Genomic DNA, 72,089 nt, shown 5'->3' with positions numbered 1-72,089 from the left:
TAAATAGGACTAGCAAAGATGGATTTTTGTGGAAGGAAGTTCTTTAGCCAGAGAATGGAGAATCAGTGGAACTTACTGTCACAGGCAGCTGTGGAGGCTGAGTCATTGGGTATATTGAAAGCAGAGGTTGTTATGTTCTTGATCAGTAAATGCATCAAGGTTACGGGGAGAAGACAGGAGAATAGGGTTGAGAGGAAATAACAAAATGACCATGATGCAATGGCAGACCAGACTCGATCGGCTGAATAGCTTAATTTTGCTCCTGTGTCTTAAGGTGTTATGGGTAAAAAGGTTGGCAAGAGCTTGGTATGCTGAAAGCACACTTTCTGAACTGCAGGATTTGGTGTCTGCATCCCTTTTCAAAAAAAAATCACCTCAACTCAGGAATTAACCTCCTGAGCATTCTGCTCCAAACCCAAGATGAATATAACCAGAAAATGTCAGGATATTTAAAAGATCAAGAAGAATTTGTGGAGATAGAAACAAACGTAGCTTCTAACTCAGTGATGTTTCATCAAGTTTATCACTTCTACCAAGGTAATAAAACCAATGAATCTAGTTCTTTCTAGACCGAACTATTGAACTACAACACACAGAAAATATGTGTGCAGCTGAATACTTGGAGGCTTTCACCCACTTCAAAACCTTTTTTCATCAAATAAGATATGAGAAAATTTCCACATATTGTCCACTTTCTTTCAGTGAGGATAGACACTAATTATAAAATTCACTATCTCCTTGAGTGTTATTGCCATCATTGTACTCAAAGAAGAAATTTCAATGATTAAGATCTTGGACCTGTGGTTGAAATCATAGTCTGCTATACAATGGTGATACAACCTCCAGTGTTTCTGAGTCATGAACTACTTTCTGCAATCACCTCATATGATTGGAGAGCAGCCTCCAATGCTGTATTCTCATACGAAAATGTTAATGTCCACTGTTAGGCAAATATCCTAAATATCAACATTTTAATTACACTTAGCTAGTTCTAATTGATTCCACAGGTTTAAAACCTGACTCTTAAAGTAGGCATTCTGAAACCTAAACACCCTTGAAAAGATTAGAAGGAACAGAGACCTTCTCAAACCATGCAACTTATCAGGAACTTCCAGTTCCAATTTTGACAGAGTCTCTGGGTCCCACATTGGCCTCATGAGCCACAGAAGCTACAGAACTGAAATGAAGACAACTTGTGCTTGATCCCATGACATTGCCTCAGATAAAGAATATATCTCTGAAGATAAGAAGGTTATAAACTCTACCCAGTAGTGCTGTGCCCAAAATTGTGACAATAATTAAGACAAAAATAAAACATCCTTTATCACAAACACTTCATCACATGGCACTGTATGCATGTCTTACTCTGCCTCTTAAATTAAGTTTGAATAAAGTCAAAGCAATTGAATTTCAGAGGAGTTATACAGTATGGACATGGGCCCGTTGATCCAATTCATTGAGCAAGTTGCCTACCTGAACTGATCCCATTTGCCTATATTTAACACATATCCCTCCAAACCTCCCCTGTACATATACCTTTTAAATATTGTGATTGTATCTGTTTCTACCAACTCCTCTTCCATACACCTACCATCCTCTGTGTGAAATACTTGCATATCGTGTACAGTATCTTTTAAATCCTTCTCTAATCACCTTAAAACTAGGCTCTCTTCTATTTTAAACTTGCTTAATCAGGGAAATAGATAGGAAGCATTCATCTCATTTATGCCCCTGATAATTTTACTTAACATTATAAGGTCATCCCTCAGCTTGCTGCAGTCCGGGTAGAATAGTCTTAAGTCTACCCAGCCTTTCCTTATAACTCAAGCCCTCCAATTCTGGTAATATCCTTGTGAAGTTTATCTACATCCTTTCCAGCTAAATGACATGCTTCTTAAAGCTAGACAAATAGAACTGCATGCAGTACTCCAAAAGCGGTCTCACCAATGTCTTGTACAGCTGTAAAATGACATCCCAATTCTTGTACTCTCTGAGTGATAAATCAGTGCAGCTGAATGCATGGAAGAGAACACGCACAAACTGATTTGTCGAGTGCTGATGACAAAAAGACAAATTTCTTCCCCAGATTTTTTTCAGTTGATAGCTGAGCAAAGAGAAAATAATTTACTGCAGTTGACAGGGATTCCAAAGTGGATAATTACACTTGATGACCCTCTCAGAATTCCTTGAGGTAGATTAAAGAAAAGCATCTTAAATGATGCATGTACTCTTTGAGAAAACCTTTGACAAGTTATCACATCGAAGATTAATAGTGAACAAAAATATTTGGGCAGAAATTTGTCCTTGGACATTGTGCTAGGTATATTGTAGCATCTGTGCACTGTATGCAGCTTCTGAAATTTGGCCTGATCAACCTCAGTGGGATCAAATTTTGGAACTCAAGGCACATACGATGCATATTTAATACATATAACCAAGGACAAATTTCCGCACCATTGAATGATATGACTGAAAGCAAATGGGTTTTAAAATTCAAAGCAAAATATTGTGGTAATCTGTATTGAGAACAGAATATGCTTGTCAGATCAAGCAGGATCTGAGTAAAGAGAGAATCAAATGACACTGAATGTCAAGGAAAGCAGGTGAGAGGTTAACTCTTGTTTTCCTGTCCACTTGCAGCATTTTCGAGTTTAAAAATTGTAATTTAGAGAGAGCTAAAATTCTGAGCTTTCATCGGTTTATTAGCATGTTTGGAAAGAAGAAGTATTTTGCAAGGTCATTCTATAATATAGTTATTTCTCAAAGATGATCATACTTTGGGTGGCTTTCAGTCCTATTAATTTCTCTGGTACACTTCATTTATTACTTGTAACTGAAGGAAATGAATTCCACAGGATTCAGATGTAAAGTCAGCTGTAATCTCATGGATATATCAACAATTTGGTTTGTTGGTCTGTAGAGAATGTTACTGGAGTTTACTGATACTAGAAACAGAAGGTACATTTAATTCCTAGAAGACCAAAGGGAACAGTAATAGGAAATTGATAAGATGTGGGAATTATCTAAATAGTGCCAGATTGAATTGAATGAGGTGATATATACATTTTTTTTTAGAAAAGTAACTGCAATAATTTTACTTTGAGCAGAACCAGACTTCATTGTGGTTTTAGGGATATAGAGCAATAGATGATAAAAAGCTGATAGGAAAAAAAATATTTGATTCTAGTTTATATCGTGAGACTTAAAATGTAAGACTTTAAAAAAAAGACGAATTTTTATAATAGAATGCTATTAGTTATCATTGGTACAAGTTATGTGAAAATTATTGAGGTGAGTTCTAAATGTAGACCTACAAGAATACAAACAGATTAGAGGAAGAGAGACTCAAAAATGGCAAAAATTATCTCATTATACTTTGGAAGGAAAGCAATTAAGAGCCAACAGCCACCACAGGTTGGAATAATTTTATCTTTGCATTTATACAGTGGCTGCTGATGTAGATATCCAAATGGCTGGGTAAATGAAGGCTGAGATTGTCCCCGTCCTATTTCTTTCAGATTAGTTAACATGCTCACATTAATTTCTCAGATGTACTATTTTGTCAAAGACGAAGATCTACCTTTTTTTTGAGCTCTATTGTTTTATTTTACAACAATACACACACAGGTTTTAACCAGGGGTATTAAAATCAATTCAGGTGGGAATTTAGACCCTCTGGAAGGAAGCACAAAGGAACATTTTTTTTTGTTTTCACTTCACACACCTTGTGATAAAAGTGCTGAAGAGCTCAGTGAAGGAGATCTGTAAGTAATTGAAATGAGTTTCTGTTTTCATAGCTATCACCATATAAATGATATTACAATGTTCAAAATCAGAATTTCACCCTCCATTGGTTCTCAGCACATAATGACATTTGGATAGAACAACAACAACTCTCAGTTAAATGTTCACATATTTTTGTTTACTTTGAAACAACTAAAGGCATCTTCTTTTTGATCATAAGAAAAAGCAATGGAAATTCACCGAAGTTTCTTATAAAACTAAAGTTTTGGGATGAAGAAGCTATGATGACATTTTGCTGTAAGAGAGTGATGGATTGATTGCGTGATCTGTGGATAAATTCATTCGCAAGGAGCTGAAGTGGAAAAATTGGGGCCATGGTAGACAGATTTTATAAAATTCCTATGTGAGAAACAATAGCTCCTGTTTTTCCCTGATACCATAGGCATGGGGTGATGCTCATGGTTCGTATCACAGGCTATAAATCCAATTGTGTGACCCTTTTACTCGAAGGCTACAGACACAAATTGCTGGAAGAGCTCAACAAGTCAGACAATAACTATGGAAAGGCCTCATGCCAAATCTTTCGTCCTTTCCATAGATGCTGCATGACCTGAGTTCCTGGCCACTGAGTTCCTCCATCATTTTGTGTGTATTACTTAGGATTTCCAGCATCAGCAGAATCTCTTGTGTTTACTCCATGGTTAATGTACTTTAGTCAAGATTTAATAATGTTTTCAAAGGGAACTATAACTTCAACCGTCTTTGAAAATGTTCAGCTTCATTGTTTTTCTTGATGTGTAGCCTGATCCAAACCCTACAATTATCATTGCATGTGGGCAGAAAGGTAAAGGAGATCCCATGCTTCAAAATCAGATAGTTTGGGGGTGGATCTTGATATTCACCACCTTTGGTTATAAGCAGAATCAGAATCTGATTACAGCATTAGGACATATTGTCTGTGTAGAGTTTGATAGTTCCACAGTTAAATGTGTAGGGCATCCTGTAAATGTAAACCAGGAATGAATGGCTATTACAAATTATATACAGGGAAGGGTGGGAAATAGAGAAGAAGAAGTAGATTAATCAACAGTCATTAGTTTAATTAGTTTGTCACAACACCATGAGTTGAAGGGCATATCCCATGCTGTACTCTTCCATGTATTATGTACCACCCTCTTTTCTTCAGTCATTGAGAGAGTGTATCCTTGCCTCTCAAGGCCATCAATGACATATAGATGGGTTGTTTTTCTGAAGATGATAGTGTGGGATGATCATGCAAACCCATTCCAACTGGAAATTCAGACAAATCTTAGAGAGACACGTGACTTATCTATGGATGTGTTCTGACACTTCCATATGGAAACTGACAGCTGTTTTATTGATGAGGCCAGAAAACAATTTTCTATCCATCTGCAGGTATTTCAGTTTAGCTGTGTTTTAGTTGCATGGCACTGAAATCTGAAAGCTCAGACCAAATCTACTTCATTATTTATAATGGATAATTATCCCCAATTTTGGGTACAATATCTAATGGTTAAGTTGATTAATAACAACATCTCAGAGACATGGGCTTGCCAACACAATTGCATAAATTTGAAATTTAAAATAATCAAGCAAGTATCACTGTTGGTCACTATCAAGCTACTGAAACTGTTACTATCCTATAGGAAAGAAAAATCTCCTCTTCCTATTTTGTCTGCATGACTTTGGACCAGAACATAACAAATTAAACAGTGAATAGTAGGGTGCTAAGGAGGGTGGTAGAACAGAGGGATCTTGGAATACAGATCCATAATTCCTTGAAAGTGCCATCATAGGTAGATGGGGTAGTAAAGAGAGCTTTTGACACATTGGCCTTCATAAATCAGTGCATTGAGTACAGGAGATTAGAATGCTACTTTTGAAACATTGGTGAGACCAAATTTGGAGCACTGTGTGTATTCCTGGTCACCTACCAGGATATCAATAAGATTGAAAGAGTACAGAGAAAACTGACAGAAATGTTGCTGGAACTTATGGACCTGAGCTCGAGAGGAGGGTTGAATAGGTTAGTACTTTATTCCCTGAATAAGGGAAAATTCGATAGAGGCATACAAAATTAGACGATAAGTAGGGTTAATGCAAGCAGGCTCTTTCCATTGAGGTTCGGTGAAATTAGAACTAGAGGTCATTGGTTAAATGTGAAAGGCAAAATATTTAAGGGGAACCTGAGGAGGAACCTCTTCACTCAGAGAGTGGTGAAAGTATGGGATGAGCTGCCAAAGGAAGTCGTGGAAGTGGGTTCAACTTCAACATTTAAGTGAAGTTTCGATAAGTACATGGATGGGAGGGGGGTGGAGAACAACTTGATGGAACTAGACAGAATAACAGTTTGTCATGGACTAAGTGGGCTGTAGTGCTCTATGACTCTATTACTATGCTGATGACTCTTAATTACCCTCGAAAAAGACACAGCAAGCTAGTCAGTTCCAGGTGATTTAGGGGTGGACAAATTCCATCTAAAGCTAGTTTGCTAGCAATGCCATTTGAAAATAAAAATGAAACAAAATAAGCATAAAATGAAATACAGGTAGTAAACCAGTGCTCCCAGTTGCAGCTAACTATGTGATCTTGAATAAATTTCTGCAACTGAACTTGCATCTGTAATAATACCTGCCTGCAGCATTTCATTAAATTTCAGAGATTTGTTCATTGTTGGTAGAATGTGAAAATACATAGATGTCTTGATGAGCTAAGTTTTGAAACTGGGAGCCCCAGCACAGGTGCCTTCCTATGTTAGCATAACTGTTTATGTGAACAAATTGTTACAGGAATGTAACGCTTGCTCTAAGTATTTTGATTCTCTGGTGAAGTGAGTCCCCCAATGTTTTTAGGAGTAAACTGCAGGGTTTAGACAGTGAAGTAATATACCTAACAGTGTGTTGTGCCACGAGGAAGAGGATTTACATGTGATTGTGTCTCTTTTAATGGTAGAAGTTTAGAGTTTGCTAATGTGCCTTGCAAACTCCACACAGACAGCATCAGAGATCAAGATGGAACTCAGATTGCTGGAGATGTAAGACAATAGCTGCACTAACTATGGCACTGTGTTCTTCCTTCTGCATGGTCAGTAAGATCACTGGTGGAAATTTGATTCTGGATATTTGATTTGGTTGTTGGATTGGATTTCAAATGTCAATCTTTGTTTAGGTATATATTTCCATAAATCTATAGAATTTCTTAATTTTCTTGTAAATGCCTGCAAGAAAATGAATTGGTAACATACTGTAAATGCACTTTGATAATACATTTACTTAGAATTTGATTTTGACTTTGGATAACTGCAAAATCTTAGTCAAATGTTAAAGCATTTGTTGTAGCAATCCTGCCTTAAATAGCCTAAAGGTTCAAAGCTCTTCATCTGCCCAGAGATCATAGATGTTAACATACAAGAAGAGAGAAGATATAAAACCCAGAATATAAAATAGCTTCCCATGATGAAAAATAACAGCAGTCATGAAATATTTCCTTGATGGGTTATAACATTCCTCTCACATTTTTAAAGCATTCTCATAGTATAACATCCTATTCTCAATTATCCCTCAGCTTAGCATCAAAACATGTTGGAACTTCAACTTCCATCTCCTGAATTCTTAAAGAAATTCATATGCCAGTACTTCTGCAATAAGTTAACTGTAGCACAACCATTCAACATTTGACAAACCGTAGAATGAACAGATTTAATACATGGAGTGCCAGCAACTTAGTGGAATATTTCTAGCCAACAACAGAGGTAGTCCATTCAGTATAGCAGATTCCCCTACTGCTGTTGAGCCACAAAAGCTCTTCTCATTCCATCACAATATCATTCTATTCCTCTCTATCTCCTGCAATAAAACATGGACCATTAAATGTTATTCAACTGTCCTAGTAGCATCAATGAATAGTGTGGTATTGCGATAAGAAACGGAGTTTCACCATTTCCTGAATGATGAAGGTTCATATGATTCACCTTGAGATGCATTGGTAATTATCTCAAATGTAGTAACTATACTTTGGGGATCCAGGACATGTGAGAATATTTTCTTGATATCAATGATAGCTCAGAAATTATATTCATTGGCCCTTTTATTAGGTAATTCTGTACACCTGCTCATTAATGCAAATAGCTAATCAGCAAACATGTAGCAGCAACATGTAGACATGGTCAAAAGGTTCCGTTGTTGTTCAGGCTAAACATCAGAATGGGGAAGAAATGTGATCTAAGTGACTTTGACTGTGGAATGACAGTTGGTGCCAAATGGGGTGGCTTGAGTATCTCAGAAACTTATGATCTCCTGGTTTTTTCCTGCACAACAGTCTCTAGAGTTTACAGGGAATAGCACAAACAAGCAAGAACCTTCCAATGAGCAGCAGTTCTGATAGTGAAAATACCTTGTTAATGAGAGAGCTCAGTGAAGAATAGACAGTCCAGTTCAAACTGACAAGGAATGTGACAGTAACTCAAATAACCATGCGTTACAACAGTGCTGTGTTGAAGAGCATCTATGAATGTACGGCCCATCAAATCTAGAAGTGAATTTGCTACAACAGTTGAAGACCACACCGGGTTCCACTCCTGTACCTAATAAAGTGGCCACTGAGTGTATAATAACCTCCAGCTGGTCACCCCTTAGCCTTTTAAGCCTGTTTAGTCTTTCCTGGTAATTATACACTGTCATTTTTGGTATCTTCCCTGTGAATCATTTTTGAACCTTTTTCCAAGGCACAATACCTTTCTAATTATATGGCGAACAGAACCATAGACAGTACTCTGCATGTGGTCTAGCAACAGTTGTACACCAGTTGAACACAACTCCCTTTCAAGTCTGCCCGTCAGGAAATGAACAATAGTGTTTGATCTTTGTTTTGTGGCCCTATATACCTGCAGCTTTTCTTGTGTGTCTGTGCCTCAGAGTTCCTTTCTTCTTGCACCTCATTGTGTTGAATGTTTTGGAAGTTTCTCAGAAAGGCAGAAACATTCATTTGATAGAGTAAGAGGGCATGGAAGCTGGCGCTTCGGCCCAACTGGTCCATATTGACCAAGATTCCAATCTAAGCTAGTCCTATTTCCCTGCATTTTTCACCCATATCCCTCAGCCTCACCTATCTGTAGTCAAGGGTGTAGGCAGTTACATAATTGAGACCAGTCAAAGCTGATCTATCTAAGCATGATTTTTTTTCCAGCATTTACACTATAGATGTATCTATCCCTGTACCATTTAAATATTGTTCACACACCTGCTTTAATCACTTCTTTGGACAGTTCATTCTAAATATTGACTACTCTCTGGGTGAAAATGTTACCTCTCAGGTTCTCTGCCCTTTCACTTCAAACTTTTGACTCCCCAATCCTGGGAAAAAGACTGTGCATATTCAATCTTTCTATGGCCCTCATGAAGGGTCAAGAAGGCACAGCATCATCTACACTTTTTGAGAAGTTTGAGGCATGCAAGATTCCCTGCCTATTCTAACAACTTCCTGTAGGAGCACAATCAAGAGTGTCCTGTCTGATGGTATTATGCTGTGGTAGGGAAAATACAAGGTGTTGGACCATAAGACCCTGGGAAGACAGTAAAAACTGGCATGGTGTGTGAACAATATTTAAATGGCACCAGGGACTCCCTACTCCCTACTTATGACATTTACCAGGAGTATTATAGATGAAGGGCCTGATACATTGTTAACAATCATTGCCATCCTTCTCACAATACCTTTGACTCACTACCATCAGGAAGGAGGTACAGAAGCATCAGGACTAAGACGGTCAGATTGGGTAACAGGATCTTCCTTCAGGCTGTGAGATAATGAATATGCTGCCACCACTGAGGTCTCGACACCAGAAGAATTAGCTGGTTACTGTACTGTTTACAGTTAATTGTTTACCTGTGTTGTATACTACATGTATTTTGAATTATATTTTATTAACTTGTTTATGGTAATATTTGATTTTTAGTGCTGTGTGTGATGCATGTTCTGTGGAAACACCACAGTCTAAAGGAAAGTTGGTTTGTTTGTTCACATATATGTACAGTCAGATAACAATAAACTTGAATTTGATTTTATACACCTCTAATATGATTGCCACTTATTCTGCTTTTCTCGGATGAAAAAGTCCCAACCTATTCAAATTCTCTCCATCACTTTGTCCCCTGAGTCCTGGCAACATCTTCTTAAGTCTTCACTGTACTCCTTCCATCTTAATAGAATCTTTCCTTATCATGGCGACAAACAGAGCAAAATATTTCAAATGCAACTTCACCACCATTTTGTTCAACAGTAACATCTCAACTTCCATACTCAATAAATTACTTTTCATAGGTTTAAAAAAAACTAGAGAATGATGGAAATACTCAGCAATTCAGGCAGCATCTGCAGAAAGAGAAACAGACAAAGCATTTCAGAAAACATCAAAACTGAGACAATTTACAAATCAAATCTGTTCTAAATTGCACAGAATAACAAGTGATGAAAGGGAATACCATTATTGGCTGGAGACCAAAAGATAAAGAATGACACCATGTGCTGGCAACACTGCTTGTGGGAAGGTGGTGAAGGCTTGTTTGAGATGATCTACATGCAGGAAGTGTAAACAAAGAATTCCAGAGAATTCTGGATATACTCAGAAGTCCACAACATCTGTGGAGAGAGGCACAGAGTTAACATTTCAGATTGATAATATTTCCTCAGAAGTGGCCAGTTATGATACCAGAAAGAAAGGCAGGTTATACTGGTATGATCTGTGCTTAGTAATATATCAAGTTGTTCTGTTTTTTAGAAACATTACTTTCCCCTTTCTTTAGGTTTGGACAAGTGGCAATGAAAAGACATCAAGTGGACCAGCAAAAGTGTAGCATTGGCTTTGACCTTTTATATAGTATGTTCTCAGGTAGAGCCAGCAAGGTATTTCACTGGTTAAGTAAGAAAATGGCATATTGGACATGAGTAGGTGAGGAAGAGGAGAACAGAGCTTGCTTTCATCCTCAGATGATGAAACAATAACAGCTTCCACTTATATCTCGCCTTCAAAACAATGAGTCAATATCAGTAGGCGCTGGGGAGAATGCTAAAGAGACAAGTATTTTACCAGCACTAAACTACTTGAGTCAAACTAAAACCCTAACAACAGAGCATGAGAGACAACTAGTGACAACTGAAATGAGGTGCCTGAGGAGAGCATTGGGAATGACAGGTAGAGATCCCGCAAGAAACTAGGCCATTGAACAAACAACAGGGACCCAACTAATCTCACATTAATTGAGAGATAACAAATAAAGTGATTCAGGCACCTGAAGTAGATGAGGGAAGATTTTCCCATCAACAACGTACAATGAAAAACTACATGAGGAGAGAATAAACAGCAGCCCAAATGGAAGATGGTCAGACAATGTCAGAGCAATAATAAAGCAAGACACTGGGGTAAATGAAGACGAGGGACAATAATCAGCAAAGCATCTTCAGGTGCATCACAAGACCATTTGTAAATATATATTGACTAAATCACATAGGAATTAGCTTGACAGATGACAAAAAGTCTGGTTAGCAATATACTCTGTAACCTATAGACTTACTTTCAAGGACTCTTCACCGCTCATGTTCTCAGTATTGTTTTTATTTGTACAATTTGTTTACTTTTGCATTTTGCTGACAGTCAGTCCTTGTCAGTTGATGTATAGCTCTTTGAAAAATTCTACTGTATTTTTTCTGCAAATACCTGCAAGAAAATACATCTCAAGGTAGTCTACAATAAAATATATATAACTTGATAATAAATTAACTTCGAAATTTGCTGTAAAGAGCTCACTGCAGAGAGCTCAACAAGACAATGGAAGGAGTTCAAGAACATATAGCCTGGGCAGCAAGTAGTGATGACACAGTAAGAAATTTGTAAGTTATGAACGGAATGGTGCTGGCATAGATTTTTGAGTGATGTAGATTTGTGGAGAGGGGGGCAGTGTGGTGGGTGGTGGAGATTATAGAGATGAGAGATACAATGCCAAGGATGGATTAAAAAAATAGATTGAGGACATAAACATTAAGATTTGGTCAGGACATTTCAGGTCAAGGCCAAGACAGAGTCTGTTTTCTGAAAATGTGTGATTTTGGAGCATGAAACATATCTACAGCCTTTGTCAAAATCTAGTGACAGTTGATTTCCCCCGGGTAGGTGGCATTGTATAACCTGTGCTGTACTGATTGCTCTTTCGGAAGCAGATCTTCACTTGGAGTAGATGATGACAGGTAACTTAAACATTAAAAGAGCAAAGCTACTTGCACTTCATCTAAACAAATGCCACTTCCACAAAGTTTGGAGAGCCACATCTAAGTTATTATCATCTGAAGAATACTTGCATTTTAATCAAAATCTGTGTTACCTTCTGGTTTCCTTCAAGATAATCAATTAAGTCAATAGAGGTGATCAGTCACTCAGTTGGTGGTTTAAAACACAGTAGATGGGCTGATGTTAATCATATTCCTTATGACAAGGTGGAATCAGTAAAAAGGTATAAAAGTAGAATATGGGTGTAGTTTTGACAAGTGCTCACGGTATTGTGCCTCTACTGGGATGTGACAGAATGGTGAGCATATCACAGCTTAATTGTAGCCACGCTGGCGAATCCTGACCTAATAATTCACAGATGCATGAAGGAGGCCAGACATGTTCACATACGCTTCTGCATCCGGAATGATGATTAGTCAAATCAGTCAACCTGCAACGCACCTCGAAGGCATTCCATTCCTCCTCCTTTTCATCATCCAATTAGCTTGACTACAGATTGATGCCCATTGGCGAACTTGGGAATCCCAGCACCAATACTAACTTATTAGTATTTCAGTTACATTACCACGATTTTGACAATCACTCTGTGCAAGCAGTGGTAAGATCTTTAAAACTATTATTTCCACTATTGTTTCAATGGATTACTTCTGCCATAATAGACAGGAATACCATAAATGCTGCAGTGATGATCGGCTGCAGGATATCAGTGAGAAGAAAGAGAGCAGTGTTCACTTTTAATTTGCTATCTAAACACTTGGGAAGGAAGCACCTGAAGTACCTTATAAAGTGTGGTCAGTGGCGGAGTACAGGAAACTAGCCACCTAAAGTGCACACAACAATTTCCCACTATCAGTGATGTAATATTGAGGAGATAATCTGTTTTCCGAAGGAATAAATATTGGCTTGGATATCCCAGCTCTTTTCAAAGTACTAAACACAAGTATCAGCAGATGCTGGAGATACAGAGTATGAGGGGTGATTGATAAGTTTGTGGCCTAAGGTGGAAGGCATCAATTTTAGAAAACCTAGCACAGTTATTTTTCCTACATTTACACACTTAGTGCAGCATACGGATCCCTTCTTTGTAGAAGTCGGTATCTTGGACCTCCAGAAGTGGTCCACAGCATGGGGTGATTGATAAGTTTGTGGCCTAAGGTAGAAGGAGATGTTATTAACTTCAAACTTTCTGCATTTTCACTCAAAGAGTTGAACTGCACGTGCATGTAACAAGAGCTGTATAACTCATCTCCTTCTATCATAGGCCATAAACTTATCAATCACCTCGCTGTGGACCACCTGGAGGTCCAAGATGCTCTTGTTATGTGCACGTGCAGTTCAACTCTGATGCACCATCAATAACTCTGAGACGTGAGGTGAGATATCGACTTTTATTGACTGGAAGAAAGAACAAGCAGTAGTTGAGGCTCAGGCCTCAATCGCCTTTATACCAGGGTCTGTGGGAGCAGCCACGGTCAGTGGGAGGAGACACAGGAGCAGTCAGCAGTGGGGGCGGGTCCAGACGGGTATACGTAGTTCACCACAAACTCTTTGAGTGAAAATGCAGAAAGTTCGGTTAATAACTCATCTCCTTCTAACTTAGGCCACAAACTTATCAATCACCCCTGCTGTGGACCATTTCTACAAAGAAGGGATCCGTATGCTTCACAACCGCTGGACTAAGTGTGTACATGTACGAAGGGACTATGTTGAAAAATAAATGTGCTGGGTTTTCTAAAATTGACTCCTTCCAACTTCGGCCATGAACTTATCAATCACCCCTCGTAATACACACTAAATGCTCCAGGAATTCAGCAGATCAGGCAGCATCTATTGAGACAAATAAGAAGTCAAATTTTGGGCCGTGACCCTTCACCAAGACTGGAAAGGAAGGGGGAAGACGCAAGAATATGAAGGTAGGGAGAGGGGAATGAGTACAAGCTGGAATTTGGAAGGTTCTATTAGAATCCTTTTTCTTCAGTGCTTTATCTTTTCCACTTATCACTTCCCAGCTTTTCACTTCATCCCCACTCCCCAACCCACTGAACCTCCCCTTCATCTGGCTTCACCTATTATCTGAATTGTACTTCTTCCACTCCTCCCACCTTCTTATTCTGACTTTTGCCCCTTCCTTCCCAGTACTGGTGAAGGACTTTGGCCTGAAATATTGACAATTTATTCTTCTCCATAGATGCTGCTTGACCTGCTAAGTTTTCCAGCATTTTGTGCGTTTTACTCTTTTCAAAATAGTGTTTGGTGTATTTGTAAGACGGTTGAAGAGAGCAAATTTACTTGGTTTAATGAGCTCATCTGCAATTCGTACACCTGTGTTTCTGATAGTGCAGCACTGCATGGGAATGACACCTGAGTGATATCCTTTGGAATGGGACTCAGGCAGGAACCTTCTGATCTAGAACTGAGAACTCCACCTCAAATCAAGGTGGACAGATGATCAAATCAAAGGGAAAATGCCATGCATCATTTAAAATACAACAAGCAGCAGGCAGGCAGTGATCTTTCAAAGTGATGATTTCCTTATGCTTCTGTTCCTTCATGTCCTGTGTAAATAATCACCATCAAAGGCCGATTCTTTCTATTACTGCATCCACAAATATCTTTCAATGCAACATTATAGGCTGGAGAACACAGAAACTGAAAACCTTCCCAACTGCGACTTGAGGCAGTACAGGGCATCATTGAGAGCATCCGAGCAATGCGCTATGGAACAAAATCATGCAAACAGTATTCTATATTATCATTCTGACAGCACACCTGTTAACTTAATCTAAACTGATATTTTCTCCTTCATCTACAAAATACACTTGTCATTATTGAGGATAATTAGTTAAACGATTCCTGAATAAAATAATTCAGAAACCTACTGAAATCCCATCAAATCTTTGTGAGACGATTCAAAAAAAATATTGCTTTAACCCCTTCACCAACACAGCCATATTGAATTCAGGTTATAGCTTGTCCCTTTTTAGATAAAGTTCCATGTTAAATTTGGTGCTAGCTTAATAGGTTTGTTCCTACCCCACCCACCAAAAGCAAAAGCTCCACTCCATGAATATAAAACCTGTTCCTGGTAATTATGAGGCACTGTGGGGTCTGTAAGAATAGTCTAGAATAATGTGTTTTTGATGCTAAATGGTAGTCTCCATCAAACCAGCTAAAAGCAGATTTTGCTGTTTAAGCAATTGGACACCTGTCCTACTGCCCATAGATTCATGATTTAAGATTGTTTAACGTTATTCCTAAAGTGTAAGGTGTACATCATAGAATTGCATTAAAATATTGTACCTTAAGCAACTTAATACTACAATAGTTAACACAGTTGGCTACGTTTTCAAGTTCAAATGAAATGTTTCCTGTGTGGGAATTATATTCTACAGTACTTCACTTCTGCATTTGCCATATTCATCTGGGAATGCTCTCTACATAATTTGAGGTATATAGCTTAGTGGGTGATAGTAAAACCCATATTTATTCTATATAAAATAAATTACCTCATTGATCAAATGGCAAAAGAGTAATACAATGTAACCTCATTGTAAACAGAACCTGAAATTAAAATAATAAATATATCACATAAGGGTAAGACAATTCTGTTAAGCTAAAGAGAGAAACCTTATATTATGCACTTCTACTGGTTTTACAGTGGCATATGAATACAATCTCACATGTCTTCAGGTAGGTAAATTACATTTTCTCTTTCATGTATGTCTAATGATCAAGCAGATGGTCAGTTTCTATAACCAGCAAAACATCACTTCACATCTGAGATGCTATTCAAAAGCTTTGCATTTTGATAGTATCAACCAATGTAGTAAGATAATGCAAACTATACCTGTCTGTGAATAGGACAAGCTTCCAACAAATGACAAGGAAATGCAGGAACAAAAATCATGAGAAGGGAAGCTTTTACTGTTTTTGCACTCCCAAACTGCACAGATCATTAGAAATCAAAAACTGGTCAGTAACAGAATAATGTACCCTGCAGTGAACACAGCTCAAATATATATTACATTGTCATCATAATGAGAAGAGCTTAAATTCAGTGTGGGAGTCTTATTCAAAGCCAACACCATACAAATAGCTGCAGGATAACCTTGAACTGCTTTCTATTTGAGTGTAAAAGCTCCGAATGATCAGCACAGCAATTAGCATATAGTATCAAGACTGAATGAAACATACCTGCTATTTTGTGTCACACCTTCCCATTAATCTCTGGACAGTGCAGCAAACATCCCTCTCCATTCACAGAACCATATCAGATTCAGACAGATACAAACCACTAGCTTACTGCAAGAGAAAAGCCTATTCTCAGAAATGATAGCATCCCTCACTGTGAATATCCCACAATTACCTTCAGATCAATACTGCTCTTTGGGAGCTGCTTGACAACATCTTATGGAGTCTACTCAAGCAGCCAATTGGTGTCAAGGATTCCCCAGATGCATTCTCCAGGGATGCTGATGATATACAGTTTGTGAAAGTGTTTTGCCCAGTGCTGAGGCTCACTTTAGACACATGTACATGTTAGTGTTTCACACCCCGAGTGAGGACAAAACCTGTGCAGTGAAAGGTGATCCACCTCCTGCTCCTTGTGCATTCCACTGAGAAAACAGAGGAATTAAATCAGCGTCATCTTTATCTTAAAACTAAAATAACTTATGCCAAATTGACATATTTTGTCTTGTGTCAAGATGTGAATCTTTTACTATGTAGTGATACATATATTGATATTGAGCAGAATATTTATTCTTAATGAATAATCTACAGGTCTGTAGATTATATTAATTTTTTAGCAACTTAAGAATAAAGTGTCAAGAATAAAATGTGTGTAACTCTGGTATGAAAAAAATCCTATTAATAGATCAATTTTAGATTAAAAATCACTTCCTGTTTCAATGTGTGTCTTATATAAAACTAGATTATTTTTACATCCATACTGATGTGCAATTTAATTTACAAGCACTGGTGAAATGGTAATAATTTCAAAATGCTGCATTAATCAGAATGCAATGATTGTAAATGTGATAAACATTAAAAATGCATACATTTTATAAAGACCAATTTTCACCTATTTTGTTTTACATTAAAATCTTTCACTTAGATCAGAATAGAACAACTGTTCACTGTTTATGATGATCTTTGGTTGCTGCTCTGCTAACTGAAAGACCATTCAGCCTTTGGTTGGTACCTTGATACGTTGGACTTTGGTTGGACATCCAGGGCACCTCCAGGCGACTTGTGTGGCAGCAAAAATCTCAGTGGATGTGATTAAATATTCTCGTTTCAGCCTGATACAGCTAAAAAGCTCAACTGCATCCAAGGTCAGTAAAGTCAACAAAGATGTCTTAATGCGTTTAAACAAACTATCACTGCTTAGAGCTGACAGAAGCAATGCCGATTGGGGATGGATTCCTCACAGAATTCCACACAGGAAACGTAGCAGCAGAACAGGGATTTAAGGAAATCGTGCGTTTAAGGAAACGGGGTTTTAAACTTCCAATGCCGACTATCTTGCTGGCAAACATGCAGTCTCTGGTGAATAAAATCGATGATCTCAGAGCCAGGGTGCTGAATCAGAGGGACATTAGGATCGTGTGTGTCCTTTGTTTCTTGGAATCCTGGTTAACTCCTTCTGTACTGGACACAGCAAATCAGATCGACAGGTTTACTATACACTGTCAGGATAGATCTACAGAGTCTCTCAAAAGCAGAGGTGGAGGAGTATGCCTCATGATCATCTCTTCCTGGTGCACAAATATATCAATGCTGCCCCAATTCTGCTCACCAGACCTGGAATATCTAGCAGTTAAGCGCTGTCCATTTTACCTGCCTCGGGGGATTTCTGGGATCATATTGGTAGTGGTATATATTCCACCTCAGGCCAATGTCAATAAGGCTTTAGATGATCTGAGCAATGGGATCAACGTGCATGAAACAACGCATCCTAATGCCTTCACTATTATTTTAGGGGATTTTAAATAGGTCAGTCTGAAAAAGTCACTAAGCAATTACATCAATAGATCACTTGTAACACTAGAGGAAACAACACACTGAGCCACTGTTACACACCATCAAGAATGCCTACTGTGCTATTCCACGCCCTCGCTTCGAGAAGTCTGATCACCTGGCTGTACTTCTACTCCCTGAGTGTAAGCAATGACTGAAGACTGCAACATCAGCAGTGAGGACCAGGAAGGTTTGGACAACGGAAGCACAGGAGTGCCTACAGGACTGCTTTGAATCAGTGGACTGGACTGTATTCAAGGATACATCTTTGAACCTGGATGAGTATGCTGCAGTTGTTGCAGACTTGATTAAAACCTGTGTGAATGAGTGTGTGCCTACAAAAACTTACTGTACATTCCCAAACAAAAAGCAGTGAATGAACTAGGAAGTACATTGTGTACTGCAGGCTAGATCTGTGGCATTTAAATCTGCCAACCCAAGTCTGTACCAGAAAATCCGGTATGATTTGCAGATAGCTATTTGAAGGGTGAAGAGACAATTTTGAATGAAGTTGGATGTGACATCGGATGTATGACAACTCTGGCAGGGTTTCCAAGACATTACCTCTTACAAAGTGAAACCTAATATCATGAATGGTGGAGATGCATCACTACCAGATGAACTCATCATCTTCTATGTCAACTTTGAAAGTCAGAATATAACTACAGTTGTGAAGATTCCTATTGCAGCTGGTGACCCTGTGATCTCTATCTCAGAGGCTGATGTTAGGCTGTCTTTTAAAGAGGTGAAACCTTATAAGGCTAAAGGTCCCAATGGAATACCTGGTAAGACTCTGAAAACATGTGCTAACCAACTGGCGGGAGTATTCAAGGACATTTTGAACTTCTTACTGCTACAGGCAGAAGGTTCCACTTGCTTCAAAAAGGCAACAATAATACCAGTGCCTAAGAAGAATAATGTGAGCTTCCTTAATGACTATCACCCGGTAGCACTACAGTGATGAAATGCTTTGAGAGGTTGGTCATGACTAGACTGAATTCCTGTCTCAGCAAGGACCTGGACCCACTGCAATTTGCCTATCGCCACACTAGGTCAATGGTAGATGCAATCTTGATGGCTCTTCACACGGTTTTAGACCATCTGGACAATACGAACACCAATGTCAGGATGCTGTTCATTGACTATAGCTCAGCATTTAACTCCATCATGCCCACAATCCTGATTGAAAAGTTATACAGTATAACCTGGGCCTCTGTACCTCCCTCTGCAAATGGATCCTCAACCTCCTAACCAGAAGATCACAATCTGTGTGGATTGGTGATAATATCTCCTCCTCGCTGACAATCAACACTGGTGCACCTCAGGGGTGTGTGCTTAGCCCACTGCTCTACTCTGTCTATACCCATGACTGTGTGGCTAGGCATAGCTCAAATACCATCTATAAATTTGCTGATGATACAACCATTGCTGATAGTATCTCAGATGGAGATGAGAGGGGGTACAGGAGTGAGATATGCCAACCGGTGTTGTGGTGTTGCAGCAACAACCTTGCACTCAGTGTCAGTAAGATGAAACAGCTGATTGCGGAGTTAAGGAAAGGTGAGAAGAGGGAATACACACCGATCCTCATAGAGGGATCAGAAGTGGAGAGAGTATGCAGTTTCAAGTTCCTGGATGTCAAGATCTCGGAGGACCTAACCTGGTGCCAACATATCGGTGCAGTTATAAAGAAGGCAAGACAGCGACCATACTCACCAGGAGTTTGAAGAGATTTGGTATGTCAACAAGGAGCGGTGTCTCAGAAAGGCAAATTCCATTTTTATGGACCTCCAGCACCCATAGCATGCCCTTTTCTAACTGTTACCATCAGGTTGGAGGTATAGAAGCCTGAAGGCACACACTCAGCGATTCAGGAACAGCTTCTTCCCCTCTGTCTTACGTTTCCTAAATGGACATTGAACCCCTGGACACTACCTCTCTTTTTTAATACACAATTATTTCTGTTTTTGCATGATTTTAATCTATTCAATATGTGTATACTGTAATTGATTTATTTATTTATTATTATTTTTTTCTTCTATATTATGTATTGCATTGAACTGCTGCTGCTAAGTTAACAAGTTTCACAACATATGTCGATGATAATAAACTGAATCTGATAATATGAGTAGTACTGTCGGTTGAAGGCAGACTGTCTTCTCCCGTCTACAACCTGAACATCTTCAATGGTTAGCAACATAAAAAGTGAATGCTATCAGGATGAAGTACAAATGCTAGCCACAAACACCTAGACCTTCTAAAAGTTAATTGCTCAGGGAGTATATATTTGAAATACAGCATCAAAACCAATGCTATCTTGAGCATAATCACCAAGATGGTGCTGGTGATCTACAGGGACATGTTGGATGGAGGCTGCTTACCTGATGATGATAGCATCCATCTCTCTCTAAGGACAATGGAAAGTGACATTAGAGTGGCCTCTCCAGGGCACAAGCCTGGACAGAAGGTCTGGAGATGCTGGGATGCCCAGTCATCAAGATCCCACTCTCGTCCTCATCAGTGAGTCCAAAGGAAAGTGAAACAATATGTTTGGAACCAGCTTGGCTGCAGGAGCTGGTGTCCAGCCATCTTATGGACCCCACTTTGAAATTTCTGTTTGGATTTATTCTTGTAGTTTTCATCTCTGCAGAGGCTGCCCACAAGGCAGTAGGGCTATTTACCCATAGCTGGAGAAATATCAGCTTCTAGAGCAGGCTGCTTACTATACTTCTAAATATCCATCTTCTAAATTACACACACTGAAATCTGTAGCCTGTAAATTCCCTTTAAACAACGTACTTTGAGCTGTCTTGAGGAACTAGTGTTTTCACAATCTTCTGAAGGACACAATGGATTTAACTCTCAAGCATAGAGGTACAGTAGCTTTAAGCAGACCAAGCAACATCATCATAGATGGAAGAGAGAGAGAAGGGGAGGGTTCCGAATCAAGCTGAACTGCCAAGAAATTACAGTTCTTTTATCCAACATCTTTTTAGCAAGTGTACAGTTGCTGGAGAACAAGATTGTGATCCTAAGGGCAAGATTGCTCTATTAGAGGAAAATGAGGAATTGCTGCATTCTGTGTTGCATGGAGACGTGGCTTATTCTGAACATGCCAGACTTGAAAATAAGACAAGGATACAAGCATTCTTGATACAAGGATGTACCGAACTTCTGATTTAGAGAAGGCAGACGGTAGAAATCTGTGTTGCTCAGATGCTGCAGTCTTGATTTTTTTCGTACTCTTTTTCCCACAACCTGGAACGGCTAATGATTAAGTGCCAACTATTCTACTTACCAAAAGTTAACTTTCATGATACTGACCGCGGCTTACAGACCTCCAAAAGTTAATGTTGACCAGGCACTCAAGATATTGAATGCTGCCACCACCAAACAAAGAACTGCCAACCTCAACACGTTTCCAATCATAGTTGGTGATTTCAATCAGGCTTGTTTGAAGAAATCTCTGTTAATTATCATTAGCATATAACTTGCAGCATGAGAAGTCCCAACATACTTGACTACTGCTGTACTACTGTTTAAAATTCCTACTGTTCCATGTCCAGACTATATTTCGGGAAATATGATCACTTGGCTCTCCTCCTACCTGCATGCAGGCAGAAACTAAACACCAAGTCTCTGAAGATAAGGACACAAAAGAGGTGGTCATGGGAGGTAAAGGAGCTGCTATGAGATTGCTTTGAGAAGGTGGATAGGACCACGTTCAAGCATTCATCACAAGATCTGAATGGATGCACCATGGTTGCCATGAAATTTATTAAGACAGTCATGGATGAGTGTGTCCCCACAAAATCATTCAGAGTCTTCCCCAACCAGAAGCCCTGGATGAACTATGAGATCTGCAACCTGCTGACAGCTAGATCAGTGGCATTCAGGTCTGGCGAGCAAGTAAGTTAGTAGAGATCCAGGTCTGATCTCTGGAAAGCCATCTAACATTCCAAGTAGCAATTCCAGACTAAATCTGAGTCACTAGAGAAGGTCCACTGGATGTGTCAGGGATTCAGTGCTATCACCTCTTACAAAGTGAAGCCAAGCAACATAGGTGACAACAAGGCTTCACTCCCAGATGAGCTCAATGCTCTTGTTTTGACCATCAAAACATGAAGCAACTTGCACAAACACCCACAGCCTTTGATAATCTGGTGATTTCAATCTATGAGCTTGACAGCATGGCACAGTAGCACAGTGGTTAACATAACATTTTACGGTACCAGCACCATGGATTTAATTCCCACCACTGACTGTGAAGAGTTTGTAGGTTCTCCCTGTGACCGTATAGATTTCCTCCAGGCGCTCCAGTTTCCTCCCACACTCCAAAGACGTGTCAGTTGGTCATTGTAAGTTTTCCTGGGGGAGTAAACCAGAGTACTCAGAGGAAATTCATATGGTTCACAGTGAGAATGTACAAACTCTTTATATACAGTGCTGGAATTGAACTCCAAACATCAGGACGGCCTGAGCTGTAATCGTGTTGCACTAACCACTGTGCCACAGTGGTTTAAACTATATACTACCTTGAGATTCATTTACAGGGCAAAAAGAAATCCTATAGGATCTATGAAAAAAAAACTATGCATTAGCAGTCAAAGACTGACCAACAACCATGTACAAATGAAGATAACTATTTAAATAAAAAATAATACTGAGCATATGAGTTACAAGGACAAAATGAGTCTTGGGTCCTAAAATCAGTTCAGAGAAGTAATGATTGAAGTTATTCATGCATGTTTAAGGACGACCTACTGACTGTTGGATAATAACTGTTCCTGAACCCGGTGGTGTGGAACCTAAGGCTTCTGTCCCTCCTGCACATGGTAGTAGTAAGAAGAGGGCAAGACCTGTATGGTGAGGGTCTGTGAAGATGGATGGTGTTTTCTTGTGGCAGTGCTCCATGTCAATATACACAATAGTGGGGAAGGCTTTGCCCTGAAAACTCAGGCCCTGAAACCTGAGTGCAGGATTTTTGATTATTAATTAGATAGCATAGGAAACATGGTTTGCTTCTTAACAACTTCCATAATAGTTCTTGTCATCTCCCAAGATGATTCTGCTCATTATAGTGTAGAACTCATAAAAATATGTATACCTGAACTATCCTGGGTAACCACTAATCCTTTTGAAGGCTATATTCTTCCTGGAATTACATTACCAAATTAGATGAACAACAAGAACATTTGATAACTAATAACAAAAAATCTGTAATAAGCATTTTGAGAAGTGAAATAAAGCTGAGTAATTTTATCAGATTCTACATTTAAAGACATTTGAACAGCATCAGATAGGAAAGGTTTCAGGGGATATGGATCAAACAATGGCAAATGGGACTACATTAGATGTGGTCATGGTTAGCATAGGCCAGTTGGGCTGAATGGCCTGTTTCTTTGTGGTAATACTCTATAATTTAAAAAGGAGCTATTATAAAAGAGCATGAGCAGAAGTTGAAGATGGTAAAACAAGTGTCAGAGATCAAAAGGAAAAGACCATAAAACATAAGACATACAAGCAGAATTAGGTTACTTGTTCCATCAAGACTGTTCCAAAATTAGAATAATTAAAAAAAGACATACAGCAAAGGATGCCTATTGAGATAATGGGAAAAAAAGGAATTTCACATGTAAACATAAAAGACCATTCAACTGAAGGTAGGCATCCTGATTAATAAGGGGCAAAACTAGATAGTGGAACAGCAAACAATTGCAGAAGGAAGTGTTTTACGATAGCTTTGAGAATAATTGCAGGCTAAAATGGTGCGAGTACCATCTGGAAGTGGGAAGCAATTTGAAATTTGGAATTTGAGGAAAGGAGAAGTGTCTTAAACAAGGCTATTAACAGCTAAGGTGAACTTACTTGGCAAAGATGATATCAACCTTAATTTTTAAAGTGAGTCAAAAGAAAAGGTAACAGATGCGTGTATCACAATTTCATAATCTCCTTCAGAAAAACAAATATTTTCAAGAATCTGAAGAGGCATAAATTAGAGTAGACCAGAAATTGTATATCAATTGTGGACAAACACATGGGAGATGTGTGTGAAAGGGAAAATATTGAGTATTTTGGAATCATAAAGGTTAATAAAGGGTAGCAGCATTCATTAATTGAAGGTTAAACTTGACTGTCAAATTTAATTAGGGCTTTTTGAAGAAGCGATCAATTAGATATGCAAAAGTCATGCAGTAGATGAAGTGCACAGACTTTCCAAAAGGGTCTTTTGAGCTCAAACAATGATATACTCAGAAGCCACTTAATCAGATATACCTGTACACCAGCTCATTGTTACAAATATCTTACCAGCCAATTGTGTGGCAGCGACTCAATGCATAAAAGCATGCAGATATTGTCAGCTGGTTCAATTGTTCAAACCAAACCTCAGACTGGAGAAGAAATGTGGTCTAAATGACTTTGACTGTGGATTGATTGTTGATGCCAGCAGGGCAGTTTGAGTATCTCAAAAACTGCTTATCTCCATGGATTTTCACACAAGGTATCTGGAGTTTACAGAGAATGGTGTGTAAAAAATAAACATCTGGTGAACAGTTGTTCTGTGGGTGAAAATGCTTCATTAATGAGAGATGGCAGAGGAGAATGGTCAGACTGGTTCAAGCTGACAGGAAGGCGACAGTAACTTAAATAACCACGTATTACAACAGTAGTATGCAGAAGAGCAATTCTGAACACACAACACATCAAACCTTGAAGTGGATGGCTACAGCGGTCGAAGTCTATGAGCATAAACTCAGTGGCCCCTTTATTAGGTACAGGAGTTAACTAATAAAGTGATTACTGAGTGTATGTGAAGATGCAGTAACATTAATATCAAATTGGATTTTGGAATTGACAGAAGAGCCACAAAGTGCAAAACCAAATAGTGATTAATGCTTAGAAGATATTATGTAAGCCATATTAAAATTTGGATTTAATTTCATTGTTTATGGTGATTTTGAGCAATGGAATCAGAAGAGTTTGGTGTGGAAGTGGGGGTGGTCTGTGGAATTCAACAGCAAGATTCAGTAGCACTATCAGCTATGTTCCTCTGCTCTTTTCCACATGTCTGGTTTGTCCATTACACCAATGAATATGATTAGTGCAAGAGCTGAAATGTTGAATAGTTGCTGCCCTTGCAATTAAAACCTAGATTAAGTTGATGGTTCCCACCAAATCCCCAGTCATGTATCCAGCGTAACTAATCCTAGAATTTTCTGAGAATTTTTGATTCTGTGTGCTGTGGACCTTTTAAGTGTGTCCTCCCTTCCAAATTGGCTTTATAATTCTACTATTTTTGACATCATTCTGAACAAGAAACCCTCATTCCTGGCTCAATTTCTGAGGTTTGTGTGTAAAATCAAGGCCAACACTTCACTCAATGCAGCTGGAGATGTCAGGCATTGTTACAAAGGATAATAGAGTGCTCCCAAATGCTACAGATCAACATGCTTCACTCAACCAACATAAGTTCCTGTGTGAAGGATCTTTCTATGCAAGTATTTTCTGCCATGGGTTACATTACAATATAACAAATCTTCAGAAGTAACAAAGCAGTTGCAAAGTGGTTTGTGATTTCTTGAGATTGTGATGGTTTCTGCCTCATTCTTTCTTCTTCAGTTTTCTTTGCTCAGCTCTTCTATTGCTGCAGAAGTAGTCTCACTGAGATATTACTCACATCTTCCCTGCACTGCAAGAGATCCTCGATCTTAGGTAATATGTCATTATCCAGTATGATCACAGAGGAAAGAAGCTAAGCTCCGATTTTTCAGTATGAATGAGAAATGTATCATTCATTGTTTTACAGATTCCTTTTAGTCAAGGCCATGAGTGTCATTGTAACTATATGAAGGAAATTCATCAGGGAGTTCTTGTGGCAAAAACGTGTGCATTTTTAAAGGAGAATACAGATAAATTATTGAAGCAGGGAAGGTGCAAGATGGTACAGAGAGAGCAGGGCAGTGGGATTAGTACTAAGACTGCCTTAATGAACAACTGATGCAATCACCATGACTGACACTGAAGGAAAATTATCATCTTTTTTTGGGCAGGTCCATAAAGAGTGAAAAATCCAGTCTTCTGGTTCTCTCCCCAATCAACAAAGAGGGATATTTATTGAAATTTAGTTGTTTTGTGGTTTTTCACTAATCTGGATCAAACTGGCTGAGAGTAGTACTCACTTTGTTAATACGCTGTGTGAAGGATTTTGTTTGCATACCCTCTTTATGTTTAATCATTTTACTTCTCTACCATTCCAACAAAGGCTTGTGATTAAAAATAGCTTCCCTTCATCACTGAATTGATTTCAATGGTTTAACCAAATCTTTCAGTTAGTCTAATACCCAGTAATTAATTGCTTTATTAATAATATTGTAATAAATGCATATTTCAATTTCACAGAGATAAGAGTAGATAAGATGATTGATTTTGGAGGTTAATCAATATCTCAAATTTGGAAAGATCTCCCAGCTTCCTGTCAGATATCCACACTCCACCAATTCCTTCAGCGTTCTTTGACAGAAGGCAGAGATTTCTGAGAATTTACATTCTACTGCATCCGGTAGAACTTTAGTGCCCTAAGATCCAGTCAACTTGCATGAGCCTAGGTATTTAGATCAACAAGCGTTAGTCTAATGGTGGCATAACAGACATAGTCACCGGCTAAAGACAGACATTCCTACTGTGATCCTGATGATGAACCATTTATAAGTCATAAAATATGGATGATGTTGCAATCTGAAACGCTCTCTGAAAATTCACAGTGGGGAATCAGAAAATTTGGGAACATTGAAATTACAGGAGCTAATTTTTAGAAGTAATGTACAATGCACGACCACAAGCACTACTTGTTTTGGGCCAGTGACTTAGGTCAAAGGTTTGGAAACTGTTCTGCAGCAAAGAAGGCTCCACAAAGTGTAGTCAAAACTGCCCAATGCATCACCAGCACCAGCCTACCTGCTATCAAGGACATACAGTAAATAGAGAAAGATATCAGAAGAAGGCCAATAACATCTTGCTGGTCCTGACAGGATATTCCCTGGGACCTAGAGGGAGGTTAGTGTAGAAGTAGCAGGGTCTCTGACAGAAGTATTTCAAATGTCATTAGAAACGGGGATGGTGCCAGAGGATTGGTGTATTGCTCATGTGGTTCCATTGTTTAAAAAGGGTTCTAAGAGTAAACCTAGCAATTATAGGCCTGTTAGTTTGACGTCAGTGGTGGGTAAATTAATGGAAAGTATTCTTAGAAATGGTATATATAATTATCTGGATAGACAGGGTCTGATTAGGAACAGTCAACGTGGATTTGTTAGTTGAAGGTCATGTTTGACAAATCTTATTGAATTTTCTGAAGAGGTTATGAGGAAAGTTGACTAGGGTAAAGCAGTGGATGTTGTCTATATGGATTTCAGTAAGGCTTTGACAAGGTTCTGCATGGAAGGTTAGTTAGGAAGGTTCAATCGTTAGGTATTAATATTGAAGTAGTAAAATGGATTCAACAGTGGCTGGATGGGAGATGCCAGAGAGTAGTGGTGGATAACTGTTTGTCAGGTTGGAGGCCGGAGACTAGTGGTGTGCCGCAGGGATCAGTACTGCTTGTCATATACATTAATGATCTGGATGATGGGGTGGTAAATTGGATTAGTAAGTATGCAGATGATACTAAGGTAGGAGGCATTGTGGATAATGAAATAGGTTTTCAAAGTTTGCAGAAAGATTTAGGCCAGTTAGAAGAGTGGGCTGAATGATGGCAGATGGAGTTTAATGCTGATAAGTGTGAGGTGCTACACTTTGGTAGGAATAATCCAAATAGGACATACCTGGTAAATGGTAGGGCATTGAATGCAGTAAAACAGAGTGATCTAGGAATAATGGTGCATAGTTACCTAAAGGTAGAATCTCATGTGGATAGGGTGGTGAAGAAAGCTTTTGGCATGTTGGCCTTTATAAATCAGAGCACTGAGCATAGGAGTTTGGATGTAATGTTAAAATTGTACAAGGCATTGGTAAGGCTGAATTTGGAGTATTGTGTACAGTTCTGGTCACCGAATTATAGGAAAGACATCAACAAAATAGAGAGAGTACAGAGAAGATTTACTAGAATGTTACCTGGGTTTCAGCACCAAAGTTACAGGGAAAGATTGACCAAGTTAGGTCTTTATTCTTTGGAGCGTAGAAGGTTGAGGGGGGACTAGATAGAGATATTTAAAATTATGAGGGGGATAGATAGAGTTGACATGGATAGGCTTTTTTCCATTGAGAGTAGGAGAGATTCAAACAAGAGGACATGAGTTGAGAGTTAGGGGGCAAAAGTTTAAGGGTAACACGAGGGGGAATTTCTTTACTCAGAGAGTGGTAGCTGTGTGGAACGAGCTTCCAGTATAAGTGGTAGAGACAGGTTTGGTATTGGCATTTAAAGTAAATTTGGATAGGTATATGGACAGGAAAGAAATGGAGGGTTATGGGCTGAGTGCGGGTCAGTGGGACTAGGTGAGAGTAAGTGTTTGGCACGGACTAGAAGGGCCGAGATGTCCTGTTTCCGTGCTGTAATTGTTATATGGTTATAACAGTGCCATGTGGACTTTGCAACAAGTGTTCAGAGTGGAAGAAAAATCCATTTTAATAGGCAAAAATGTGGTAGATGGAACACAATGTTGGGAAATAGGTTTCTGCACAGTGCTGACATCATATTGAAAATTTGTTGTTACATCCCACCGAAGGAAATTCTAAAGCAATGCCTCTGTGTTGCCTTTATGGCAGTTATTTAGTTTATAATATTTTCGCTTAGTAGTTCGTTTGTTAGCGTTCTAGTTAAAGTTAGGATTGTTTAAAGTAAATTCACTGTGAGATATCGCAGCGTGCGATGGCGTCACATCCGGTTTCGCCACGTCCTGTGGGAAAATACCGGTTTGGAGAAATGGGAAGGTGGGGGTCAAGACATGTGCGAGCACAAGCAGCAGTAGCAACGTTTTTTCTCTACGCACCAGAAACATTGTGAAGGCAATGCTGTGAGTTATGAGATAATCGATATGTTGAATTAAAATGTTAACGCCGATCCTGTTAAAAGTAACGACGGTCGATAAGGTTTATGTTTTCGTTAGTTAAAGAGTTGCGGATAGTTTGCGTTGAAGTGTAGTTAAAGCAGTCAATGGCGTAGGTAGATTCTGACTATATGCTGCAGTTTAATGTAATGTAGTTGTTGTAGTTTTACTTTTGCAAGTATTTACGATGTAATTGTAATATCAAGAAGGAAACAAATGCTGTACAAATCTTGTATTGTTTTATCAACAGTTTTCACCATACGTTAATGTGGAAGAGTGAACAGTAAACGGTTTGTCTTACTGTGATCCTGTCCTCATTGACAAAGGTTTATCTCGGTGTTTAGTTCAGCGTTATCTTACATGCCGAGTGAGAACAGTACAGTGAAAAAGCGGCATTATCAGGTGTTTCAAGTGCTGCAATGACAACTCGATCCAGCGTCAAGTCGTTGTCACCCAGCGAGGGGGGCAGTAGGACATCATCAAGTAGAGCCCGCCCATGCAAGAGCTAAGGCAGAAGCCGCCAGGGTGCGACTGCGCTACACCAAACAAGAAGCAGAATTGAAAATGGAAGCGGCTGCCAGAGAAGCCGAAAACCAGAAGGAAGCAGCTGCCAGAGAAATGGAAAAGGCCGCCAGAGAAGCTGAAAACCAGATGGAAAAGGCTGCCAGAGAAGCCGAAAACCAGTTGGAAAGGGCAAGGATAGCGGCAGAGTTAGAAATGCTGACGCTGGAACGAGAAGCAGAAGCTGCCAGGGTGGAAGCAGAGTTCATGGAAGATGCTGAAGAAATCACAATCTGGTTGACGTAAAATCTACTTCAGAAAAGACCAGATTGGAATGCAGAAGCGACTGTGTCCAATCTCAAATAGACTGGAAGATTCGTTCTTCCACTCCATACTCATTTGATAATGCCCCACGTCATGAGGAGTCTCAGAGAGACCCAATTGCATCACATCCATCTGAGGAAGACAATTTACCCTTGCAACTCCGCGATGAAGTCAAGAATGAAAGGGCTGATGACAAATACTTCTCGACACCAAACTTACAAGAATTGGCGAGAAGAGAGGCAAAGGCTGAATTCAGAACAGCAAAGTCCATAACAGAGGTACGCCCTCGGTCATATACCCACCGACATACTTCCCCAGGCCACATGCCACTTGCAATTAAACCCCTGGCACAGTATTTAGCACGACGAGATCTTGTCACTTCAGGACTGTACCAGTTCGATGTCAAACCTGAAAATTACCGTGCATGGTACTCCACATTCACCAACGCTATCAACGGAATCCAGCTCAGAGCAAACCAAGAGTTGGATCTTATGGCTGGGAAAAGAATCATGCGAACAGGTGAGATGCATACTTTCAGTGTACATCAACAACCCAGAGCTAGCCTTAAGCAAAGCATGGGAGAGACTTCAGGTGGGCTATGCGGCCCCCAAAATTATTGAAGCAGCGCTATACTGACGTCTGGAAAATTTTCCTAAGGTGTCAGCCAAGGACCACATTAAGTTAAGGGAGCTCAGAGACTTACTCATGGAGATCCAAGGAGCCAAAGAAGATGGCTACTCAACTGGGCTAGTATACCTAGATACTCCATCCGGGATTAGACAAATCGTGGACAAACTTCCATTTGGGCTGCAGGACAGGTGGGTGTCTGTTGCCTCAGAGTACAAAGAAGACCACAATGGTCGATTTCCTCCCTTTGAGTATTTCACTAGGTTTGTGTGCAGGGAGGCGAAGAAGTGAAACGACCCTAGCCTCATGGGTCCAGGAAGCAGAACAGTTTACACCAAGCCAGATAAATCCTCTTCGAATAATTTCAACATTGATAAACCCGTCTCAGTGCTTAAGACTGAAGTTTTTTCAACTAACCACGACCCTAGCAAGAATTGCCCATTGCATAACAAACCCCACCCCCTCAGAAGATGCAGAACGTTTAGGGAAAAGCCCCTTGAAGAGAGGACGGCCCTTCTCAAGGAGAAAAGAATATGTTTTAAATGCTGTTCCTCGACCTCTCACTTTGCTAGAGAGTGTACGATCACCGTGAAGTGTCTGGAATGTAATAGCACTAATCACGATGGGGCCATGCATCCCGGCCCGTTACCACAAACCGACAACGCTCCTTCACCCCCACAACAGGACGGCGGGGAGGGAGAGGCTCACTCCAGGACAACTGTTGTCAGCTCGAGCTGTACAGAAGTTTGTGGTCAAGCTCAGTCAAGCCGTTCTTGTTCAAAGATCTGCCTCACTAAGGTGTACCCTAAAGGAGCCAAAGACAAGGCCATCAAAGCCTATGTAATTCTGGATGATCAGAGCAATCGCTCACTAGTCAGTCCAGAGTTATTTAAATTGTTCAACATTGAGAGTGAGCAGTTCCCATACTACCTTAGAACTCGCTCAGGCAACGTGGAAACTCATGGAAGGAAGGCAGAAGGCTTCCAGCTCGAGTCCCTGGATGGTAAAGTCATCAACTGTCTCCCTCCACTCTTAGAGTGCAATGAAAATTTGAATAACCGCATTGAGATCCCGTCACCAAGTGCGGTGCTACACCAGCCACATCTCCGCCACATCGCCAAACACATCCCAGAACTGGATCCAACAGCAGAAATACTCCTGCTATTAGGAAGAGATGTGCTTCAGGTGCACGAGGTTAGGCAGCAGGTCAATGGACCACACGACGCCCCCTTTGCGCAACGCCTGGATCTAGGCTGGGTGGTGATAGGAGAGGTGTGCCCTGGCAATGTAAACAAACCAACGGTTAGCACACACAAGACCAATGTGCTAGAGAGTGGCCGCCATTCAATTTTTCAACCCCGCACAAGTGTCACATGTATTAAGGAAGCACGACAAGGCTTTAACAAATGTAAAGTAACTGACAAGACTTTGGGTCAGTCAGTCTTCGCTCAAACTGAGCATGATAATAAACTTGCTCAATCAGCTCAAGATGACATTTTCTTAAAAACAAAGGACACCGAGGTCTTCAGTGATGAAGCAAATAATGGGGTCGCCCCACTGCCTTTCAGAGAACCACCCCAGTGCTTGCCAAACAACAAAGAGCAGGCAGTCAAGCGGTTCACGCCCTTGCAAAAAACCCTGAAAAGGAAACCTGAGATGCAGCAACGCACCCGATTGACCCATGAGGTACTGTGCACATTAATGGCAGAGGTCACAGCCATTATAAATGCACGACCACTCCTACCCATGTCTTCTGACCCGGAAAACCCCTTCATACTCTTGACATCAATGCTCCTTTCGCAGAAGGCAGGATCTCCCCCTCCACCAGAGGACTTCTCTGATAAGGATTTGTACTTAAGGCAGTGGAGACAGGTCCAGGCTCTGGCAAATTGGTCCTCGTCTCACTACATTCCCTAGCAGGGACGGACATGTTAGGAAGGTTGAGTTGAAAACTACCAACCAAGGTGATGTGAAAATATACCAAAGGCCAGTTACAGAAGTCATTCTACTTCTACCTAAGGACTGACTAGAGACTAAAGTTTTGTCTTATGCTCATTGTGACCTTACGAAGGTCAAGCGGGGAGTGTGTTGCCTTTATGCCGTTATTTAGATAATAATATTTTCGCTTAGTAATTCGTTTGTTAGCGTTCTAGTTAAAGTTAGGATTGTTTAAAGTAAATTCACTGTGAGATATCATGGCACGCGATGACATCACATCCGGTTTCGCCGCGTCCTGTGGGAAAATACCGGTTTGGAGAAACGGGAAGGTGGGGGTCGAGACATGTGCGAGCACAAGCAGCAGTGGCAACGTTTTCTCTCTACGCACCAGAAACATTGTGAAGGCAACGCTGTGAGTTACGAGATAATCGATATGTTGAATTAAAATGTTAACGCCGATCCTGTTAAAAGTAACGAGGGTCGATAATGTTTATGTTTTTGTTAGTTAAAGAGTTGCGGATAGTTTGCGTTGAAGTGTATTTAAAGCAGTTAATGGCATAGGTAGATTCTGACTGTTTGCTGCACTTTAATGTAATGTAGTTGTTGTAGTTTTACTTTTGCAAGTATTTACGATGTAATTGTAATATCAAGAAGGAAACAAATGCTGCACAAATCTTGTATTGTTTTATCAGCAGTTTTCACCATACGTTAATGTGGAAGAGTGAACAGTAAACGGTTAATCTTACTGTGATCCTGTCCTCATTGACAAAGGTTTATCTCGGTGTTTAGTTCAGCGTTATCTTACACGCTGAGCGAGAACACTACAGCCTCTGCATCTTTGGTTCTGTTGCTTGCTGTATGTCAGACTCATGATGATGGTATTGGTTGTCACAAACAACTCTGCTTGTAACATTAAACAAAGGAAGTAACCATGTACCCAACTTGTATGAGTTGCAACAAAACAATGTGCTGGGCTAAAATCTGAGTAATGGAAGAAACTAAATATTGGACTTAAATTATTTATTGTTTAACAAAATAGTTTATTCTGACATATCTCTGCCTGCAGAACAATAAATCCTGTTCTTTCTTAAAGTCTGTTTCATTCCCTTGTCTAGCTGTTTTGCTGTAGTTTTGTTTAAATAATCCCAGTACTTCAATTCCATTGCTTCTGTTGGAACTGACACAGTTTTATCTTTCAGCATGAAAATTGCTTCATTCTTCTCCCTACTTAATATTAAAAGCAAGGAAAATGCCTTAAAAGGGAGCAAAGTGAAGAAGAAATTGTAATCTTTGAACATAATATGCCATGGAAATTAATTACTTCAGTTAGAATTTTTATTTATTTACTGAACGTGGGTGCTTCTGGCAAGACAAACATTTAATTTGAGTTCCTTTTTGCTCTTGGAAGCTTGTTGTGAGCTACCTTCTCAATCTACCACACTCTTCCCGGTAATTACGTTCCTGATGCATCAGTTTGGTAAAAACAAGTAATTACTGAGCCAGTTCTGAAGCCAGTTAAGAGTAAACACATTTGTAGTATGCCTGGAGTAATGTACAACTATGGACAGATATTAGACAACTAGATGAGTTTTTGACAATTCAGTACTTTAATAGTCACCCATACTGATTCCATCCTTCTATGTGATATTACTTAATCCCCAGCTATCCATCATACAACCTGAACTAATTCCTCCAGATCGCTAATCCAGGCCCCTGTTTGATGGTCTACTAAAGCAAAAGTCCCCATAGAAAATAGAAACCAAATGCATGCATTCACATTTCTGAAAAGATAGTTATTTTTCAAAATTATTGCCTTATTTTTAATTTTCCAATTTTAAACTTCTCTTCATGATTTGTGATTACAATGTGTCTGAAAAAAAGTCCACATCTGGAACATCTGTGCAAAATTTTGAAACCACGTGAGCCATTTTTTCAGCTTGTTGTCTCTTGCTGGTCGTGAGCTTTATCCTGCTTAGTGACCACTAATGGAAAGTAAAGCCTTTTAAATTGATAAGTGGATTTAATAGGATAAGTGTGAAGACACAATTTCCTCTACTGAGAGAATATAGAAAAAGGAGAAGTCTTCATAAATTTACAAGGATCTGAGACAGATCAGCAATGCTTTTTTAAATAGTGAAGTAGACCCAAGGGGTCAATATCTCAGTCCTGTTTCTAGTTCCCTAATATCCATTTGGCCCATTTCTTCCTTAGCTAGACACACATAAAAGAAAACTAGTTTTCACCACCATTATTTTCATTGTTTGTATTAGTTTATTCATAAATTGGCTGTTTAGCAGTCCTCATAACAATGATAATGTAAAAAAGTACAATGTGTGATATAATAGCTCTCAATTGTAATCCCACACAAAATGTTATAGCTGATTTGCCTAAATCTTCCAGTTATAGTTTCTGTTCAAAGGTGAGGAACTGAGTTTCCATAATTGGGATTAAATGAGTACTGCCGTGCATGATGATGAAAACTTTATGAATTTGTTTTGTACTTATAAAGATAAACTGTAGTTTGACTTTGTGGATTTCTTTTAACAAAATCAATTGAAACATTTATCTCTAGACAGACCAGATATAATTATGCTTCTCATCATTATATACACTTACACTTATTGCTATTGTTTGCTAAAGCTTGCAAGATACACAGCTGTGGTGGATACACAAGAATAATTGGCCACAATGCTGTTGTGTTAATAAATAGACGGCAGTGAAGGAGATTAAGGCACTGGGTGAATATTGTTGCAAAACCAATGGTATATGTATGGACAGAATTACCAATTACTTGGACACATTCTGGCTTGGTAATTATTAATTTTGTCCAGATGCGTGTCAAACACAGTGAAAATACTTCACCTTGCTTTAGAGTCACCAAATCAAGGTAAGAGTTCTCAAGTCAATTATGAAACATATATATTCACTTTGCATAGAATCTGACTCAATTTATTGAAGAAAATTTGAGCATAGATTGATAGAAAATAAAATTTAGTGACCTCAGGTGAGTGTAGTAGTGCAGGTGGAGTTCAACCAGCTGAACCTGGCTACAACCAGAATGGGGCACTTGTATACGTTCCATTATTTATTCAGCCCAGTCTGCCTGATTTACCAAAGCTATGACTTACATAGTTAGTATTGGAGTATAAAAGTTGAGATTGTTTGCTGTGTAAGCAAAACTATGTAGTCAGCTTTGAAACTTGCTATTTGCTATGCATGTACCCAATTTAGCAGGAGAATGAAATCTTAAGAATGTAGAAGACAATGTTGTGTTAATGAGAGGTAGCTAAGAGATGTAGATTAGAACATGATTAAGTCAATGGGTAGAAACAATAGTGGCAGATGTACGTGTCATACGCAACTATAGACCGATTGCATATGCTAATGCAACTAAACCAGGAGATTGCTATAAAACATGCTCTGTCCAAGGATCAGTGGGCAATCAGCGACTAGCTCAATGACTGTCTCAGCTTTGATTTGCAAATTAAAGTTTAACACTTCTTGAAGAATCTTCTGTATCTCCTGGTCATTTGTGGGGCACGAAAAACCACAACATTAGCTACAGCTCAGTGTGAAGAATTTCAGTTTCAGCAACAGATCTACCGTCTCAGATTTGGAAATTCTGCTGTGCGACAAATCAAAATATTACAAAGCAACTCTGTGCAGGCAGGAGATTATACGGAGTCTCCTATACGTCTTCTTTGAAGCAGAAAAGCTACCAGTGAGTTTGTTTTTGATATGTTCTTAGATACTGTAGCTGGTGTGTATTTGAATATGGTCCACAGTGGAAACCAGATGGCATGAACTTGTTATAAACAGCTCAGTGATCAGAATAGGTAAGGATATCAGTACCGCATTTCTGATCATGTCGTACACACACATGTACCTTTGAATACTGCTTCACCCCCTCCATTACACAAAACACTAAATGCCAGACACATGGGCAGATTTTCTCATGCTAAGAGCATCCTGATTTTATTAAACATCATTCATGGCCTTTAAAAAACTCTACACCATCTTATAACCAGTGCAGTACAGTATATGGAGATTGATTGCTATAATAATTTAAGACATATGCAGGATACTGTTGATTGAGAGATATATGCTGGCCAGAACATATGGGTTGATAACTTAGTCTTCTTTGAATTTGTGACAGAAATTATTTCATATTCTTCAGAAAAAGTAACAAATCCTCGGTTTAACATCTTATCTGAATGGCAACACAGTACCACAGTCATTTGTGGGTTTATGTTTTGGGATTGTGACTTGAACCTTCATCATAGAAACATAGAAAACCTACAGCACAATACAGGCCCTTAGGACCAGAAAGCTGTGCCGAACATGTCCTTACCGTAGAACTACCTAGGCTTACTCATAGCCCTCTATTTTTTTAAGCTCCATGTACCTATCCAGGAGTCTCTTAAAAGACCCTATCGTTTTTGCATCCAACACCGCTAGCACCAACAGCCCATTCCACACACTCACCACTCTCTTCATAAAAAACTTACCCCTGACATCTCCTCTGTACCTACTTCCAAGGACATAAAAGCTATGCCCTCTTGTGCTAGCCATTTCGGCCCTGGGAAAAAGCCTCTGACTATCCACACAATCAATACCTCATCATTCAGGACAAGACTCAAAATATTGCTGCCAGGACACCTAAACATAAGAAATAGGAACAGGAGTCGGCCATATGGCCCATTAAGACTGTTCCGCCAATGAGATCATGGCTGGACACAACAGACATGAGAGCCATAATCCTATGTTCTAGTATTTTTGTTTAGCCATTTAATTTAAGTCATGCAAGCAGGCCCTTTGAACCACCAAGTTCATAATGACTATCAAGCACCCATATACAGTAATCCCATTTTATTAGCATTCAGATATGACCTTCACATGGCTTGTGTTGCATCCTGACAGCCATGTTGATAATGCTTAGGTTATAAGTGCAGCCCTTCACAACTTTGTACACAGGCAACTATTTAACCTAGGTCATTTTGTAAATGCAAAATAAAGCCTTTCAAGAAACAATATATTTCAGGAAAACCGGTGATATGTTTTTGCGAGGCAGATGTCCCACTCTTGTTCTTGAGAAGTCAGATGGACCTCCATCTTCCCACCCTGCCTCTTGCAAAAATGCTACCCGCTTCTCACAATTCCTCCATCTCCGCCGCATCTGCTCTCAGGATGAGGCTTTTCATTCCAGGATGAAGGAGATGTCTTCCTTTTTTAGACAAAGGGGCTTCCTTCCTTCCACCATCAACTCTGCTCTCAAACGCATCTCTCCCATTTCCCGCAAATCTGCCCTCACCCCATCCGCCCGCCGCCCCACTCGGGATAGGGTTCCCCTTGTCCTCACCTCCACCCCAGCAGCCTCCGGGTCCAACGTATAATTCTCCATAACTTCCACCACTTCCAATGGGATCCCAATACCAAGCACAATTTTCCTCCCCCACCTTCTGCTTTCCTCAGGGATCACTCCCTACGTGACTCCCTTGTCCACTCGTTCCCCCCCCCCCCATCCCTTCCCACCGATCTCCCTCCTGGCACTTATCCTTGTAAGCGGAACAAGTGCTACAACTGCCCTTACATTTCCTCCCTCACCACCATTCAGGGCCTCAGCCAGTCCTTCCAGGTGAGGCGACACTTCACCTGTGGGTTGGCTGGTGTGGTATACTGCATCCGGTGCTCCCGGTGTGGCCTTTTATATATTGGTGAGACCCGACACAGACTGGGAGACCGTCTTGCTGAACACCTACGCTCGGTCTGCCAGAGAAAGCAGGATCTCCCATTGGCCACACGTTTTAATTCCACGTCCCATTCCCATTCCGATATGTCTATCCATGGCCTCCTCTACTGTCAAGATGAATCTAAACTCAGGTTGGAGGAACAACACCTTATATACTGGCTGGGTAGCCTCCAACCTGATGGCATGAACATTGACTTCTCTAACATCCATTAATGCTCCTCCTCCCCTTCTTACCCCATCCCTGACATATTTAGTTGTTTGTTTTTTTTCTCTCTCTCTGGCCATTACTGCCTGTTCTCCATCTCCCTTGGGTGCTCCCCCCACCTTTCTTTCTCCAGAGGTCTCCTGTCCCATGATCTGTTCCCTTCTCCAGCTCTGTATCACTTTCACCAATCACCTTTCCAGCTTTTAGCTTCATCCCACCCACTCCGGTCTCCTCCTATCATTTTGCATTTCCCCCTCCCCCCAGTACTTTCAAACCTCTTAGTATCTTTCCTTTCAGTTAGTCCTGATGAAGGGTCTCAGCCCGAGACGTCGACAGTGCTTCTCCTTATAGATGCTGCCTGGCCTGCTGTGTTTTCCACCAGCATTTTGTGTGTGTTGTTTGAATTTCCAGCATCTGCAGATTTCCTTGTGCTTGATGGATCTCCATAGAAGGTTTGACTCATTTAATTTCTCATGGGAAAAAAAAGACAGACTGCAGGTTACTTCCCGAGCTCTGATTTATCGAGTTTAAGTTTATTGTCATCGAACTGTACACATATATAGAAGCAAACAAAACAACCTTCATCCAGACCACAGTGCATACACAATACATACATCTCACATAGCACATAAAACAGGGTATTGCCACAAATAAAATTCTATTCAAAATGCATGTGACATTCACAGTTCAGATAACCAATTAACAATACTGTAAACCGTAAACAGCTTGCTGTCCTGGTGAGGAGACCTCACCAGGGTATTCGTTAGTCTCACAGGCTGAGGGAAGAAGCTGAAACCTAATCAGGCAGTCCTAATCCTGATGCTCTTGTGCCCCCTTCCTGATGTCGGATTGGTGGTAGAGATCTTCAGCAGTGTTTCAGGCTCCTCATATATAACACTTCTGTGTCACTCATAGTGTTGAAAGGTGTGGAGGCCCCAGTGACCTTCTTGACAGTTCTTGCTATCCTCTGTAGGATCTTGCCTTGTAAGTTCTGAGCACAATGATGCAGCTGAACAGGACACACTCTTGATGGTGCTCCTGCAGAAAGATTTTTGAACGGGGAAGGGAAGCCTTGCATGCCTCAATCTCCTCAACAAGTGTAGAGTGTTATGTCTCAGAAAATATGAATCTTTCTGACTGCTATGCACAGAAGTATGTTCATAGTTTCAGTTAAAAAATGCAGAGAAGGTATTTGTGGTTTAAGTCGATTCTCTCCACATTGATCACCAGACGATTTTTTATCCCCTACTCCTCCTGCTGAACTGTGAGATTAATCACTTAGTCAATTTCTTGGACAGGAAATTGTGTTCTATCCAGGGATGACCTTAAGGGAGAATAAATAACTCAACAAAAAATGGTGCGAGGACTAATGGGAAGAGAGCCAACCATCTAATTTATCAACAATGAAAAGGTGGTATTTTACATTAAAAATCATCACTAAAGCTCAGGACAGAGTGCAGTAGTAGAACATTACATTAAAATTATTTTATGAAATATTAAAAGACTACTCATGCTGTACAATCCTGAGGAGAAACTACCTATTTGATTGTTTGCTATTGAAACAATGACATTTTATTCTGAAAAGGAAACGATCTAGGAATTGATAATATTTTTGGATCTCTGTGATAATTGATTCTACTTTTACAAACCATTAGTTTCTAAATAACAAGCAATGGTACATTTCAGTGGGATGCAAAAGAGGCACAGAAGCAGGTAACGAATATAAATGTAAGGAATTACACTCCTAACTGTGACCAATGTCCCACTCCATGCCGTAATGCATATGAAAGAACATTTGTGAATCTCCGTCACCAGACACCTGATTATTGGTAGATAGCTAGTAATCTCTTTTTAAACCAGAGAATAAGAATTCAGTGTAAAAATACCATTTTAGCTAAAACTTTTGGGTGATCACCTTAATATATTAAAATTCCATATGCACGACTTTCTAAGAAGTGGGATCATTTTAATGAGGTAATGTTGCAGCTGCATTGGACCATGGTTACACCCCATTCGGAGTACTGTGCTCATTTCTGGTCGCCTCACTACAGGAAGGATGTGGAAGCCATAGATAGGGTGCAGAGGAGATTTACAAGGGTGTTGCCTGGATTGGGGAGCATGCCTTATGAAAACAGGTTGAGTGAACTTGGCCTTTTCTCCCTGGAGCGACTGAGGATGGAAGGTGACCTGATAGAGGTGTATAAGATGATGAGAGGCATTGATCATGTGGATAGTCAGAGGGTTTCTCCCATGGCTGAAATGGCTAGCATGAAAGGGCACAGTTTTAAGGTGCTTGGAAGTAGATACAGAGGAGATATCAATTTTTTACGCAGAAAGTGGCCAGCACGTGGAATGGGCTGCCGGCGACAGGTCCTTTAAGAGACTCCTGGACAGGTATCTGGAGCTCAGAAAAATAGAAGGCTATGGGTAACCTTTAGTAATTTCTAAGGTATGGACATGTTCGGCATAGCTTTGAGGGCTGAAGGGCCTGTATTGTGTTGTAAGTTTTCTATGTTTCTTTGTTTTAAGTTTATGTTTGGGTAAAACTGGAGTGAAGAGTAAGAACTTCCATTTGCAGGCTGTGAGTTCAAGGTCAGGTGAGCAAAGTCGGTTGTATCTGGCTGTCTGTCAGTTCTGTAGGCTTTTGCGGAAAGAAGCCTGAGTTATCAGACTCTGGCTGTATACTGAAGACTTCCACAGAACAGAAGGCTGCTTTTATAGGCACCAGGGAAGCCATTAACAAAACAGATAAGCTTTATAGAAGCAATATCCTCCATCTTAATTTTCTATGTTTACATGTTGTAATGCATTGAGAGGTTACCTGTGAACTAAACTTTCATTGCTGCTAACTTTATCTCTATTAATAGCTGAAGCTAATATAATTGTCTTCATATTTACAGTGCCAGTATGCTCTGATTGCAATTTATCTAAGTTTGATCTTGTCTGGGCATGGGTGATGATATCTTAACATTAGTCATCAGTGGCCAATCTGTGAGATTATAAATTTGTAAAATGGTTTTGTAATTATTCCTGGATACTCACCTGAATTTTGTGAGTATTCTCACAAAGTCTTTCCACGTTTAGTCAACAATTCCTGTAATTATAACTGGGAAACCATAATCCTACAGTTGTAAAATAAAGATTTTTCCCTCTACCTACATCATAATCTTTATCTGGTAGCCCTGGGTAAAGCATCTTTGTGACTAACATTTATATCTCCTCAATTGATATTTAGCCATCTGAGTCAATCCTTGTTTAGTTATTTTGAATGCAGCTACAGCTGTTGTTAATTTTCATCAGTTGCTATAACAATGCAAGGTACTGTATATCTTATTTGCCATAGCATTCACTCCAGAATGCCTTAAAACTTATTATATTATTTGTCAAAGGTAGCTGTCTGAAATTCCTGTGGTAGTTATCTCTACCCATTTTATGATAATCTATTGCTGTCTCTATATATCTTTCAAACGACTGATTATTTATCTGTGCTTTATCTCAAAAGCTTGCCATTTCTGACCATTTCCTTTTGTAACATAGCTGCTGTATAAGTCTGTTTTCACTTTGTGTGGATCAACACTAGACAACAGCTTTGCATTTTCCTAGGGCTGCATTAGTAAATGGTTAGATTTTCTAGTTTTGATGAACAGTGTGAAAATTGCAATGCTCAACAGTACTTCAACGAGGTTCTGCAAAAGTGGATCTCCTTCAGGAACTGATCAATTTTGATTGCTCTGAATATTCTCATTGCCATTTGGTTGTGGTATGCCATCCAGTCTTCCAGAGCTGGAACATATTGTTAATAATAACCTCCAGCAGACACCACAAACTTTAAAAAATGGAAGGAGATTTATTGTCACTGACACCAGTTATGAAATTTCTTGTGCAACAAACGCAAAATGCCGGAGGATCTCCACAAGACAGGCAATTCTAAAGTGAATAAACCGTTGATGTTTTGGGCCAAGACCACTGGGACTGGAAAGGCAGGGGGGAGGGGAAGGAGTACCAGTACATGTGCTGTTTTGTGGCAGCAGTACACAGTAGGCATAACAAATTACTAAGAGGAATAGTGAGATAATGTTCATGGACTGTTCAGAAATCTGACGAGAGAGGAGAAAAAGCTATTCCTGAAACATTTTGTATGCTTCTTAAGACCTCTGTACTTCCTGACTGATGGTAGAATGAGAAGTAGTAACGGGCGGCATGGTAGCATAGTGGTTAGCACGGCGCTTTACAGCACCAGCAGCTTGGGTTCAATTCCCACCACTGCCAGTAATGAGTTTGTACATTCTCCCTGTGACTGCATGGGTTTCCTCCGAGTGCTCCGGTTTCCTCCCACAGTCCAAAGGTGTACCGGACAGTAGGTCAATTCGTCGATGTAAAATTGTACTGTAATTCAGTTAGGATTAAATTGGTGGTTGCAGGACGGCACAGCCTGAGGGGCCAAACAGCTTACTCCACACTGTTTCTCAATAAAATAAAATCAAAAAAATATAAAGAGGGCATGTGCCAGATGGAGAGGGTTCATCTGGATGGGTGATAGGTGTCACATTAATGATGCTGCCTTCAGAACTTTTGCACACATTTTCTTGCAGACTAATAACTACTATGTGTGCTTACTGTGTGTCACATGAATTATGATGTCATTGCACCTTGTGCACAATGACTCATTGATATACAAATATATCACACAGTTGTATTAACTAGATAACCTATTGTTATCCAGGTAAAGTAAATATTTAAACCAGATCAATCAAAGACTGGACTAGATAAACTCCAGTCAGTAACATGATGGAGATAAGTAGTTAGGGTTGTAAAGAAACGTGCAAAAGTAAAGTTGATTGAAGCAGAAAGCCTTCAGCAAAGTTGTTTTTTAACTCATAGGAGAATCTTGCAAATAATAGGGAAAATAATCATAAGATTAACCAGGAAATCTTTGGGGAAGAAACCAATGCATTATGTTGGCAGTAATACTGATGACATTTAAAACTTTATTTAAAATCTGAAGAACCTTGCAGGTACAGTAGAGGCTGTTATATGGCAGATGGAACATGGAAACTAATTCTCAGGTTGAATGGTTAAGCAACTATTTTGCATCAATCTAAATGCCTGTAGATTTTATGATCCAGATGGTGGGTGAGTTCTCATTATTAAATAGCAATATTAATTTGGAAACAGAGTTGAATCATATAAGATTGATTATGAAAGCACGTGATCTTGGGAAAAGTCCAGAATAGAGTTATTGTCATGCTAACTAGCTTAAAATAAACCTTATCAACTCAGTTATACTCCAAGTACTTTGTTACAGAACAGCAATAGCTTAGCAATGTTCTGACAGAGTCCCATAAAATAAATAATATGTTCTCTTCAATCTTATCGCCAGGGGCGCCAGAGTCTTCTAGAATCCAAAGCTCCTCTTCCTCAATTATTAGTTGATTATTTTCTCCTGTGTCTTGTTTTAATTACCAGTGCACCTGACCTTGTTTTACTTCTCTATTTAACTTCGCTCCATTTTGTTTGTTTTTGCATAGTCTTATTATTTTTGAGTCCTAACCTGTGCTCTCTACTGACTAAGCCTCAAGTGAAGAATATTAGTTCTCTATCCTTTTCTCTGGTCTCCTCTGCACTTGGGTCCACCTGGTGTAACTCTCTGATGGAAGTCTACTAGTTCAAGTTACAAAACTTCACCATAACAACCCCAATTCAATCCCACCTGTTACATTATAGGCAAGACAATGTTCCTGTTGATTGATTATCCATTGTTACCTTAATAGTGTTTTGCCCATACATTGGTCATGAAGCTACTTTTTGTTTTGAATGTGTTGCATTCTGGGATAGACTAATTATTTCATTCTTCCCAGAAGAGAAAGGAACAGGAGACACTAGACACTAGAGGAGAAAGAGAGGGCATAAGAGAAGATGAGCAGGGGCTGGGGAAGTAAGATGAAAATGAAGCACATAGAACAGTACAGTACAGGCTTTTCAGCCCACAATGTTTCCTCCAATCACCTTAAATTATGTCCTCTCATATTAGCAATCTGTGCCCTGGAAAAAAGGAGCAGACTATCTACTCTTTCTATGCCTCTTATCAATTTGTACGCCTTTATAAACTCACCACTCATCAACTTTCACTCCAAAGGAAAAAAGTCCTAGCTTGCTCAATATTTCCTCATATGAAATGTTTGCTAATCCAGGCAGCATCCTGATAAATCTCTTCTGCACCATTTCTCAAGCTTTCATATATTACATATAATGAGGCAGCCAGAACTGAACACAATATTACAATAGCACCATCTCAGAGACAAGCACTGCGAAGGGAAAGTGGTGAGGTTAGAGAGATCTGTGCTATAGAACAATATAACTGACATTGGCAAAGTTCACCTGGCACCAGTCAGAAGGAAATTTGCTGAAGGGGATGGGAGGAGGTGTGTGGGTGTATACAGGGGTCGGTGCTTCCAAGGAATCATATGTGGACCACTAAAAGGTTTTTGTTAACACCAAGCTGATAGAAGTGCTCTGGAAAGATGTCCACTGAGCTACCAGACCTTTCTAATCTAAGGCAGAAGATGACAATGATATGGATGAGCCCATATCCAAGCCATTATAGCCAGTCATGTGTACAGAGCCAGGAGACCAGTATTTCCACTTGGTGATCAAAAGCAGTCATTTACTGGGTGATAGTGGCAATCTCATTATTCAGCCTTTACTGGTTCAGGTAATGGATGTTGTAAACACACAGATAAAGTGCTTCAATCAGGCTCACTCAGATCCAGATTCAGGTAAAGTCTCTGTCACAGTTGAGAACCTTGCAGCTCAAAAGTAATGGTGATAATGCAGGAGAGGCTTGACAACTTCATCGGACAGAGGTATGTCACTTAAGAAGAGCATTCTCATCTCTGGTTATTCAGATGCCATTTATGGACACATTGTTGCTGTCAATGGGCACAGCAGAGCTTCTCATCGTTGGCCTATTGTTCTCCTGGAACAAGGGAAGTTTGCATCTGTGCAGCTAGCAGCTCTCCACAGGAACAATGTACACTGCACAGCCCTGCTTGTGTAGAGAGAGATGTCATACCTTAGGAGATTCCTTTCCCATGAAGGGCACACAAATTTGAAATGCTAATCTTTCTACAGAGGTTTTCAGCAATTCCTGTTTTTTTTAATTACATATATCGATCATCTGAAAGTCATTTTAATTTCCATTTACTGTTGATGCAAGGTTGATATTCCTGGTTTGGAGATATATGTCATTCTCATCAACTCTGGGTTTAAGTACTGGACTATCCTTTCTAAAAGTATCATAGAATTACACAAGGATTTCCATAATTCAGGAATGTCATCTAATCAAGGAAAAGCATGGACAGGAAGTTAAGCTGGTTCCATACTGATACTTGTAGGCTAAGAATGAATGGAGGAAATGGTTATTTGAGTTGATTTCTTCTGAATTATTTGAATATTATTGTTCAGATAGGTGCTAACTTGAGTAATGACATTATCAGCAGAGCTGATGGGCTGAAGTTACTATTCATTGTAAGGGAATTTAATCATCTATGGAGCATTTATCAAGGTCTGGCTGCATTACAGTTCTCAGTAAATCCTACAATTCAGGTTTTCTGGTCTCATAAGTTCCTCTAACCAAAACTTCAGGAAAAGACCGAAAAAAGCTCACTGATTGTTCAATGAGATTGCCTAATAATTAATTTCATTCCATGAAATGCAGCATTGCCTAAAAATTGCTATTGGACCCTTGGGTTGACTGGTCTTTGAAGAGCACGAACTGGCTGGAGGAGGTGAAACATATTCTTACTGACAACTCCAATGCAAATTCCTTACAGATGCTTGTTCCATGACACCATCTATTTTAAGAAGACAATGAGAAGTGAGGATAACACATATCTGTGATTCTAATTTCAGGAGTGGGTGGGGGAAGAGAGAAAAGAAATGAAAGCATGGCATATTGAAACTCAGTTCTTGATTACTAAGATGTAAAATGTTAATTTAAATAGTGCTTAAGAGTAGAAGTAGAATCTTACCACAGAATATTCTGACCCCATTCTAAATGCAGATTAAAAATATACTCTTATTTCCAGGACTGTCATTTTTAACTTGGATGACTTATTTTGCATAATAGTAACAAAACCTACACTAAAAGTAACTATCAATTTATGAAGTATCGTTATAGCAAGCTAGGTATACCATAAATCAATTCACGGAATTAAAATAAAGCAATTTGTGTTTTTCAAACACTTTAAACTGCTACAAAAACAGTACTATTTGATTATAATAATGATCTTACTATTGTACAGATGATTGAGCCTGCTGTCACAAAGCTGTAACAGGCAGTTCAAGCTTCAAAAGAAAATAAATGTTGATAATATTCATAATGAGAGTAATATTATGTTTACTATAAATCATACCACTGACCTCATGGAGTTTATAAAATGATCTGTTGTTAGTACTTTCATGTCTTAATAGTTATAGTCTTAATGGATGTTATAACATAAAAGAAGGATGTGGGTGTGAGGGTCAAATCTATTTACCCTGAGTGAAGATCTTTACTGACATAAAACATATCAATGGAAGGAAACGAGCCCCAGAGAGATAGTAATTGGAAATTACATACAGTTGTTGGGACTTCACATATTACAATTGTATCAGATAATTGTCCACTAGGATGTAGTTTCAGTTTAATTACAGATTTATCATTAAATTGTAAATATCCACACAATGGTGGGTAAAGCACATGTGGTGATACTTGTCCGTCTGCAGACTTATGAAGCTAATTTGTGACTGTCTTTCATTTTTATTTCATGACAGGTAGAATTGAAAATACATTCCACCACCTCCAATAACATCTCCAGGCAAGTAAAAAGTCCATAAGCTGAATTCCTGGACTAAACAAACACCCAACACATCAGAACTGAGGGAGTTCTTCAAGATAACAAAACAGTTTGAAAGGGTGTTGATAGAGAGGATATTTTCAGATGTAGGTAGCAATTGAACTGAGGCTTGAAACAGAAAAAAAGAATGTTGATAATAACTGTGGCAGCAATTCGGAAGGCATTTCTTTAACAAGGAATAATCATAACATGCAAACCATTGCCACTGGAAGCTAGCAGCATTTATATATGCAAGAAAAAGGGAGAAAGGGACAAGATACAAATAACATATCTGTATAGTTACATAGGAGGCAATTCAGTCCAATAGGGTTATCCATCTTTCAGAAATGAAGTCCCTTTTTCTCTCTCTTTAATTCATAATAACACAGAGATATAAAAAAGGTGCAAGGCTACGTCATATGATCCATAGTCGTACTCCACCATTCAAAACAACCTTGACTGGTTATTCACATCGGTACCCTATTTACATCTTCTCCTATATATCCTTTACTCTCATTAACATTAAGCAGTATTTCTACCTCCTTCTTGAATTTAGTTCATAACTTTGTCTCCTTTGCCTCCTGTAGTGGAAAATTCCATGTGTTTAATGGCCACTGGGTGAAATATTTCTTTGTAATCTCAGATGTGAGTAGCATGTACTATATTCTGAGGCTATCGCTTTGGCTCCTGGACTATCCTGTCATCAGAAATATTCTCTCACCAGCTTATCTTGCTAGTTTTGTTTGAATTTTACAGGCTGCAATGGCATCACCTTTTATTCTTCTGTACCCCTGGAAATATAGGCCTGACTGACACGCCTCTCCTTAAATGTTAATCCTCCTATCCCAGCAATCAGTAACTTTCACTCCGTCCATGACAAAAATATCTGTTCTGTGATAAAGACATTCTAATCAGAATTTCAACATCGCAAATCAGCAGAAGTGCTGATGCAAGGTTCCAATGCAGAATACTGATAACTTCTTTCTCTCACTTCTTCCATTGAGGATTGTTTGTTGGTTTAAATTCTAGTATCTGCAGTCTCATGTAGCTTTATGCTTACTTTTATGCATACGCTTGAATATTTTCCACTTACAATAAAGACCAATGTAGTATCCATGACATCTACAAGGAGCAGTACCTCAGAAAAGCGGCTTTCATCATCGAGCGGCTTTCATCATCACCACGCAGGGCAAGTCACCTTCTCATTGTTTCCATCGGGAAGGAGGTACAGAAACCTGAACACACACACTCAATGATTCAGGAACATCTTCGTCCCCTCTATCATCCGATTTCTAAATGAACATTGAACCCCTAAACACTACCTCACGACTTTGTTTCAATTTTTGTTTTTTCACTATTTATCTTAATTTAACCATTTTGTGTGTGTATATATATACATACACACAGTAATTCAGTTTCTTTCCTATATTTATCATGTATTGCATGGTACTGCTGCCATAAAGTTAACATATTTCACAACATATGCCTGTGATTATAAAACTGATTTTGATTCTAATTTAGTCTTGTTGGGTGAATGCTTTCTTTCAATGTAGTTGCACAAAAACGCCAGATATTGTTCCACATTCTTTTTTTTCCCAATCTTTCACCATTCAACCTGACAATGGGTATATAGAGAGCACGATACATCAACTGTATTTCTTCCTATAGATGCTGCCTGGCCTGCTGCGTTCCACCAGCATTTTGAGTGTGTTGCTTGAATTTCCAGCATCTGCAGATTCCCTCATGTTACCATTCAACTCATGTCTTGTTTTAAGACTAAAGTGGATTACCACACATTTACTAACTTTAAATTGCATTCATCATGCCTTTATCTACTCTCCCAAAATGTCCGAATCACATTGGAGCCTCTTTTCATCCTCTTCATAGTTCTTATCCATCCTCCCTCACAGCTACTTTGTGTAGTCAGCAATCTTCAAACTGCTACCTTTAGCTCTATCATACAAACCATTGATATTGAAGTTCTCAAATAATAACTAAAACACTTTGCAGGTCAGGCATTGATTCCCTTTGTACCACATTAGTTAGTTTCGGACTATCAGTGAAAAAGAAACCTGTTTATCTCTACTGTCTGATTCCTATCAATTAACCGGTTCTTGATCTGCACCATCAGTTAGTACTCTTGTGTGGGACCTTAGACAAAGATTTCAGAAAATCCAAATATATTACATTCCCTTCTAGTTGCCACTTCTTCAAAAAATTCCAGAGTTGTCTATTACGGTTTCCTTTTTCATAACCTTCACTGATCTTGATCAAATGCTGTAAATGCTTTACAAGTCTTCTTGCATCTTTTAAAAAATTATCATTCTCTCATTTTCCCTGCACATTGATGTCAGACTTATTGGTCCCTAATTCCCTTTTTTTTCTGCTTCTATCCTTGTTTTTACTGCTGTGTTACAGTTACCACCCTCCAATGTGTTGGAATTGTTCCTGCCTCAAAAGAATGATGCAAGATAGCCTCCCGTACATTTACTACTTCTAGACCACTTTCTGTAGTTCTCTGAAATTATCGGGCCCAAAGGATTTGTCAGCCTTTAGCCCTACTAATATGAATGACTCAATGCACAGGCTTATTTATTGTCGTGCAGTGTATAAGTTTGGTTCAGAAAATAACTTAAACTTTTGGGGATTGTCTAAGGAATGCTAATGAAAGTGTTTGTTCTGTTGGAAGGTGGGAGGAAATTACCCTTCATCAGTAGTACTAAATGCACACCACATAACCACTGCTTCTGAAATTAATTTCCACTGAAGACAACAGTCATCTTCTGCCAAATAACATAGTCAGCCAAGAGAAGAAAGATGAACATTTGACCAACATATTTATAACTAATCATTAATAGATGTATTTCCAAGCTGTTCTGATGATTAACAGTTTTGAGTATTATAGAGAAATTAAACCATCACCCATTTGAGGCTCAATTCATCTCAAACTTCTGTGCCTGCAGTCAATGAACAACATAGCACTTGATTGAACTTAACTGAGCTGAAACTAAACATTCCTGGACTACTTTATAGACTTTACGATTGATGTTTTATATTCTATGTTTTTCATTCATTTGCCATTTACATGATTTGTTCTTTTTTTTCACGTGTTGGGTGTTTGTTATTATTCTTTGAATAGGCTTCATGGCTGTCTGTTGGTGGATGGATCTCAATGTTGTACACTACATACATACTTAGATAATAAATGTGCTTTGAGTCTTGAATTTTTGAAGTACAAAGTAAATTTATTATCAACCTACGTTTTTGTCAGCATATCTTACCCTGAGAATAATTTTCTTGCGGGAATTCATACTAAATACCAAAAAAAAACACAATAGAATCAATGAAAAACTGCACCCAACAAATACGTTTGTTGGGTTTAGCAGATGCCCCACCAAGCTTACCATTCTGAGTCAGCTTGGGTCAGAGCAGCATGGTAGTGTAGCATTCAGAGCATTGTTTTACCGAGCCGGCTTAAGGATTCAGGTTTGATTCCCTCCACTGGATGTGGAGAGTTTGTACAATCTCCTTGTGACTGTCTGAGTTTCATCCAAGTGCTCCATTTCAAAGTCATACGATTAGGGTGAGCGTGTTGTGGCATGCTCTGTTAGTGCCAAAAACATGGCAGCACTCATGAGCTACGCGACACAGTCTCCACCACTTTGGTTTGAAGCTATCACTGTATTTCACTGTACGCTCCAACTTACACGTGCTACTCTTTGATCTTTAATCTGGTGAGTCGGCCTAATACCTTCACCATAGTACTAAGCAATGAGCAGGTGATGGAACAGTGACCAGATAAGGAATTGATCTGGATGGACTGTACAATTGACTCTTGATTCACTGCTGGATTTGGCTGTCACATGGGTGACCAAAGCTAATTATTTGAAATGAAGTTGCTGCTCTTGTGGAGTAAGGGAAAATGCAAGCAAGTTATCTTATTATCATCCAAAATTTCTAATCATTTATTTGTATTTTATTATCTTAATTTACAATGTTTTAAATAATTAAAATAAATAGTTATTATAAATCTACTTGAATAGATTTTATTAATTTCTCAGACTATGAAAGGCATATGAAATGACTTAGCAAACACGTAGACATCTGCAGATGCTGAAAATTCAAACAATACACACAAAATGCTGGTGGAACACAGCAGGCCAGGCAGCATCTATAGGGAGAAGTGCTGTTGACGTTTCGGGCCGAGACCTTTCGTCAGGACTTTATAAGACACTGGTCATGATGCACTTGGAATATTGTGAGCAGTTTTGTGCCCCTTTTTCTCAGAAAGGATGTGTTGGCATTGGAGATAATCCAGGCGAGTTTCATGAGAATGATCCAGGAATGAAGGGTTCACATATGAGGAACCTTGAATAATTCTGGGCCTGTACTCGCTGGAGTTGAGAAGAATGAGGTGGTGGTGGGGAGCTGGAGGAGCTCACTGAAACCTATTGAATGTTGAAAGGTCTAGGTAAAGTTGGCGTGGAGAGAATGCTTACTATAGTGGGGGAGTCTAGGACCAGAGGGCACAAACTCAGAATAGAACATCCATTTAGAACAGAGATGAGGAGGAATTTCTTTAGCCTGAGGGAGGTGAATCTATGGAATTCATTGCTTCAGACAGCCGTCAAGGCCAAGTTATTGGGTATATTTGAGGTTAAGGTTGAAAGCTTCTTGAAAAGGAAGGGTGTCCAAGGTTATGGGGAGAAGGCAAGAGAATGGTGTTGAAAGGGACAATAAATCAGCCATGTTGGAATAGATAGCCAGACTTAATGGGCAGAATCGCCTAATTCTGCACTTATATCCTATGGTCTTAAAAGTCTTTAAGAGCTGACATATGTCATCAGGGCAATCCCAGATCAGGGACTCAGCAACATGCTCCCAGAGGTCTAGTAATTGATTGGTACCCTATTCACTTTGTGTGATCACTCTCAAGCATGGAAGGTCATGTTGTTCAGGCTTCTGCTCCCAGAAAGGGTAAGTGATGGCAGGCAGGCACAGAAGTTAGAGAGGAGAAACTGCAGAATAAGTCACACGTGATCCAGCCTCTTCTTTATCAACAGATTCTGTGGCCATTAGTGCATTGTTGAGTACAGATGCTCATTTCAAATAGACTTTTAACAATACCACTTTCTATTCAATCCTCAAGTAATGAAGGACCCAATATTAATGAAAGAGATAATTTTCCTCTCTTTTTATATTTCATGATTTAGTTTTATCAGAGCAGTTGCTTCTTGGCCACTGTAAAGAAAATGGTTTGTCTGCTTTTGTGTCTATTCTTCTCCTAATTTTCTTCCACATACTGAGTCAAACCTCGTGAATAATCTTCGTGATATTTCATTAATTATCTTAAATGAGCAAAAGTGCTATTTTGTTAAGATTGGAAAGGAAAATAAGTAATGTCCCTGAAAAATCTATGCTCATATTACAAAAAGCAAAATGCATCGGTGTACAAAATTCAAATTAAACTATTGGAGTTACAGCAGAAATAGTGACCTGAAAGGACACCCTCTTTGTGCTAGTTTTCATGGGTTTAATTAGACCTTGCCTTTTTAGATGCAGCCATCAACAGATACCAAAGAAATAGACTGCTGAGCCATATTTGAATAGAACAGAAATGAGAAGTAGCAAGTATTATTCATGCCACATAAAATACATGCTACAGCCATCCTCAACAAAGTAAAATCTAACCATTTCACTTTTACATTGAAATGCATCACTGAAGTTATACCTTGTACTTTCGAAACTCCATGGTAGTGAATCAGCATGAACCAGAGTCATAAAGCAGAACAACTACCAATAACCCAGTTGCAAGAAAATACTGGCCCTGAGTGAGTGGCGCACTTCTTGTTGTACAAAAACTTTCATTCATTTACAAGATAAATGCATCGGGTACATTGAAATTCTTTCCACAACACCTTTGGTCAGAGTTCCAACAATCCAGAGAACTCTTCACAATTCGTGGACAAAAAACTGTATGGCAGTAAATGTAATATGCTCAAAGTTTAGCTCTACCAACTAAGGTATTTTTATTCAGATACTGAAATACAGATTATTTCCCAGTTTAGAACTATACTCATCTTTCTCTATTCCTTAAGCACCTTATTTATACTGTAAGCCTTCACAGAAGAAAATATAAGAATGTCTCCTTCACATCTCCAATGCCACCATGCCAACTTTAAGAGATGTAAACTCAAAAAAGTTCTAAAGAGCTGATTGAATCAAATGTTGAATAAATGTAAATTAGTTCATCAAATTTAAACTGAATATATGTCCGCAACAAACAGCTACTACTTGACAATAATGTAAGATAATCAGTGAAGTGCTGAGAGGGTGATTTTTTTTGCTGTTTCACATATTTTTCCTCAAAAGACAGTAACTTATAATCACTATTAAGTTGCAGATCCAGCTGCTAACTTGTTAAGATTTGAATAACATTCTGAGTTTTTTTTCACTGCCAACCAATCTGTTTGTTGTGAATGAGAGAAAATTGCTATTGTTAATGAAATGTTGCTTTTCCTTTTGCCAGATGCAAACAGAAAAATAGCAGTAATAAGTTATTGAGAGATGTAGTGACAAGGCCAAAGGGACCACACAGAGACATAATCAGACACAAATAGATACAAAGCACAAAGGAAGTTTCAAAATGGAAATGTGCTCTGAGTGGTACATAGAATATAGAACACAGTATAATAGAGCACAGCACCAACCCTTCTGCCCACACTGCTGTGCTGACCCTTTAATCTACTCCAAGATCAATCCAAGCCCTCCTTCCCACATTGCCTCCATTTTTCTTTCATCCATGAACCTATCTAAGAGTTTCTTCAATGTACACAATATATCTGCTCCTACCACCACCCTGACAGTGTGTTCCATTCACCTACCACTCTCTCTGTAAATGAACCAGCCTCTGACATCCCCCTATATCTTCCTCTAATCATCGTAAAATTATGCTCTCTTGTATTAGCTATTTCTGCCCTGGTACCTTGATGATAGTTTTAGGAACATTATCTTCTCCTCCAAATTGGCAAATTATTGTTCTCAGAACATTTAATAAACAGCCTTTTTTAATTTGTACCATTTGGGTGAGCTCTGATGACAGACCATTAGTCTGAAATGTTAAACCTTTGTATCCTTCCAGAGACATTGACTGATGTAATAAATATTTCAGTTTTCTCTGGTTATGTTCCAGATTTCCAACACCTGTAAAGTTTTGCTTTTCATATCTTAAATTTCCAGTTTTGTACTTCTTTTCTTCCTTGTGTTTTTTACTTTCCCATTCTCCATTTTCATTTATGTTCTACTTAGATACCCTCCAGACAGATTATCTACAATGAACAGTCAACAACTCCTCTCAGGTCTTAAGATTCCTTGTACAGGATTCACTAAAGGTTAATATGGAGGTGGAGCCTCTGGTGATTGTGGTGATATCACGTGTCACGTGTCAGAATGTGATTGGACAGAATTCCGAGCATGCGCGGAAATAACAGAATGATCAAGAAGTTTGCATATTAAAGGTGGTTGCTGTTTGTTGTTAAATAAAAGTTATAGTTATGTTCATCCAGCATATGTTTATTTATGAGTAACCCATGATACGTGTAGAGAATGCAACAGTGATGAACTCAAACGCATTATTAGCATTCATTTTGAGAGGACTAGAATATAAAAGGAAGGATGTAACTTTGAGGCTTTATAAGGCATTGGTGAGGCCTCACTTGCTGAGCACTTTTAGGTCCCTAATGTGACCTCGGAGAGTGTTCAGAGGAGGTTCACAAGTATGATTCTGGCAAAGAAAGGGTTACCATATAAGGAGCATTTGATGGCTCTGGGCCTGTTCTCATGAGCATTCAGAAGAATGGGGAGAGGGGGGATCTCATTTGGATATATCAAATGTTGAAAGGCCCAGAAAGAGCAGATGAGAAGAGGATGTTTCCTATGGTAGAAGAGCATTAAAACCAGAAGACACAGCCTGAAATAGAGGGATATCCATTTAGGATAGAAATAAGGAGCAATTCCTTTAGTCAGAGAGTGGTAAATCTGTGGAATTCATTGTCACAGGCAGCTGTAGATGTCAAGTAACTGGGTATACTTAAGGCAGAGGTTGATAGATTCTTGACTATTCATAAGCATTATGGGGAGCAGGCAGGAAATTGGGGTTGAGAGGAAAATGGATCAGCCATGATGAAATGTTGTAGCAGACTCAATGGGCCAAATGACCTAATTCTGCTCCTATATCTAATGGTCTTATGATCTTGGTGTTACCAAATTACCAAGTGTCATTAAGTTTCCTTCCAGTCTATCACCTTCCTTGCAACTCCTATAATGCTTGACTAGAAACCCCTGCTCAGTTCTGATGCGTGGGCACTGACCTAAAATATTTTCTCCTTCATGAGCTGATTCTTTAAAGCTGGGCACTTCTTGCATTTTTGTTTTCACTATTCCCAGTACCTGTAGCAATGTTTTTCTTCTGCCTTTGACAGTGGTGTTAAGACCTGACTCATTGAAAAGTCCACATCATTAATGGGCCAAATCATTAATTACCATAACTTGAATCTGGCTTGAGGTGCTCTATTAATGATTAAATGCAACCTTCATGGAATTTTATTTAAGCAGAAGAGATCCTGCAGATGATAGAAAACTGGATTAACTCACACATAAGTCTGGAGGAGCTCAATAGGTCTGGAACTATCTATGAAATTGAATAAACATTCGATGTTTCAGACCGAGACCCTCCATCATGACTGGAAAGAAAGAGGAAAATGACACCTTCTGGCATCTTCCCCCTTCCTTTCTGTGTTATTATGTATGTATATAATAAGGAATTTCAGTTCCCCATGGGCAATGCAGGCAGTTCACCCATAACCCAAAGTTTTGATGGTGACCTGGTCATGTGCACTCAGTGGTGAACACAGTTGAGTAATAAAATATTCCAGCGTTTACGCATGCCAAGTTTGTCTTTAGTAAGAACAAACATGATATGGTGTCAAAGTTTACGTGAGGATTAAACACAGAGAGTAAATGAATACAGTGTGTGCTTAAGAAAGGTGTTGCGATGGAGAAAATCTGGCCAGCAAGGTGACAGCACGTTATTCCCAAAGTTCAGCAGTTGATGGATGCAGGTAAGAAATTCAGGTGAGAGGCTGAAAGTTCCTGTCATGGTTAACCTAAGTCCTCCTGCACCTGTACAGTTTATAAGAAATTTAACAGATAAATAGAAAGGCTTCAGACAGCCATTTAATATATATAATGATTAGCGGAGTGGGAGGGTCTGATAAAAAAATTGAAAGCATCTGTTTTTCTGCATATAATTGGTGAAAACGCTTTGGACAATAACACCAGGCTTCAAACTGATGAGGACTCTTTGACACTTTGATGTCATTGTTTGATGAAAATTGGACACTTTGATGACAAAATTTGAGGAGTATTTTGTCCCAAGTGAAAACATCACATTTGTGAGATCTAAGTTTGTTTCCTGTGATCAAAAACAAGGTGTTGACTTCAACCAATAATTAACCAAGCTACACGTATTGAGTAAACACAAAGAATTTCAAGATTTGAGATACTCTCTAGTTAGTGATGGAATAGTTTGTGCAATCCTAGATAATGGGCTCAGAGTGAGATTGCGCCATTAAAATGTTTTGATGCTGGAAAAGGCTGTGAATATGTGTAAGGCAACGGAGACCACACAAGCACACACTAAGAAGCTACACAGGACAGACATAACATTGCAGGCTGTGGAAACAGAGGGGCTGTGAGGTACAAGGCAGTCCTTAAAAGTTAAAGCAGAGTGAAAAGGAAGGCTCAACCAGCAAATGCAGCAAATGTGGTGGTAGTCACATTCCAAAGAGGGGTCCCGCTTATGGAAAGTCCTGCAATAATTGTGGGAAGAAAAACTACTTTGCAAAGTGCTAGAAAGCTTGGGCTACCAAGAGAAGGGTTCACATATTTGATGAGGAGATAGAGGAAGTCTTTGTGGATTCTCTACAGAGTGCTGGTGCTGGTAAAATAGAATGGATTGTTCCAGTGACTGTGAAAGAGACAGTAATTCCATTCAAGCTGGACACCAGAGCCCAGGTAAATCTGTAACCTGTGGATTATTACAAGTCTCTTAAAGTAAAGAGCAAGATTTACCCAGTGAAGTTAAAAGGGATGGACTATACTGGAGAGAACATTCCTGTAAAATAGTGCTGTATATTGACTGGTGTTGGCTTCTCAGTCCCAAATCCAATGCAGGTTTTGCATGCTCTTGGATGATGCCTCAGAGACTGATGTAAACACATTATCAATTCTGCTTATAGCACAAGGTGATCTTAGTGCAAGATATTTAGAGGAGGAGAGATAACAAATATCAACTGAGAAAAAAAGAAACCATTTGTCTTCTCATCCCACTTTCATGCCTCAGTTTCATAGAAGCAGTGTAATTTATCTGACCTCACATATTCTTTCTATTTCTCAGGCATGTCAAGGGAAACTACTGACATGATTCACAAGAACAATTCATTCCCTTTTCCATTGTGAGTCTTGTAAGGTGAAGCAGTAGGGCATATATTCCTTTTAGATGCAGTTCTCTGAAAGTTTCCTGAATGAGTCAAGTTTAAACCAAATATTACCTCTGTATGTTCCTTGATATATCCCAAAAGGCCCATTCTCTGCTTCAGCAATGTAAACTTGAACTTAGGCATAAATCAGAGAGTCACAGACCACAAAAACATATCCTTTGATCCATCAAGTCTTCACCAGCAAATAGCCACATACTATCCCACACGAATGCCATCTTTTGTTCCTATCATAATCCTATCTATTCTTCCTCCCACATACTTCCACCCACTGAAATTGCATGAAGAACAATTGACTGGACATCCCTGACAATGTTCCCTCTAAGGTGTGCATGTGTGTGCATGGACATATTTTTTTGCTACTAGCACACAAACAAATTTAAACTGCGCACAACAGGTTGTCACCCTCTACCTTCTTAGCATGTTAATTATTTTTCACTTTCATGCACAATCACATTCCCTTTTCCATTTTCTATTGCAGCTGGTGTTGACAATGTGAAGTTTGCAATGAACTGTCTGCAGATTTTAGAACTGGCTTATTTATACTGTTTTTACTGAAAAAATTATTCAATGTGCACATGTTATTGTCACTGAGCAAAAATTGTACAGCACAAGATTTTTGTGCACTCTGGTCTTTACAAATTAGAGGGAACATTGGTCTCTAATCCTCACACTATCATTTCTGAATCAATTTTAATCTTACCTGTGTTCCTATTTACTTGCCTCATATTTGATTACTACTGGACACAAAGGAGAGTTTACAGAGTACACTTAATATCCTAATTGACATGTTTTGGGGATATGAGAAGAGACTAGACCAGATGAGTGAAACCCATGCAGTCAGATGAAGAACGTGCAAATCCAACAGAGCAGTCATGATTGAATATGACTCATAGGAACTCTGAGGCAGCAAATCTACCAAGTACTCCCCTGGGTCTTCATACTGAATGTGTCATTGATAATGGTTGGCAATTATATTGGTTGCTTGCTTTTCCAGCTCTTCATAGCTGTCCAGTCATTGGAGCAAGTCATCATTACCACAAGCTGGGTTGCAAGCCTTGACACTCTCATAATCGCCTTCTTTGCTTTGAAATGATGCAGCAGGGGTCCTCTTCATGGAAGATGACAGTTCAGGTTCAAGGTTATTATCATTCAGCCATACACATGTGCACAGCTTAAGAAAAACAACGTTCCTCTGTGACCAGGTCAAAACATATATACATATAATGTAAAATATACAGCACAAAATAATTTAACACATTAACATAAACAGATTAAGGAGTACTCTGTAGATGTATAAATTGACATAAAGTGCATATATGACATGTAGTTAAATATAGAACTGTATTACTGCCACTGCCACTGTCATAAATAACGTGTTCTGGGTGGTAGCAGGGTATACAGAGGTCTCACAACCTGAGGGAAGTAGCTTTCACCAGCATACCAGTCCTTGTTCTCATACTGTGGTAACATCTGCCTGACGGTAGGAAGTCAGAAAGTTTGTTGGACGGTTGGAAGAGACCTTGACAACACTGGGGTCTTTGCAAAAACAGTGCTTCTTTTGTATGTCCTGGATGGGGTTGAGAGAGAGTGACCCTGATAATTCTCTCAGCAGTCCTCACAATACATTGCAGTGTCTTAAGGTTAATCCTTGCAATTCCCATACCAGACGGTGATCCTTTAAACCACCTTGTTGGATGGTGAGGTAGTTGTGGTGTGCTGGATTTGTCAGCAGATTAGTCAGGCATGCTTTACCTTTTCTATGCCATCACTAACTCTGCTTAATCCTTGATGCACCATCAATAACTCTCCGAGACATGAGGCGAGATATAGGCTTTTATTGGCTGGAAGAAAGAACAAGCAGCAATTGACCACCACACTACATCCTGGAGACTGAGGGCAGGGCCCAGGCTCCAAGTGCCTTTATACCCTGGTCCGTGGGAGAAGCCACGGTCAGTGGGAGGAGCCACAGGAGCAGTCAGCGGGGGGGGTGGGGGGCATGTCCAGACAGATATATGTAGTTCACCACAATCCTATTGTTCTTTTTCCCAAGAATTCTGCTATCATTTACTTCATTTTAGATTCAGTATTTTTTCAACTATTGATGTTGGGCAAACTTGTCAGAGATTCCCCATTTTCTCTGCCCCTCCAATCTGCACAAACCATTCCAGAATTGGAACAATTTTCAAAGATGATAACCAGAGTTGATTATTTGTAACACCTTCTTTCAAATATCTAAACTGTCAATCATGGGGATTTATTAGCTTTCTGTCTCAACAACATCACCACTACTTTCCTTCTATATTACTAATTTCCTTCCATTGTGCATTGTACCATTAATTCTGTGCTTATGTATTAGAACTGTGTTTGCTTCCAAACAGTTAGTTGTTGTTAGGATAAGCTGTTGGGTGGTGTCTAATGCACCAAAACGCGCATTTAATGAGCACCCGCAGAAATTTGCAAGTGGCAATTAGTATCTGACTGAGCTTCCCAGTGACTGTTTCTGGTGCAGACTTCAAACGTTCCTTCAATTGGGCACCTCAGGTTAAACGCAGATTAAAATGGGGATCTCTACAAGACTGTAATGTGGACATCTTGTTCCCTTCTGTGACTTGTGCATCGAGTGGCAACCTTGCCGCTCTCTTTAGCATTTTGCCTCTTGTTTTATCAGGCCGAGTTGCAAGCTTGACACTCAATCCAGTGCAGGTGGAAAGTGTGCAAGGAGCAAGCCAGACCTGAATCTCGGACCAGTCATCGCGAAGTCTGGAGCAGATGCCACTAAATCCACCGGCTGGCCAATCTGGGCATCCTAGACGTTAGTTATCACTTGAACATGCTGTCAAATGAAATTTATCCTCAAAGGCTTTTCAGTTAGCTGATGGGTTGTGAGGCGATCAACTATACATTTTTTTTAAAAATTTAGATCAATCTTCAAATTTCATATCTTAATTATCCTGCCAACATTCCACATTTAAAAAACTTTAAAAATTTTTTCCAAATGGCGCTTTATTTTTTGAGGGGTGGTTGGGGAAGGTACACTCCAAGTGATATGTTTTGTGGTTTATTATCTCTAAGACGGCTGTTGCTTGATATTTGAGACATGTAGGTCACCCTCTGCTGTGAATCCATTAATGGAATTCATTGAATTTCACTGCTGCTGCACCTGTCAAATTGTCAACCTTAATTCTGCAAGAAAATAGGGAGTAAGCACGGAGTAGTAATGAGTTTGTCTAATAGTTAAGACTGCATTTATATGAGCTTTCCCTAACCATAATATTCTGAAACAATGATTAAGATCATTAGGCAGTGTGTGGGTGGGTAGCATTCCACTGTATTCTGTAATCTTGGAAATACTTAGGTTGTTTTCCACATCATGGTAAGGTTGCCATGCAGCAATCAAAGTGAAAACATGTACTGTTCCTCCAAGAACAATGAGCTCCCACAGAGAGATGAAAGAGGCATCAGTAATCAATAAAGTTAAAAACTGCAGTCTGATAGCATTACTAGTTAAGCATTACTGATAGCATTACAAGTTAAGAGCACATTACTTTCAGCTCCATGTACCTGCTCCTGCAAAGCACATCTGCACATATTTATTTTCTTTCTTTTCCCACAATAATTGTGTGCTTTATCTCTACTACTTCCAGGTTAGTCATTATAAGGATAAAAACAAGTGACATAGCAGAGGGAAGTTAATAGCAGAAGAGCGGGATACATTTGTGTGACATCTTCTGTCCACTTACTTAAAAGACCGATTAATGTCTCTACTTCATATGGTTTAGTGCCTCTGTTAGAGTAAACTCCTTGTGACAAACGCCTTTAAACAGCATCCAAGGATACTATTATTGTGTTTCACCTGGTGGCAACCTTCTCTTAGAGTCTGTAAGCTTTCTGTTTACTTCCTTATTTTAAAGACAAAAATCCTAGGTTAAAGTAAAGCAGAAAATTCTGGAAATAATGAACAAATCAGAATTGGAATCAGAATCAGAATTGTAATGGTATTAGATTTGCTGACTATGAAGTTCCAAACTCAAATGAAGATATTAAGTTCTATCAGTTATAAATAGCCACAAATACTCTCACTAAAACTATCAAAATAATTTAAACACCATTCATTTGTTTTCAGTGATACACATTTCAATCCAAACATTGTTCTTAAATTGGATTTAAAACTCACAGATAATTTCTATCTTCTAAAACATTTCCAAATTATATGTAATCAGGTGATCATTGAATATAATTTTTTATTGTTAAAGTGCACTTATGTATTCACGTTGTTAATGCGAAAATAGCTGCCTGAGCCTTTAAGAGAAAATGGTGATGTCATTTTGCATTGGTGGAGCTGAAAATAGAGTTGCCATGTTCTAGAAAGGATGATGGACGAATGCTTTTCCCAGGTTTAGTGAGGAATGATTTTTTGCAAGTAAATTGATCAGTGCTGGATGGTCTGATAGTGAAGTTCCTTAATGGGCCTACTAGCATGAGCAAGGAGAACTCATTTCAAGGTCTAGCCTATATTGTTTGGAAGTTAAACACATGTGTGCCAAATAATTGCCACTAGCATATTGGTTTTGTATATTTTAAGTTATTTTCATATTGCATACGTAACAATTATGTGGTCTGAAGCTAAACTGAGATTGTAATGGCAGGAACTATTTTTGTAAATTTATTTTGATACCCTCTTTCTGCAACAAGACATCTAAAACAGATAATGGAATTTAAGACCTGAAAGTGTATTTGTTGTCCTGCATGTGTACTTTTCCCCAGGCTACAAAATACAAACCATTTCTAAAACACGAAGAGTTTCCAAACACAAGTGAAGTGCATAAATACTTAATTAAAATCACTTTTTCTTGTAACAATTATGGCAAGCTATCACTGCAAGTAATGGAGAGGGCAAGCAAAGATGAAGCTGTGTCGAGCACAGAAGCATACTTGTGTGAAGCGAAGTTAAGGCACGATCGAGGTGAAGTCGGGGCAATTTTGAGGCATGTTCGAGGCGAAGTCGGGGTGAGTAAAGTGGAGGAGAGGCCGATTTGAAATCCGTCCATCTAAATCAAGAGCAAGTTTTTAGAATCAGAATCAGGTTTATTATCACAGGCATGTATTGTGAAATTTGTTAACTTAGCAGCAGCAGGTCTATGCAATACATGATAATATAGAAAGAAAAATTTAAGTGAATCAATTAAGTATGTATATGTATACTAAATAGATTAAAATAGTGCAAATACAAGAATAATATATATTAGAAAATAAAGTGAGGTAGTGTTCATGGGTTCAATGTCCATTTAGGAATCATATGGCAGAGGAGAAGAACCTGTTCCTGATTGCTGAGTGTGTGCCTTCAGGCTTCTGTATCTCTTTCCTGACAGTAGCAAAGAGGGTATATCCAGGTGATGAGGTCCTTAATAATGGTTGTCACCTTTCTGAGACACTGCCCCTTGAAGATGTCTTGGATACTGCAGAGGCTAGTACCCAAGATGAAGCTGACTAATATTATAACTTTTTGTAGCAGTAGCCACCCTGATACAGCCTGTCAGAATGCTCTCCACATCTATAGAAGTTTTCAGGTGTTGCAGGTGACAAACCAAATCTCTTCAATCTCCTAATGAAACACAGATGCCGTCTTCCCTTCTTTTTAGCTGCATCGATATGTAGAGACCAGGACAGATCCCCAGAGGTTTGGCATCCAGGAACTTGAAATTGCTCACTCTCTCCACTGTCGATCCTTCTGTGAGGATTGTTCTGTGTTTCCTTATCTTGCACTCTTTGAAGTCCACGATCAGCTCTTACTGACAATGAGTGCAAGGTTGTTGCTGCAACTCCACTCAACCAGCTGGTATATCCTGCTCCTCTACACCCTCTCCTCTCCATATAAGATTCTACCAACAATGATTGTATCATTGCCAAATTTATAGATGGCATTTGAGCTATACCAAGCCATGTAGTAATAGATACAGAGGGAGGAGAACAGTGGGCTAAACACACACCTCTGAGGTGTGGCAGTGAGGAGGATCATCAGTGAGGAGGATATGTTATCAACAATCTGCACAGATCACCAGTCAGCGCAGATTATGGTCTTCCAGTTAGGAAGTCGCGGATCCAATTGCAGAGGGAGGCAAGGAGGCCCAGATTCTTTAACTTATTGATCAGGACTGTGGGAATGATGCTGCTAAATGCTGAACTATAGTCAACAAACAACACCTGACATAGAAGTTTTTATTGTCCAGGCGAACTAAGGCCATGTGAAGTGCCATTCAAATTGCATCTGCCACAGACCTGTTGTAACACTAGGAACCAGGTAGATTTGGACAGGTGAGGTACAGGCTGAAATGTGTCAGCGGGGTCCAGGCCCAGAGCATATTGAGGTGACAGTGACTGGGTTCTAGTGCAAGGAATAACCTGAAATATGGACAATTTAAACGCCATGTAGGTTAGTTTAAAAAGGCAGGGTGTCGAGACAAAAAGCAAGGATCAGGCTGGTTCTGCTCACTGACTTGAGGCTGAGGCTGTGGCTTACTCTGGCACCTCTGAGCTTTATGTCTATGGACTCACTTTCGTTCTGAATGCTATTTGCTTACTTTTATTGTGTGCACAGATTCCTTTATTTTCTCTCTCTGCGTGTTGAGTGTTTGATAGTCTATTTTTGTGTGTTCGTTTGGGTTTCTCTGTTTTGTGGCTGCATGTAAGGAAATGAATCTCAAGGTTGAATAATGTATACATACATTGATAATAAATGTATTTTGAACTTTTTGAACAATTCATTCAAAATAAAAAGATATACCAATAATGCAGACTAATGAATCAGCTGCCGCAGGAACCAGGATACATTTTGATACCAGTAGCATTGCAGTCCTGACGAAGGGTCTCGGCCTGAAACGTTGACATCACTTCTCCCTATAGATGCTGCCTGGCCTGCTGTGTTCCACCAGCATTTTGTGTGTGTTGCAAACATAATGAGTTAGTATTCATGGGTTCATGTACTGTTCAGAAATCTGATAGTGGAGGGGAGGATGCTGTTCCTAAAATGTGTGTCTCTTCAGGCTTCTGTACCTCCTTTGTCATGGTATCAATGAGAGGATGGTATATCCTGCATGGTTGGGATTTTTAATGATGAATACGGCCTTTTGGAAGCATCATCGTTTGAAGATATCAGCTGTCAGCATCTGTCAGCATCTATTACTGGCTAAACATGTCAAGTTGATGGCCTTTCATTCTAATTTCTGTTAGAATGCTTTTAATATCTCTAATGCAGTACTGAAGGAGATAATGCATTGTTGGAAGTGCCACTGTTTGATTGTGTTGCCAAACTGGTCTCTTAGAAGTAGGCACAGGATCTATTCAACTATTTATGAGCCAGTTATGGAAAATATTCCTTGTGACATCTGCAAACGTTATCTATTCCCAAAAGTTGCTTGAATCAAATACATGTATATTGCACTGTGCAAATTAGCAACTACATTATAACAATATTCATGGAAAACATTTAAAGGATATGGGTGGCGCTTGCAATAGCAGTGATTTGTTTGTATGGATACTGATTGACTCGAGTGGTAATTCATCCTTTTCCTCTCATGTACATCTCATCATCCAATATATTTCATATTTTCCAACATCTTATTTTGACTTCCTCCCACTTCACTCACAGTTCTTTCTCCTTTCTCTCCTTCTCATTATATTTTCTTTCCAGATTTCTAACATTTTAATTCTCTTTTTTTCTTTCACTCGTCACCCCATACTTTCAACCAATTGCACTATAATTTGCTTTGCTTGGCCCAATCCTGTTTTGGTTCTGACTTAATTGGATGGGAATTATTCAACGATCTCTTGTCGTAAAGAACAGAAATTCCTGAAAAAACTGACGGTATTCTGCCAACACTTTGACAATCTCAATGGGATAATAGAATCCATTCTCAGCTAGAGAGTTAACTGAAATCAAGCAAAGTACCAGGGAAGAATAAATGAAATTGAAGTATAAATGGTGAAAAGCACTGCCTCCTCCTAATTCCCAATCCTTGCTAATATCTTTGCCTTAATTTATATAGTCTTTAGCCCTTTACCAACAAATAACAAACAGCAATGGTGAGATGTGTGTGTGTGTGTGTGTGTGTGTGTGTGTGTGTGTGTGTAAGCAAGCTTTTGAAATGCTTATCATATACTGTATTGCTTAGCTTGGGTCAACTGTTGGAAGAAAGGCTCAGTATAGATGAAGGGAACAGAATGGATATTATGGATCAAATGGCCCAAATCAGTGTTGTATGACTATAATTTTTTATTGCTTTCTGGATTTAGTGAATGAAAAATTTCACTCATGCTGAGTTCCTTTGGGATAAGAGCGTAAGAAGTGAAAATTTTGTAATATCTTTTCAGATTGACCCGTTACTTTTGTGATTAAAAGGTTCTTTATTGTTCAAGACAGCCCTACTCTTACAGGTGCATGGATATCTTACCATTGTCAAGCAGAAACACACAAGGAGACCACCATGTATCATTAATACCCTCCAACCTGGAGATACAGTATAGGCCAATATAGGGGGAGGATTCAATCTTCCACCTTGAAGTGATAAATGTAATTTGCTACTCACAAATTTCCCAGTACATTTTTGAATGCCAACTTATCAATTGACATTAACTATATAATTTTCAATTTACATGACAACTTGCTTAAACTGTAGATGGCTGTTTGGTGATTTTTTTTATTTGTGCCTTTATTAAATTAGGAATTACAGTATGTATTTAAAACCATATCCTCAACTGACAGACTGCTAAGTGGCAAAAACTAAGTCATTAAAAATATATTAAGCCCTTGCGTAGGTCTGGTCTCTCCTGATTGATTGATTGTACACCAATGGTAGCACTATCATTGTGTATCAGTCAATCAGACGCAGTCAGCTGGCAGCAATTTGTGATGTCCAGCATGACAGACATGGCTAAGTAGTCAGTCATATTGAAGCATTGTAATTTAAAGGCAGTACACTTTGATGTGCACTTACAAACCCTTCAGGTAAATGCTGAGTGCAACACTTCCAGTTATAGTCAAAGTCAAAGTTAGTCACAAGGCCACTGGGATCATCAGGAAACTTTATTTGCTTTGCATCATGGGTGATTTTTAGAGAGAATAACTTTATGGCCTTCATCTTCTTTCCAGTAAAACCTACTGCACCTGTGATTCTTGGTTGGTTGCTTAGCTAAACTTCTGTGATCAGGCAATTTTAGATGAGTATCAATTAACATCAATAACATGATAACAGTTCATAATTTTGATAAACACAGCTTTCTTGAAGTGCGACTATAATTTTTCAGAAGTGTGAATCAATTTATTATGGCAATATTCATGGACTACCTCTGATTATGGAGCATAATTTTTAATGTAAATTGGGATGCCAGATCAGCATATTTGGAAAAACAGTTCACATATTTAACAATTTTACAATATAGAACATAAGATGTAGGAACAGAATTAGGTTGTTCAGCTCATTGAGTCTGTTCTTGGGTTGAATGCCATCATGATTGATTTATTCTACCTGTCAACCCCATTCTGATGTCTTTGCCCCATAACCTTTAACCCGCTTACTGCCCAAGAACCAATCAGCATCCATTTAAAATATACTTTAAAAAAGGGAAGTTATGGTAGGGTACAGGAAGCGTGGTGTACAAAGGCTGTAATAATCTATTAAGAAGAAAAGAAAAGCTTAAAAAATGTCCAGAGAGCTAGGTAATGTTAGAGACCTAGAAGATTATAAGGCTAACAGGAAGGAGCTTAAGAAGGAAATTAGGAGAGCCAGAAAGGGCCATGAGAAGGCCTTGGTGGGCAGAATTAAGGAAAACCCCAAGGCATTCTACAAGTGTGTGAAGAGCAAGAGGATAAGACGTAAAAGAATAGGACCTATCAAGTGTGACAGCGGGAAAGTGTGTATGGAACTGGAGGAAATAGCAGAGGTACTTAATGAATACTTCAGTATTCACTATGGAAAAGGATCTTAGTGATTGTAGTGACGACTTGCAGTAGACTGAAAAGATTGAGCATGTAGTATTAAGAAAGAGGATGTGCTGGAGCTTTTGGAAAGCATTAAGTCGGATACTTCACTGGGACGGGACGAAATGTACCTCAGTCTCTGTGGGAGGTGAGGGCGGAGATTGTTGAGTCTCTGGTGATGGTCTTTGTATCGTAGATGGGGATTGGAGAGGTTCTAGAGGATGAAGGGTTGCAGATGTTGTTCCTTTATTCAAGAAAGGGAGTAGAGATAGTCCAGGAAATTATAGACCAGTGAGTCTTACCTCAGTGCTTGGTAAGTTGATGGAGAAGATCCTGAGAGGCAGGATATATGAACATTTTGAGAGGCATAATATGATTAGGAGTAGTCAGCATGGCTTTTTCAAGGGCAGGTCGTGCCTTACGAGTCTGATATAATTTTTTGAGGATGTGACTAAACAGATTGATGAAGGAAGAGCAGTAGGTGTAGTGTATATGGATTTCAGCAAGGCATTTGATAAGGTACCCCATGCAAGGCTTATTGAGAAAAGAAGAAGGCATGGGATCCAAGGGGACATTGCTCTGTGGATCCACAACTGGCTTGCCCACAGAAGGCAAAGAGTGGTTTTAGCCGGGTCATATTCTGTATGGAGGTTGGTCACCAGTGGTGTTCCTCAGGGATCTGTTCTGGAACCCTTACTCTTCGTAATTTTTATAAGTAACCTGGATGAGGAAGTGGAAAGATGGGTTAGTAAGTTTGCTGATGACACAAAGGTTGGAGGTATTGTGGATAGTGTGGAGGGCTGTCAGAGGTTATAGTGGGACATTGATAGGATGCAAAACTGGGCTGAGAAGAGGCAGATGGAATTCAACCCAAGTAAGTGTGAAGTGGTTCATTTTGGTAGGTCAAATATGATGGCAGAATATAGTATTAATGATAAGACTCTTGGCAGTGTGGAGGATCAGAGGGATATTGGGGTCAGATTCCATAGGACGCTCAAAGCAGCTGTGCAGATTGACACTGTGGTTAAGAAGACGTTTGGTGTATTGGCCCTCATCAATTGTGGAATTGAATTTAGGAGCCGAGAGGTAATGTTGCAGCTATATAGGACCCTGGTCAGACCCCACTTGGAGTACTGTGCTCAGTTCTGATCACCTCACTACAGGAAGGATGTGGAACCTATAGAAAGAGTGCAGAGGAGATTTACAAGGATGTTGCCTGGATTCGGGAGTGTGCCTTATGAAAGTAGGTTGAGTGAATTTGGCCTTTTCTCCTTGTAGCAACAAATGATGAGAGGTGACCGGATAGAGGTGTACAAGATGATGAGAGGCATTGATTGTGTGGATAGTCAGAGGCTTTTGCGCAACTCTGAAATGGTTGCCACTAGAAGACACAGGTTTAAGGTGCTGGGAAGTAGGTACAGTCAGGGGTAAGCTTTTTACTCAGAGAGTGGTGAATGCGTGGAATGGGCTGCTGGCAATGGTGGCGGAGGTGGGTACGATTGGGTCTTTTAAGAGACTTTTGGATAGGTACATGGAGCTTACAAAGATAAAGGGCTATGGGTAAGCTAGTGATTTCTGAGGTAGGGACATGTTCGGCACAACTTTGTGGGCCGAAAGGCCTGTATTCTGCTGTAGGTTTTCTATGTTTCTGTGTTTCTATACCCAGTGACTTGGCCTCCACGGGCATCTGTGGCAATATATTCAACAGATTCACCACCCTCTGGCAAAATAAGTTTATCCTTATCTCTGTGCTAAAGGAATGAACAGTACTTCACTTCTGAGGCTGTACACTCTGGTCCTAGATTCCCCCACTACAGGAAACATCCTAATTTAATGTGCAACTCCCTAGAAATTCCTGTCCTCCATTCCACTCCAGTAGAACCTGGCTTACAATAAGAGCATAAGACATAGAAGCAGAATTAGCCCCAGCCAGTCTGCTCCACCGTACAGTCATGGCTGATCCTTTTATCCCCTCCTCAGCCCTACTCTCCGGCCTTCTTCCCATAACCTTTGATGCTGTGTCCAATCAAGAACATATCAATTGCTACCTTAAATACACACAATGACCTGATCTCCACAGCTTCCTGTGGTAACAATTTCTGCAAATTCACCACCTGCTAACTAAATAAATTTCTCCACATCTCTGTTTTAAATGGATGCCTCTCTATCCTGAGGCAGGTCTTGCGCTAGACTCTCCCACCATGGGAAACATCCTTTCCACATCTACTTTGTCGATGCATTTTCACTGTTGAAAGGTTTCAATAAGATCCCTTCTCATCCTTTTAAATTCCAGTGAGTTCAGACTCAAGCCATCAAACGCTCTTTGTATGATAACCCTTTCATTTCTAGATTCATCTTTGTGAACCTCCCATGAACCTTCTCCAATGTCAGCACATCTTTTTTTAGGTAAGTGGCCCAAAACTGTTCACAATCCTCAAGGTGAGGCTTCACCAGTACCTTTAAATCCTCAAAATCACATCCATACTCTTGTATTCAAGCCTTCTTGAAATGAATGCTAATATTGCATTTGCCTTCCTCACCACCGACTCAACCTGAAAGTTAACCTTTAAGGTATTCTGCACAAGGACTCCCACAACCCTTTGTATATCAGATTTTTGGATCTTCTCCCCATTCAGAAAATAGTCTGCATATTTATTTCTTCTGACATGCATTTCCCAACATTATATTTCATTTGCCACTTTCTTGCCCATTCTCCTAATCTGCTCAAGTACTTCCGCAGCCTACCTGTTTCCTCAACACTACCTGCCCCTCCACTAATCTTTGAATCGTCTGAAAACTTGGCAAAAAAGCTATCTATTTCATCATCCAAATCATTGATATACAAAGTAGCACTCCCAACACTGACTCATGCAGAACACCACTAGTCACTGGCAGCTAACCAGAAAAAGTTTCTTATTCCCACTCGCTCCCTCCTACCAATCAGCTAATGCTTTAACCATGCTAGTAACTTTCCTGTAATACCATAGGCTCTTTATCCAATTAGCAGCCTCATGTGTGGCACATTATCAAAGGCCTTCTGAAAGTCCAAATATACAGCATCCACTGCATTCCCTTTGTCTATCCTACTTGTAATCTCCTCAAAGAATTCCAACAGGTTCATTGGCAAAATCTTCCTTTAAGGAAACCATGCTGACTTTGTCCTATCTTGTCCTGTGTCACCAAGTACTCCATATCCTCAGCCATAACAATTGACTCCAACATCTTCCCAACCACTGAGGTCAGGTTAACTGCTCTATACTTTCCTTCCTGCTGCCTCCTTCCTTTCTTAAAGAGTAAGCTGACATTTGAAATTTTCCAGTCCTCTGGCACCATGCCAGAGTCCAATGATTTTTGTAAGACCATTGCTAATGTGTCCACAATCTCCACTAAAGGCGCTTTCAAAATCCTAGGGTGCAGTTCATCTGGTTTGGGTGACTTACATACATTCAGGTCTTTCAGCTTTTTGATCGCCTTCTCCCTTGTAATTGTAACTGCACTCAAACCCTTCAACATCTGGCACACTGCTAGTATCTTCTACAGTGAAGACTGATGCAAAGTACTTATATAGTTCACCACCCATCTCCTTGACCCCATTAATTTTTCTCCGGCCTCATTTTCTAGTGGTCTAATATCCTTTCTCATCTATCTTTTATTTTTTACATACCAGAAAAAGTGTTTACTATTGACTTGGATATTGTTTGCTAGCTTACTTTCATTTTTCATCATTTCACTCCTAATTCTTCTTTTAGTTTCTCTCTGTTGTTTTTTAAAAGCTTCCCAATCTTCCATCTTCCTACTAATTTTTGCTTTGTTGTATGGCTTCTCTTTTGCTTTTACATTATCTCTGATTTCCCTTGTCAACCACAGTTATAATATTTTGCCAATTGAGTATATATTGGTTTTTAGAATACACCCATCTTGCATCTTCCTCATTTTCCCAGAAGCTCACACCATTGCTGATCTGCTGACACCCCTGCCTGCATCTCCTTCCAAATTACTTTGGCCAACTCCTCTCTCATACCAACACACACAAAATGCTGGTGGAATGCAGCAGGCCAGGCAGCATCTATAGGGAGAAGCGCAGTCGACGTTTCAGACGTCCTGATGAAGGGTCTCGGCCCGAAACGTCGACAGCACTTCTCCCTGTAGATTTTGATTCTACTCATTTTGATTCTGCATCCCTAATCATCACTGATAATCACCCTGCTGGCAGCAATTTTGATCTATCATCTGC

Source organism: Hypanus sabinus, chromosome 20, assembly GCF_030144855.1.
Source record: "Hypanus sabinus isolate sHypSab1 chromosome 20, sHypSab1.hap1, whole genome shotgun sequence".
Lineage (NCBI taxonomy): Eukaryota > Metazoa > Chordata > Chondrichthyes > Myliobatiformes > Dasyatidae > Hypanus > Hypanus sabinus.
Note: the sequence above shows the minus strand (reverse complement) of the source record.